General features: G+C 36.6%; 6 protein-coding genes across 21 annotated transcripts; 3 read left to right on the top strand and 3 right to left on the bottom strand.

Moving 5' to 3' along the window:
- Positions 1 to 7,283: 7,283 nt before the first annotated feature.
- Positions 7,284 to 11,286, top strand: LOC141668978 (DNA (cytosine-5)-methyltransferase DRM2-like). The gene is made up of 9 exons (XM_074476043.1): positions 7,284 to 7,330; positions 7,651 to 7,764; positions 8,136 to 8,223; positions 8,331 to 8,377; positions 8,907 to 9,023; positions 9,367 to 9,454; positions 9,541 to 9,615; positions 9,712 to 10,415; positions 10,500 to 11,286. The coding sequence occupies exons 1-9, from the start codon at positions 7,328 to 7,330 to the stop codon at positions 10,938 to 10,940; spliced, it is 1,677 nt and encodes a 558-aa protein (XP_074332144.1). The 5' UTR covers positions 7,284 to 7,327; the 3' UTR covers positions 10,941 to 11,286.
- Positions 11,287 to 38,682: 27,396 nt separating this feature from the next.
- Positions 38,683 to 42,773, top strand: LOC141667547 (DNA (cytosine-5)-methyltransferase DRM2-like). 4 transcript variants are annotated; one of them, XM_074474089.1, is made up of 9 exons: positions 38,683 to 38,945; positions 39,266 to 39,310; positions 39,751 to 39,838; positions 39,946 to 39,992; positions 40,522 to 40,638; positions 40,982 to 41,069; positions 41,156 to 41,230; positions 41,327 to 42,030; positions 42,115 to 42,773. In XM_074474089.1, the coding sequence occupies exons 1-9, from the start codon at positions 38,943 to 38,945 to the stop codon at positions 42,553 to 42,555; spliced, it is 1,608 nt and encodes a 535-aa protein (XP_074330190.1). In that variant the 5' UTR covers positions 38,683 to 38,942; the 3' UTR covers positions 42,556 to 42,773. The 4 variants fall into 4 exon arrangements, with proteins under 4 accessions (XP_074330190.1, XP_074330189.1, XP_074330187.1 ...); XM_074474088.1 differs by having other exon boundaries at positions 38,685 to 38,945; positions 39,266 to 39,379; positions 41,156 to 41,209; XM_074474086.1 differs by having other exon boundaries at positions 38,687 to 38,945; positions 39,266 to 39,379.
- Positions 42,774 to 42,902: 129 nt separating this feature from the next.
- On the top strand, positions 42,903 to 46,963 carry LOC141667546 (DNA (cytosine-5)-methyltransferase DRM2-like). Of its 10 annotated transcripts, none has more exons than XM_074474080.1 (9): positions 42,903 to 43,373; positions 43,596 to 43,619; positions 43,950 to 44,037; positions 44,129 to 44,175; positions 44,767 to 44,883; positions 45,234 to 45,321; positions 45,405 to 45,479; positions 45,576 to 46,279; positions 46,363 to 46,963. In XM_074474080.1, exons 1-9 carry the CDS (start codon positions 43,371 to 43,373, stop codon positions 46,789 to 46,791), a joined length of 1,575 nt encoding a protein of 524 aa, XP_074330181.1. In that variant the 5' UTR covers positions 42,903 to 43,370; the 3' UTR covers positions 46,792 to 46,963. The 10 variants fall into 10 exon arrangements, with proteins under 10 accessions (XP_074330181.1, XP_074330180.1, XP_074330185.1 ...); XM_074474079.1 differs by having other exon boundaries at positions 42,903 to 43,411; XM_074474084.1 differs by adding an exon at positions 43,757 to 43,819 and having other exon boundaries at positions 42,903 to 43,649.
- Positions 46,964 to 49,111: 2,148 nt separating this feature from the next.
- Positions 49,112 to 52,639, bottom strand: LOC141667548 (E3 ubiquitin-protein ligase BOI). 3 transcript variants are annotated; one of them, XM_074474091.1, is made up of 4 exons: positions 52,404 to 52,639; positions 51,048 to 51,229; positions 50,084 to 50,439; positions 49,112 to 49,779 (listed from the first exon to the last, which is right to left on the bottom strand). In XM_074474091.1, exons 2-4 carry the CDS (start codon positions 51,151 to 51,153, stop codon positions 49,240 to 49,242), a joined length of 1,002 nt encoding a protein of 333 aa, XP_074330192.1. In that variant the 5' UTR covers positions 51,154 to 51,229; positions 52,404 to 52,639; the 3' UTR covers positions 49,112 to 49,239. The 3 variants fall into 3 exon arrangements, with proteins under 3 accessions (XP_074330192.1, XP_074330193.1, XP_074330194.1); XM_074474092.1 differs by lacking the exon at positions 52,404 to 52,639 and adding an exon at positions 51,547 to 52,305; XM_074474093.1 differs by lacking the exon at positions 52,404 to 52,639 and adding an exon at positions 51,636 to 52,305.
- A 3,578-nt stretch (positions 52,640 to 56,217) lies between these two features.
- Positions 56,218 to 58,871, bottom strand: LOC141667765 (axial regulator YABBY 4). Of its 2 annotated transcripts, none has more exons than XM_074474378.1 (7): positions 58,308 to 58,871; positions 58,065 to 58,217; positions 57,835 to 57,967; positions 57,670 to 57,718; positions 57,436 to 57,511; positions 57,230 to 57,309; positions 56,218 to 56,827 (listed from the first exon to the last, which is right to left on the bottom strand). In XM_074474378.1, exons 1-7 carry the CDS (start codon positions 58,386 to 58,388, stop codon positions 56,818 to 56,820), a joined length of 582 nt encoding a protein of 193 aa, XP_074330479.1. In that variant the 5' UTR covers positions 58,389 to 58,871; the 3' UTR covers positions 56,218 to 56,817. The 2 variants fall into 2 exon arrangements, with proteins under 2 accessions (XP_074330479.1, XP_074330480.1); XM_074474379.1 differs by having other exon boundaries at positions 57,183 to 57,309; positions 58,308 to 58,870.
- Positions 58,872 to 62,467: 3,596 nt separating this feature from the next.
- On the bottom strand, positions 62,468 to 63,154 carry LOC141667550 (ubiquitin-ribosomal protein eS31 fusion protein-like). The gene has a single exon (XM_074474095.1). The coding sequence runs from the start codon at positions 63,084 to 63,086 to the stop codon at positions 62,616 to 62,618; it is 471 nt and encodes a 156-aa protein (XP_074330196.1). The 5' UTR covers positions 63,087 to 63,154; the 3' UTR covers positions 62,468 to 62,615.
- Positions 63,155 to 71,149: the final 7,995 nt, after the last annotated feature.

Genomic DNA, 71,149 nt, shown 5'->3' with positions numbered 1-71,149 from the left:
AACCTTAATCTGTAATTCATACTTGTAACACTTAATGTCTGTAAAATGTAAATGGAGCAGACTGGAGCATTTTTCTCTAAACAGTGTCAAGCCTAAGAATTCTATCTGGAAGAAGATCAAGAAGATCATGTCTCAGAAGAATTATGAAGAAGCTTGGAGTTGAATAAATCCGTTTGGTGTAAAACATTCTAAGTCAACATCTCTACAAGTCACTGAATTAGTGTTATAGAGAAATCATTCGAGAACTCCAGAATGACTTATCGAGAAGTCATTTAAACTCCATAGAGTACCGACGGATGAGTAACATCTACCCGACGGATGAGCAATATCTACTCGACGGATGAGGAATGTCTACTCGACGGATAAACCATCACTACTCGATGGATAAGCAACATCCACCGGGTGTAGAGAACTCAGGAATTGTCTGTCGAGAACTCAGAGATATCAACAAGTATACATTCATTAGAGAATTTTGAGTTATCGATAAGCCAAAGTCCATTAGAGAACACTGGTTTATCGATAAACCAAAATTCACTAGAGAACTCAGAGTTGTCGATAAGTCTAGGCAACAATGAAGTTTCAGAGATATCGACAAGCCTACATGCCTATTGAGATGTCGAGTTCTCTACAGCTTAACTGAAGATCTCGAAGTGAAGAAATTTCTCTAAGTACAGAATTGCAGAACAGTTCAATATCCAAGGTTGCAAATCAACAAACAATTCACACAGCTGGATTGACAAGTCCACAAAAAGCAGCTTGAGAGATGTGCAAGATCAACGACAAAGATTAACTGACAGAGGAGATTAAAGTTAACACGGGATGCTAAAGATATGTTAAGCCAGAAATGGAAGATTTGCTTTTCTATAAATAGAAATGACAAGTGACAGTTTAGAAAAGCTAATAGCATGTTTATTATCCACTGTGTAAACCAGCAGTTAACTAAGTTATAAAGTTAACACTGGTCCTCTAGTTAAAAAGAGAAGAACAATCAGAAGAAAAGTGTGTGTGTTCTCTCTCAAGATAGAAGCTAAGTTCTAAAACAAGAACTTAGAGATTTTGTAGCAAAACACTGCTTGATTTTTAATATAAAATTAAGTGAGTTTTGAAGATCTTTGTTTTACATATTTGCACAGCTATTTATGTTTAACATCCATTCTACTAAATCATAAACAACAACCAACTGCTAAAGCCTAAGTCGATCGAAAATCAAACATTTAAGCCAAAACACATTCACCCCCCCTGTGTTGTATTCATATCTAACAGTAACTTCAGGTCCGGCCCAGTACAAATTAGAATGCTTGTGTCTGCTACTCAGCTATCGTCACATCAGTTATCTGTCAGGAGCCACGTGGCGCTCAATCATCATTCCACATCATCGCATCGTCAGTACCTATCAGTATCTTCAGGTCCGGCCCAGTACAAATTAGAATGCATGTGTCTGCTACTCAGCTGTCGTCACATCAGTTATCTGTTAGGAGCCACGTGGCGCTCAGCCATCATTCCACGTCATCCACGTCATCGCATCGTCAGTAACTATCAGTATTTTAGCGGCCAGTTGTGTCTTTAGAAAAAAATAAATGGAAATGTTGCTGCTCAGGTGAATCAAACCTTGACCTTGGCCTTTCAGAGTTCCTACTTGCCCTTGCCAACCACTTCTGTTGTACCACTTTTGGTGTAATTAGAACACAAATTTCCTTATTACATGAAGCTAGTCCATGAAATCTTATTTAGAGGCTACTTTTGTAATTCTTTTTGCGCGGGACTTCGTGCGCAAGCACTAGGGGAGTATTTCTTAGTTTCTTTGTATAATATTTTTTTTAATATTTTCTTTCTGTATTTTTTTTGAATTGTATTAGTTATTATTATTATATTATTATATTATAGTTTTTTTAGTAGTTTTTTTCATTTTTTTTTCATATTTGTTTATTGAGTACAATGAATCACTTAAGTGTGGGGATGCGTTCTCAATATTATTTTTTTTAAATCCAAAAAAAATCATATGTTATAAAATCCAATAAAAAACATTTTGTATATAATTGTCTTGTCTCAAGAGCATGTTAGCATGGATAGGCACTCATTGTGTAGATTAATTTCGCATGATTAATTCTGCCCGATTAATTATGAGTGTCATAAAATCATTTGATACTTGATAATTCCTTGTGTGTGCTTGTGAAAATTTAAAAACTTGAGATGCTTCTTCGTTAGTTTCAGTGAGTCAAGCATGTTTTTGTCTTGTGATGATTTGAGCCTAATTTATGATTGATGGATTGTTTATCAATCGATTTCATTTGTTGTGTGATGTTCATCATTTGCATGTTGCTCTAGAACTTATTTTAAACCGTTTTGAGACTACATGATATTTGTGTGCATGAATATGATCAAGGCACTAGGGTTAACTTTATTTACCTACACAGTAACCATGAGAAATATATCCTTGGTGAATTATCCTGGAAAGGCTGGGGTTTTACCCCTACCTATATATATACATATATATATATACACACACACACTCAAATAAGAACCCCTCCTAATGTGAGAATTGAGATCTAATCTCAGTCATACCTTTTTATAAATTAGTTTTAATCTGAACCACATACTTTAATTTAGTAATTTTGTTGTACTTCATCTCTCTCGTTACCCACCCCACCCCGCCAGCCAGCCTGCCCAGCCGCTGCTCCACCCCACCCCACTTTAATGTGTGGTGTGTGTGGTTTTGGAAAAATAGAAAAGAGTGGGAAGGAAAAAATGTCTCTCCAACAACTGCTATGGATTGGAGTACCAAGGTGTTAGCAGATTGGAAAACGGCAAAGAGCACTTTAAGAGTGTCAAGTAATTCTACTAGCAAAAGTATAGTAAAACAGGACATGAAATGGAAACCTCGTGAGGAAGGTTACATGAAACTAAATGTGGACGCATCTTTTTCCCTTGGAGCGGAATTTTTTTTTGTATAGATGGTCATCAGAGACCATCTGGGAAATTTTGTTGCAAAGAATATTGTGAGTTTGGCAGGTCCAGTATCAGTTTTTGAGGCCGATGCTTTGGAGGTAGCTGAAACTTTATCGTGGCTCCGTTTGAGACTTGTTCAACATGCTATAAACGAAACTGATACATTACTCACAGCACGAGCAATTAACAGCTGGGTGCAGAATTGGAAGTGGGGATGTAATCGATAGGTGTCGAGCTCTCTTACACGATAACCCGAATTTCTCTGTTAATTTTTTTTGAAAGCATTTGAACAAGGTGGCTCATAAAATGGCCTTATTACCTTGTCTTCTAAATTGATGTATTTTTTTTGTCTCCTCTATTCTCATTGTTGGAGATTTTTTGCATGACATTTCTATCTAATAAAAGTTGCTTTGATTAAAAAAAGCTCAAAATTAATTAAAATGGGACTTGTATTATACTAATCTATTGGGCATTACTGTACATGTGATTTTTATTAGATGATTATTAAATTTAACAATCTTAATTCATTGTTTTTATTTTATTGTTTCAGTGTTTTGAGATTAAAAAATATTAAGTAGTTAATAATTTAAAATACGATATATGTACAATTTTTATATTTAAATCAGCAACTAACAAATTTATCTTCGCAATAATTAATTTTCTATTTTTGCACTAGAATAATGAACTTTAAACTTTAGTTATTGCATTTGAAGAAACTTCAGTTACTTAACTTAAATATCATATGAATATTGGTTTTTAGTTACTTAATTTTTAATTTTTTCATGATATTTTTTATATTTATTTATTATCAAAAATATTATATATACATTCGAATTGAATGAAAATGGAAAAAAATAATAAAGAAAAGAAAAACAAATGTCTTGAAAGATATACAACATAATATTAAATTAGGAGTATGCTTGATAATTTAACCTTATCGTATACTTTTTAATTAGTGTACTTAAATGACAAATTAATATTTACTCCAATAAAAATTTGTATAGTTTATTTAATATTCATATCTTATGTTAAATATATTGTGTACTTTTTGTTCATGTTCGTATTTATAAAATAAAATTATCAAAATAAGTTGATTAAAATATAAACTTATATTTACAAAATATAATTATAAAGAAAAGTTGTCAATGAAGTTATCAATTCCCGTATCATCCTCAAAGACAAAAATACAAGTAGTTTACTGAAAATAATGTTGAACAGTGTTGTTGGCACATTGTAATTTGGTATGGTTGATAAGAGCCTTTTTAATTAAAACATGTGAGCTTTAGTTTGTAGTATCGTCGAGAATTTTATTTTTGTGCAGCTGATGAGCGCGTTGATTCTTTAATGAAAACATTCAAGTTTAAATTTGTAGAATTTTGGAGAATTATCCGAGCATTCATGTTTGAAGGGCCATGATGTATTACTATCGCTTAATAAATTTGATTTACATACAGTGACAGTATCAAACAATGATTGGGTATCATAAACTACATGATTTGTGAGAAAAATATATTTACTTCAAAAAATAAATTTGTGTTTAAAGTTTATCAAGTAAACCATCGCAGACCATCACTACAAGAAAGAGAGAGTTTTCCAACCGTGCAATACCGATCGAACGAATATAAGGGAAAAAATGATAGACAGTTAAAATTGGTCAAAATTATAAAGTAAATACCAACCAATGTATGAAATTGGTTGTTACTGTAACTTTATCGTTCGATCACTAGGCTAAAGCCTAATTTGGTTGATTAATTGTTGATATGTCATCCGGTCAGCTTATTACAACCATGTGTACCGACTGTTTAACGGTCGGTAAAAGGTTTTAAAACAACGACCGATTTTTACAACTTAAAAATCAAATTACAATTGTCTTGTTGCCATGTCATCAAGACCGACAAATACATTGACTAACATTCGACTGGCATTATCCTGCGGTTTAAAATTTTGTTGTTTAATTATATATATATATATATATATATATTCAATGGAGTCCTTTTTGTGGAGTCCTGGAGTCCTGGAGTCCACACACGTTCTGCAATTAAAATATTAAGTAAAATATTGCTTAACATATTATTTTGTGAATTATCTTGCATAAACAACATAATTTAAATGAAAATTTTGCAAATACATACAGTTTATGAAGAAAATTGCAAAACGTATATCTCTACAAAACATGATTAGTTTGTTTACATTGCAGAACATACATGTTTTACTCGTAAAATATATGAAATTTGTAAGATTTTATTTGAAAAGTGATGTTTATATAAAATGATTCACAAAATAATATAATCTGTATATTTTACGTACTATTTTTAATGTCGAACATAAGTGGACTCCACAAAATAAGGACTCCATAGAACTTTCTTCTATATATATATATATGTATGTATATATATATATAAGTTATTTTTGTTGTTATTGGTGTTTATTTTAGTTGGTTATGATTGTAATGCGTTTGGAGTTGGAATCGTACATATTTGTGTACTGCCAATTACAGCACCCAAAAAAAAATATGAAGCCATTAATGACCGATCCGCAAAAAATAACGAACAAAATTAATCATTTATGGGCATCAAATACCAACCGAATTCATAAAATAATGATCGCATTCATACGAAGAACGACTGTCTCCTTACAAACGGTCGATATAAGTTGGTCGTTATTGAGTTTAAACCAAAAAAAACTACCACCTCGATAACCACCAATTCGATCGCTTTTCGTTATCGACCGAATTTTGGTCATTATTGTCCTAAAATGATCGAACTATGTGTCATTAAGTTGGTCGAAATTCACCTTTTTAATTGACGTACAGGGACACCTGTCACTGGACCCACTGTTATATAGCACTGACATGTCAGGATGTGGTCCACGATACATCAAATGTATCTCACACATGTCATATTGACTTGACAGTAATTATAGTGCGTCAACGTAAAATTCGACTAAAAATATAAATAACGGTCAGGAATAATTCAACATATTCGTGTGCGGTCATTATTTTCTAATATCGACCAGTTTTGTAAGTAAAATGTACAAAAATGAGTAATTTGACGGTAGGGTAAATAGCACGTTAACTACAATGTATGACTGTATGTGATGTTAAATATTGTTTTTTTGACCAAATTTAAAGCAGATTTCATTAGTAACTCGAAAAAACTCAATCGGGACAAAGCTCCAACTGATCATGCAACCAGGTTAAAAATAAATAGAGCTAAATAATTAGCCGTTTTGTTTCCGGATTGCTTAACAAACTGAATACAAATATTCTGAAAATTAAAAATGAAGGTAATGGTTTCCCGGCCAATCCAGCATTCATCTCCCCCGAAAACAGTAGCTTCACAATTAACTCTCACATTAGTTCCATTGATAGTGCAATGTTCAGAGGACTCAGTTGCAACAACTGAGGTTAGAGGCCTCATGTTATGAACAAATATTTTTTTGTGAGAGGTGAGCGCATGTGATTTTCACCACCGTTCCAAGCGAATCTCAACTATCTACCTGTCGAATACCAGCTATAGACCTACCGAAAGTGTTATTGATGCGAAATATCCATATCTCCCAATACACCGTCAAATTCATTTTCAATACAACCACCACATCGCACAAAGCGAGACACATCGTATAAAGCGAGACAATCAAACACACAAATAATAACTTAAATAGAACATTACAAAAAAACCCAAAATTCAAAAATCTCGGAATAACACCAAATTGTAATATGTTGTTAGACCAGATATTTTGAATCCAAAAACTGAATTTTATTATAAAATCCAAACTCTTACCTTAGTAGATCTGAAAACTAAAATGAAGCTTCGAGTTTTGTGGAACAAATCTCGATTTTTTTGAAGAAAAAATAAATAAAAAGAGGAGATGGAGATGAATATGGAGATAAAATGGGTAAAAAGGGTGAAAAAGAAGATAGATACTCTCCAAATATGGAGCAATTGTTAAAATAGAGCAGTTGTTTGAATGTTACTACTAGTGCAATTATATTTTGGAATTTTTCATTAATAAAAACAACCCTTTTAAATTTGTTCAACCCAAAAAATATATTTCTACTATATTCCTTTGACGCAGTGTCCAATTTCAAGAGCAAAATAGAAAAAGAAACAAATGTAATACTAGCATAATGCCAGGCAAGTGGTATGGAGGCGTGAAGAGTGCGTGTAGATCAACTTAATGATCACGCGTGTCAGATTATTACAAATAGAAACATCACGGCGCCTTGATGTTCATTTATTACATAACATTCGGATGTGTGTACATGTGTACCTACAACAAAAACACTTTCACAGTTTCACTTGAAAGAAGGCGTGTTTGCTAAGCTGAACCAGAGGAGGCGATTAATCAGAACCTCGGACAACTAATCCCTACCTTCGAAATGGTACATTTCAATTTTCATAGGTTACTAATTTATATATACACATACATATGTACATGCATGTCTGTATTTGTTGTAGAATTTATTAAATTGTATTGATTTCACCCTCTCTCTGCTTTAATCTCTCACTCTCTCTGACTCTCTCTCTCTCTCTGCTTTAATCTCTCTCTCTCTGACTCTCTCTCTCTCTCTGCTTTAATCTCTCTCTCTGTGCGTTAATCTCTCTCTCTCTGCTTTAATCTCTCTCTCTCTCTGACTCTCTCTCTCTCGCGCGCCACAAATATGTGATGTATTTGTTTTTAATTTTGAATTTGTGGAAGCAGGGATCAAATGGAGATAGTGACGATATTGATTGGAGCGATGATGAGGTTAGGACATGTAGTTCAGTTTCCTCAGTTTCAGTTCATATTCCAGTTTTTACTCCACCGACTTGCGAGGTCAATTTTTGCTCTGTTTTCCTTTTAATTTTGATGATGAATCTCTGAATTCACTTGAGTTTTATTATGTTTGTTGTACAACTTTGTTTATTTGTGTGTGTGCGTGTGTGGCCTGCATATGTTAACTGTACTTAGTTACTGAATTGAGATGATTTAACTGATACTGTTACATTGTTAATGTTATTGGCGTGTTTTATTTAAGTTGAAATGAAGGAATATTTGGGGAAATGATTTTAATAATGTATATTTTCATTTTCCCTGTTGGTTATGTTGTTATTGTCTTCTATACTGATATTATGTGTTGTATTGCCTAGATTCTTACTTGTTTTTTTCTTCTTGTGGTCCATATGTATTTTGTTTTCCTCGTTCAGTCGAGTACTTCAGGCAGCAAGATAAACAACCGCTTTTTGGAAATGGGGTACCCATCGAGAGTTGTGTTGAAGGCAATGGAGGAACATGGTAAAGTTATTTCTAATATATTGAATCGATCGTTTTTGAGAAATTGGTACTCAGCTCAGTTTCTTTTAAAATGGAACTCAGCTCAGTTTCTTCTAAAATGCATGTAGGTGAAGATGATGAAGAAGCCATATTGAATGCTATTCTCACGTACTTGGTGAGCTTTTTTTGTATATCTTAATCATTCATGTTTTATACATTATAAAAGTTTTCTCTGCTCTGTTTTTGTCACATGTGTGATTTTAACTTCTAGCGTTAGGTGGGATTGTATCCCAAATAATTAGTAGCTGTATTAGAAGACATGCAATGTTTACAAGTTTCCTATAATCAGTGGAGTGATTTCGATGTCGAGCACGCACATAGATAGGTCAACTGCCATCTGCATTTAGCTTGTAGGCTGTAGCGATTGTCTGTTTAGCACATCTCTCAAATCAGATACTTGACAAAAATGCCAGAAGTTAGGAGCCACATTAATAGTTTGTGAAGGCTCAATAGTGTTTTGAGAAAATAAATGCCGATGTAAATGCATAAAATTTCATGCATTATACGTTCATCTTTAGAGAGAATGTCAGCACAATATATTATCTAGTTTGGACTTAATCAGCATGTATATAAATCAGGATTTGATTTGTATTACCTTTTTTTACTAATTTTATGCTTGAATTGTATGCATTAATTGTTCTCAGACCCTTGAGAATCTTCCTAAAGAGGAAAATCATGTATCTAATGATCCGCATATCTCTGACTCTGCAAGCACTTACAAGGAAGACCTCTCGGATGTGGGCAATGCCCTGGAATCTCAGGTTTTCTTAACTCTTGTTTCCAGTTTATAATAACTGGTAAATTTTATTGCCAGTAAGTTTCACTGAAGGTAATTCTAGGAGCATGCAGGAAGATAATGTGTAGTCAATTAGTCATATAGATTTATGTTTTTCTAAAGTTCTAGGAAACCAGTACATCCGAACCATGATGAAGTCTTTAGTGTAGTCTGCAGGTCAGTCATCAATCAATTCAATTTGTCATACAAATTATATATTATGTCAGAAAACTGGATTGCAGCAAGATATACAGTTGTAGTTCATATAAAAGAATTTCTAAGCCGCGTTTCATAGTTGATGAACTTTATATGTGTCCACATTCTTGCAGGGACAAAATAAATATTTTGAAACTATGAACCTTTTGGAGGATATGGGCTTTCAATATGACGAAGCTTTCACAGCTATTAATAGATGTGGTTAGTTTCTTGTGCTAGATATTATTCACTTGCTTGATAGCTCTGTTTACTTTCAGATTCATACTTCATCTCTTGAACCTTTTAAGGTTTGGAAACCCCAATTGAAGAATTGGTGGAGTTTATTGATGCTGCTAAGATGGGTAAGGAAGATGATCTTCAAGGTGAATTTTTGTCAAGTGGAACAGTATAATGCAATTTACAGGTATAGTGCTTCTATGAACTATATGAGCTTTCTGATGTGGTGTTGTTCTACACAGACTTGCAAGTAGGGTTAAATGATGCTGGTCAGTCAAGAAATGGAAAGAAACAAAAACTTTCCAGAGAAGAAAGGTGGACAGATACTGGAAAACGCATGCCGCTAATGATAGGATTTGGAGTTCCGAATGTTGGGATCAAAACGATTCATAGAGAAATCCCAGACGCAGGGAAGGGGCCTCCATATTTCTATTATGAGAATGTGGCATATACACCGAAAGGTGTGTGGGAGAACATGAGCAGATTCCTCTATGAGATTGAGCCAGAATTCGTGGACTCAATGCATTTTTCGGCAGCTGCAAGAAAAAGAGGTTACATTCATAACCTTCCAATTGACGAAAGGTTCCCAATTCTTCCCATCCCGCCATCCACCATACAAGAGGCCCTTCCAATAACAAATAAATGGTGGCCGAAATGGGATCTAAGAACCAAATTAAATTGCATTCTTATTCGTCATGGGAGTGCAGAAGATACCAAAAAGATAAAGGAAGAACTTGATAAATCGGGACCTGATCCTCCTGAACATGTCAGGAAAAATGTGCTTGAACAATGCAGAAAGTATAACTTTGTGTGGGTCGGAAAGAATAAGGTTGCTCCACTTGACCCTGACGAGATAGAGGTAATAATGGGATTTTCAAAGTGTCACACAAGAGGTGGCGGAATCAGCACTACTGCTCGGTACCAATGCCTTGGCAATTCATTTCAGGTATGCACTGTGAAATTAGAAATCATTATTTCATGTTTTCCTGTCAAGAATTTGTGCTGAATCCCAGGTGAATGAATTAAATAGGTCGACACTGTTGCCTACCATCTATCTGTCTTGAAGAAATTGTTCCCCAGTGGCATCAATGTACTTTCCTTGTTCTCTGGCATTGGTGGAGCTGAAGTTGCTCTACATAGGCTCGGTATCCCATTGAAGTTTATTGTCTCTGTTGAAAGCTCAGAGACTTGTCGAAACATTTTGCAGAGCTGGTGGGAACAAAGTAACCAGCAGGGCACGCTTATTCACATTTTTGATGTAAGAGATGTGACACTTGGTAAGTTGAAGGAGTTAATGGACATGTCTCATGGCTTTGATCTTGTCATTGGTGGAAGCCCATGCAACAATCTTGCTGGAAGAAATCGTTATACCAGAGATGGGCTATATGGTGATCAATCTTCACTGTTTTTTGATTATTTTCGAATTCTTGATCTTGTGAAGAAAATAACTGTGTATAGAGGTTATGGTTGAATTAGCATGGGACTAAGGTAATATATGCTGCAATTTAGTTAACTAATACAGGAGATCAACAGATTTTTTGGTTGAGTTTTTCTTTTTGCCAAGTAAAACTGATGGATGATCTTGTCTTTTTTGCGGAGTAATCCTCACTGTTGAGCTTTTAGCTAGCTCTTCGAGATCACTCTGTTAAATTTCCTTATCCTGATTAAATTTCATACAAAGTTGACTGCTGGCTGTAATATGTTTTGGTGCTTTTTATATGCTGCAGACTGCAGTACAATATATATTATTGCAGTATGGGATTGTTTTCAATCTGACTATCCATGGTTAATTTTGATGAGGCCATAATTGGGATGTAAATAACTTTATATCAACATGATATGTATTAGCCTTAATTGTGATGTAAATAACTTTATATCAAAATAGTTTCCCTCCATCCTTTTCATTTCTTTACGGTTTCTTTTTTGGATATCTTATTCATTTCTTTACATTTCAAAATTTACCATCAATGGGTCCCACTATTTTCTCACTTTTCCTTGTTTTTCACACTTTTTTTATCTCCACTATCTCTCTTTTATACATTAAAAGTTAATGGGTCTCACCACTTCACCCACTTTTCTTTCTCTTTTTCATTACTTTATACATATTTCCTAATCTCCGTGTCCAATCCTTTTGATAACAAATCAAAAGACGGAGTGAGTATGTATTAGTGATGATAGTACATACAGCTCCTAGGAGAACTACTCCTAGGCCTTGAACTCTATACAGCTCCTGGGAGGTCTACTCCTAGACCTTCAACTCTATACAGCTCCTGGGAGGACCACTCCTAGGCCTTCAACTCTACGCAGCTCCTAAGAGAACTACTCGCCTTCAACTCTATACAACTCCTGGGAGGATTACTCCTAAACCTTCAACTCTATACACCTCCTAGAAGGGCTACTCCTAAGCCCTTAACTCCACGCGGCTCCTAGAAGGAATAGTCCCGCACATTGCCGCTCCTAACCAGCTCAGTCCCGCAAGCCTAACCTTGGTAAATCCCAGCACGTGAGACGTTGGCCCAGGCACATAATGGGGACAACTATCACACATCAATCATGGGAATAATCAGGGCACGTGTCAGAGGATCCCCAGAACATTCCTCGGCCAGTCCCGCACTGACACGTATAAAGCATCCACTCCAGCCAGGTGTCCTCCGCTCCCATAACCGACGGCCATGATCTAAAGGTACCAACCCCAAAACCCTACCCGTGGGCTATAAATAACCCAAGAAGGTGAGGTTTTGGGGTTAATCACTCTCTTACACTCATATACACACACAGCCACCTCTCATTTATATTCATCTTTCCAAAAAGCTAGTTCTTACTCTCACGCCGGAGGCGCCGCGGGACTCCAACCCCCCTTCCGGTGTTGTTTTGTAGGAGCCCAACCACAGCTACACCTCTACAGCGACGAAGGATCCAGGACGTCGTCGAAGGAGCAGCCCCGCCACCAGGAGTTATCATTTGGCGCTAGAAGGAGGGGTCGCTCCATCCTTGGGTCTCGGTGCCCCTGGATTCACCTTCATCAACAAACTCTTCAAAGAGTCCATTTATTCAAACTTGTAAGAACCCCAAGCAACCAACCTTTTCCATAAGCATGAATATTATTTATTTCAGCCACGTTTGTGTGTGCTTGTTATCTTAGGCCACGTTTGTGTGAGCCCGTTTTGTTTAGTTAAGTCACGTTTGTGTGAGCTATCGTTAGTTTTAATCGTTATTGCTCTAGTTTGAGTATGGCATTTGCGTTATACTTCATCGTTGAGTAGACCTATAAAATTGTTTGAACTGCTCTCAGGAAGCTATTTGTTCGTTTTTGTTGTTATTCTGGGTAGTTTTTGCAAATTTCATAAAGCAACCATAGACCGATATTCCCGTTGGCATATTGTTGTTATTTGTTGTTGGTATTGTTGAGAAATGGCAAGACCGGGAAAGAATACCTCTGGAAGACCATCTGCTAGTGCTCAGGTCCAGGAGTTGGACCACATCCAGGCCCTTGACCCAGGAGCCGAGAGAGAAACGTTCCAGGAGCAACCACTACACACTCCCATAGTGGAGAGAATTGTAAACACCAGGGATGCCAGGACCCTCATAGAGCTCAATCAGTACATATACACCAATGTCCCGGTAGCCGAAGAGCACATGGCCAACCTTACAAGCGATGAACTAGCAGAAGCAATCAGACTATACAGACAGGAGCAGACCCGGCTCCAAGAAGAGGCAGAACTAGAGGAGGAGCCGGAGGAGTCCCGAGACTCCCAGCAATCAAAGAGGTTTGTGTTCGACCGCATTGGAGCCAAAGGAAAGAAAAGCAAAAAAGATCAAGGCAAGAAAGAAGCGGAAGCTGCTAAACAGAGAAAGTTGGAAGAAGTCCGGGAGCAAATCAGGAAAGAAGAAGAAGCAAAGCTCGAGCTAAAGATCCAAAAGAGAATGCAATTAGAAGAAGAGAAGCTGTTGGCTAAGTCCAGGAGCAAAAGAACCCGGAGAGACCCTACTCCGGAGCTGATTTCTGATGATGAAGAAGAAGAGAAGCAGAAGGACCTCAAAGACATGATCTATGAATTGCAGAGGAAGATGGATAGAGACTCAGGAGTGGAGATTGGAGAAACACTCACTCCTTTCAGCCACTCCTTGGAAGCTATCCCCCGACAGCGGGACTTGAAACATTACAACTTTGACTCCTTTGATGGTCTGGGAGACCGGAGGAGCACCTGAACTACTTTGAGCAGATAGCACAGATATACTACTACAACGACTTGACGAAATCAAGGTTCTTCGCTTCAACTCTTAAGGGAGGGGCCCAGAGATGGTTCAGCAGAATCCTCTCCCGTAACATCCACTCTTGGAAGGAATTTCGAGCCTCCTTCCTTCGGAGATTTCGGGCAAACAAAATACACGAAATGCACATGTGTCACCTGGAGACGATCCGGCAGCATGACAATGAGTCCCTCTCTGCATATATGCGCCGGTTCCAGGAAGCAATCAATAAAGTTTCAAGTCTGGATGAGAGGAAAGCTTTAAGCATTTTCAGAAGAAACCTGGACCCAGAGCACAACGAGAGGTATATTGTGGAGCTAATCAATAAGGAGCCGCAAAGTCTGGCAGCAGCTTATTCCATGGCTGCCAGATTCATTAAGGAAACAGATGTGCTCCAGGCAATGAGGATGACCCGAAATGGGGGGTCCAGGAGTAAAAACACTGATGACCGACCAAAAGGGGGTTACCATCAGGACAAGAAATTCAAGCAAAGCAACCAAAGCCAAGAGAGACAAGCCAACCCGGTTTTCCAAAGACTTGGTCCTAAGCAGGAGCCGAACAGCGACCCAGGACCCGTGAAGCAAGCTCGGGAGCCGAAGCAGGAGCCGGACTGGACTCCTCTCAACATGACCCGGGAGGAAATCTTGAAAGAGGTCAAAGACAAGCCTTTCTATTATCCTCCGAAGCCAATGTAAACTCCTCCGGAGAGCAGGCCCTACAATAGGCAGTGTGATTATCACGAGACCCATGGCCACAAGACCGAGAATTGCTTATCACTTAAGTACTTCATTGAGGACCAAGTGAAGAAGGGAAATATGAACAAGTACTTGGTTCGGGACACCAGCAGAGGGGAAGCGCAGAAGAAAGGAAAGAACGTAGTCAATGTGGTCCTAGGCGGATCCTACTCCCCACCCCGGAGCCCGAACTTCGGCGAAGAAGTGCTCTCAATCCAATCACTCCCAGACCTGGTGATATCCTTCAGCATCAAAGACTACGAAGGAGTCAACCCTCATCACAATGCAGCTTTGGTTGTCACTCTAGACATCTTTGATAACGAAGTAAGAAGAATGCTCATAGACAATGGCTCCTCAGTAAATATTCTCTTCAAGCACACAGTGGATAGAATGCAGTTAGGGAGCGTCCGCTCAAATGAATGTCGAAAAGACCCACTTTATGGCTTCGGCCACAACTTAGTCCCGATCCAAGGAACTTTGTATCTGCCAGTCATTTTTGGATCTGCTCCTAACCAAGTGACTCATGTCATCAAATTTTATGTGATCAATGCTCCTTCTTCATACAACATAATCATTGGCAGATCAGCTCTAACCATGATGCAAGCAATAACTTCAATCTCCCATCTCAAGATCAAATTCCCAACCCCGACAGGAGTCGGAGAGATAAAAGGAGACTATGGAGTCGCTGAAACATGCTACAACCAGGGATTAGCTATGGCAGAGACACATCAAGATAACAAAAGGAAGGCTACAGTCCTTCGCAAGCAACAAAGCATGAAGAAGCACAGACCCCGGACACGGGAAGAAGCAAATAAAACAAGTCCAGAAGAACTGGCAAGCAACCAAGTCATGGTACTGGACAAGACAACCCAAGTCCTAGACCAACCTTATCCTACAATGAAAGCAACCAAAGAACCTGAAGAAGCAAACATCTATCTGAAGAAGAACTCTGAAGCCCGAATTCATCAAATGATTTCAAACAAAGAGCAAGCAAAAATCGAGGCCGCAATCAAAATAGAAGAAGTCGAAGTAGATGAAAGCAATTATGGCAAAAAAGTAAAAGTCAGGTCAGGACTCGAGGAGTCCTTCAAGGAGAGATTAGTATCCCTGCTCCGGGAGTACAGAGATGTTTTTTCCTGGAGTCCAAGGGACATGCCAGGACAACATGAGTCCATAGCAATGCACAGCTTAGATGTCAACCCCAACAGAAAACCAGTAAAATAGAAGAGAAGAAACTTTGCTCCGAAGAGGCAAAGAGCCATTGACGAAGAAGTAGAAAAGCTACTCAAAGCAGGAATCATCAAAGAAATCAAATATCTGGAGTGGCTAGCTAATGTGGTCGTGGTTAAGAAGTCCAACGGCAAATGGAGAATGTGTGTGGACTACACTGACCTAAATGACGCATGTCCGAAGGACCCGTATCCTCTTCCAAATATTGATCAACTGATAGATGCCACCTCAGGACATGTCATTTTAAGTTTCATGGATGCCTTCTCCGGATACAACCAGATAAAGATGAACCCGAAGGACATTCCTAAGATAGCATTCATAACTCACAGAGCAGTCTACGCTTATGTGATGCTACCTTTCGGGCTTACCAGCGCAGGATCCACTTACCAAAGAGCAATGAACAAGATATTCAAGTCCCAGATTGGGAGGAATTTGGAGTGCTATGTCGATGACATGATTTCCAAATCAACAACTATACAAGGGCATGTGGAAGATCTGAAGGAATGCTTTGAAAACCTAAGGAAGAACCAGCTCAAGCTAAATCCGGAGAAATGCACCTTCGGAGTAGAAGCAGGCAAGTTCCTAGGATTCATGATCAGCAATAGAGGCATAGAAGCCAATCCGGAGAAAATAAAAGCAATCCAGGAGATGAAAGCTCCCAGGACCCAAAAAGATGTACAGAAGCTAGCAGGATCACTAGCAGCACTCGGGAGATTTATCTCAAAACTAGCAGAGAGGTGCCTACCTTTCTTTGATTTACTCAAAGGAGTAACCAACAAGAAAGAGGTAAACTGGAACCCGGAGTGCCAAAAAGCATTCGAGGAAATCAAGTCCTACCTCTCTCAGCCACCAGTCCTAACTAAAGTTAAGCCGGGAAAGCCTCTCTACTTATACTTATCAGCAGGAGCACAAGCCGTAGGAGCTGCCCTAATCAGGGAGGAGAATGGAACACAGCAACCAGTCTACTATGTAAGCCAAGTCTTAAAAGATGCAGAAACAAGATACCCAAGATTGGAGAAGTTTGTCTTTGCTTTGGTTACAACCTCAAGGAAACTCAGGCACTACTTCCAAGGGAGGGAAATCAGAGTAGTAACAAATCAACCACTAAGGAAAATAATCCACAAGCCAGATATCTCGGGAAGACTTGTCAATTGGGCTGTGGAATTGAGCCAGTTCAACTTAAGCTTCATTCCCAGGACTGCAATCAAAGCTCAAGCTCTTGCAAATTTCATAATCGAATGCAACTTCCCAGAAGAAGACCCAGAACCAAGGGACATGGATCAGGAGCCAAAAAAGGAAATGAGTCCGGGAGCCTGGACCTTAAAGTTAGATGGTTCTTCAACAAGCGAGAGGTCAGGAGCCGGACTCATACTCAAGAGTCCAGAAGGATTCAAGATTCAGACAGCTATATCTTTCAGCTTCCCGGCAACAAACAATCAAGCAGAATATGAGGCGTTGATCGCAGGACTAAAGCTCTCCCGGACTCTAAGGGTCCAGGACTTAAAAATTTACAGCGACTCCCAGATAGTGGTCAAGCAAATAAATGGAGAATACATAGCAAAGGACCCTACTCTGGCGAAGTACCAAGCACTGGTTCAGAGCTACTTAGCTTCAATTCCAAGCCACCAATTCCTACAGATATGCCGAGAAGAAAATGAAGAAGCGGACATCCTATCCAAATTAGTCCGGAATTCATCAGATCTGGACTGCTCAGTCTACTTCGAAGAACTCCATAAACCATCCATTGAATCCGGAGAGGTCTTGGAAAGAGAAAGCACTCAAAATTGGATGACTCCCTTCATAAACTACTTGGACAAAGGGGAGCTCCCAGAAGACAAAGGAAAAGCTCAAAGATTGAAAGCAAAAGCAGCCAAGTTCTCCCTCGAAGAAGGAGTACTCTACCGCAGGACCTTTTCATCTCCTATCCTAAAATGCATTGGCCCAGAAGAAGCAAAGTACTGTTTGACAAAAGTGCATGAAGGGATATGCGGAGACCACATATCTGTGAAGTCCCTAGCTCATAAGATTATAAGACAAGGCTACTACTGGCCAACCATTCATCAGGATGCAATAGAATTCGTCAAGAAGTGCAAGGAATTCCAGTTCTTTAGCAATGTGTCGAGGATAAGCCCAGTTCTACCATCCTCAGTCCTGTCACCTATACCCTTCGCTGTTTGGGGTATCGATATTATGGGACCCTTCCCTCGAGCAAAAGGAGACCTCAGGTACCTACTAGTCTCTACTGACTATATGACAAAATGGGTTGAAGCAAAAGCAATAAGGACAATAAATCAGCAAGACTGCATAAAATTTATGGACAACATTTTGATGTGGTTCGGAATACCGCGAGTCCTAGTATCAGACAATGGGCCCCAATTCATTGGATCAGAGTTCGAGTCCTACCTCCAAGAGCACGGGATCAAGCACAAAAAATCATCAGTGGCATATCCCCAAGGAAATGGCCAAGTAGAAGTAACCAACAGAATCCTACTCCGAGGTATCGAGAAAAGACTCAAAAAAAGCAAAAGCAAGTGGCCAGAAGAACTACCAAGTGTACTTTGGTCCTACAGGACAAGCCCAAGGACAAGCACCGGAGAAACTGTATTCAAACTAGCTTATGGAATAGAAGCAATGCTTCCTGTTGAAGTGGGTTCTCCTTCTCACAGAGCAATAAACTTTGAAGAAGAAGCAAATGAAGAAGGACTCAGAACAAACATGGAGCTAATTGATGAAGTCCGGGACCAAGCTGTAGAAAGGATGGAAAAATACAAGGAAAAAACAAGAGAGCACTTGAGCAAGAAGTCAAGAGTCAAAAACTTCCAAGTTGGAGACTTAGTTCTTCGAGACACGGAAGCATCAGATCCCACAAACACCGGAAAGCTAATGCCCAAATGGGAAGGACCATACAAGATCAAAGAAGTCCTCAGGCCAGGAACCTACAAGCTCTTGAACATGAACGGCTCAGAAGTCCCAAACACTTGGCATGGAATAAGGCTAAGGAAATTCTACCAGTAGTAAAACAAACAATGCAACCAAAAAACTTGTAGCCAATATGGCAAGCAACCAATCTGTTTCTCCTTCTATCTTGTATGAATGATCAATGAAAAGCTTTTTCTTTACTCTGCATATTTTTCGAAAAGTAACCACTAGTCCGGACAAACTATTAGTCAGGACTAGAGCAACCAATCTTTAGAATTAATTTTTTAACTAAAAGCAACCACTAGTCCGGACAAGCTATTAGTCAGGACTAGAGCAACCAATCTTTACTTAGAATTAATTTTCTAACTAAAAGCAACCACTAGTCCGGACAAGCTATTAGTCAGGACTAGAGCAACCAATCTTTAGAATTAATTTTCTAACTAAAAGCAACCACTAGTCCGGACAAGCTATTAGTCAGGACTAGAGCAACCAATCTTTACTTAGAATTAATTTTCTAAAAGCAACCACTAGTCCGGACAAGCTATTAGTCAGGACTAGAGCAACCAATTTTCACTTAGAATTAATTTTCTAACTAAAAGCAACCACTAGTCCGGACATTCCACAAGTCTGGACTAATAAAGCCATTTTTATTTGAAAAAAAATTTTAAGTAACAAAGCTAACTACTAGTCCGGACAAGAAGTTAGTCAGGACTAGTCCAATAAATTTTACTTGGAAAAATATTCTAAGGCAAAAAACAAACTACAAAAATAAAGCAAATTAATAGCAAATGTTAAAAGTTACCGAACTCAAACGAGTCCGGAGCAAAGTACATATTACAAACACCAAATTTATCAAGTTTCAAATCAGTAGCAAAGTTACAAATCAAAGAATTCAAGAATCCGGAGCACTGGAAGGAAGGAAACTGGGGCAGGGACCGTCGAATGGCTCCGGTTCCCCCAATCCAAGCTCAATATCTTCCTTGGCCTTGATAAACTCAGAGACGAAGCTATCCCAGTCGGCCTCCGGATTAGTCTTGATATGTCGTTCAGCAACCAGCCAGCAGCGAGCTATCTCCGGAGCACCAGCATTGGCAAGGGCCCTATCGTACTCCGCAGATCTTTTGAATTCATCTATAACTTCAGCCTCCGGACGAACAGCAGACATTTGCCTCCGGAGCTCAGCCAATTCAGATTTTAAGTCAGAAACCTCCTTCTCAGCATTATCAGCCCGGATAGTCACTTCATTTAGATGCTTATTCAACCCGGACAAAGAATTATCCTTCACGATGATTTGGTCCCGGAGCCGGCTAATCTCAGCATCCTTATCAGCAACAGCAGTCCGGAGACCTTTGAGCTCATTGTACGCAAGAGAGGCGGATCCGGCCATATACCCACCAAGCTGCAAAAAACTAAAAAACTTAGAAAAAAAATCCTAAGGAAAAACAGCACAAGAAACAAGAACAGAAAGAAGAAATACCTGACCCCAGATCCGGGAACACTCTTTCATAGTCGCATCGAATCCGGACTCATTCATCCTCCTCCACTCAGTCTGAGTAGGAATTCCGGCCATGAAGCGAGCGACTTTTTCCTCCAGCCCCGGACCACTTTCATCCGGACTTTCTCCTCCAACATTCTTCCCCTTGCCAGCCCCGGACCCGGAACCAGCTTCAAAGTTTTCGGCCCGGGGAGGCTTACTCCCAAGGGTACGGAGCCTCTTCCTCTTCTTCACAGATTCCCCACCCGGAGCCTTGCCTATAGGACCAAGGTCCTCAAGGTTAGCAAAATCATCCCCAAACTCAACTTCAGCATCCAGCTCCGGACCAGCAGGATCCACTGCAACTTCAGGTTCCGGATTTGGAACAGCATTGCTCTGGGATCCCTCCTCCGCCGAGGCGTTTGATCCGGACCCAGCGGCAGCATTCTTCTTGGGCAACTTGAAAGTCTTGCCCAGACCCTTCAACGCATCGCTATATGCGGAAGACGACATGTCCTGATTATAATGTGGCAAACCTGAAAGAAACAAAGAAAAAACACAAGTCAAAAACAACAAACAAAAACAAAGGGAAGCAGACAAGAAACATATGAAAGGTCCGGACAAGAAAGAAAACTACTTACAGTCTAGCCTATGCAAAGTTCTATGATTCATAAAAGTATCTCGGGTCATTTGGAAACCCAGACATTCACAAAATGCAAAAATTAACCGGAGAGCATCACCCCGGAGCACATCCCTACGGAAGCGAGTCCGGACTCCTTCTGAAGCCATATGGGGGAGATAGTATAAGTCCAAACCCCGGAGCATGATCAACTCCCCATTCCAATACTTCAGCGAAGATTGCTGAATAACGGGCCTGTAAGAACCACCGTAGCCGCACTCCGGAGCCCGAAACCGAAGCTCGTACAAAGGGAACTGGCTGGACCGGACCAAGTGAAAGATGTGATGCCATAGCTTGAACGTGGGATGAACTTTAAATTGATTGCAAGTAGCAATGAACCAAGTCATCCACTTTATCCCATTAGGTGTTATCTGCATTGGAGAAATCTTGTATACGTACTTGCACAAATGTTTTAGAAACAGATGTCAGTGGGGATTCCATCCAGACCGGAGATGCTCCAGCCACACTGGAACGAAGCCATCATTCGGCCTGTGATGAGCCCTCTCATCCGGAGTCGGCCACCTCCACTCAATCCGGCGATCCAACTGAAAAGCAGCCCGGACCGCGGAATCCTGAGCTTCATAATCTAACACAGCATACTCATCATTTAGCTCATAGTGCTCCTTAGTAACTATGTTATTCGCAAACTTCCTATCAAACGCTTCCCTATCGTAGGGCCCCGGACCAGCGTTCTGCTGCCTAGCATATCCGGACCTAATGCTCCTATAATAAAAATTATCCTCAATCTCCTCACTCTTCGTAACGAAATATCCGAGATTCTCCACCCACAGCCCCTCCGGACTACAGGGTACCTTCCTGGAAGAGATCTTAGCAACCGAAAGCTTCGTTATGGCCTCAGAGTCCGAAGTAGAAGCTTTCTTCCCCATCTCAACTCGTTCAGAATCGCGAGAGGACTCAGAATCTGAACTACACGGCCCCGGATAGCAAGTTATGTAGGCCTTGGCAAGAGCTTTAGTCCGGACCATAAACCTAAAATAAGTGACAAAGGTTAGTCTAAAAATCCTACAGTTTATTTATCTTGAAAGCTACATGGTCCGGACTACCCTATGATTAATTTTTATTACAAGTTAAAAGCAACAGTTCGGAGACCCAATAAAAAATACACCACTAAACAGGAGCTCCGGACTGCAAAAACCCCGAAGTTAAACAACCAAACCTAGCCTACTACTCCGAACTCAAATGACACAGAAACACAAAAACACAAATCCTAACCTATGTGTCCGGACCATGTATCCAAGTCCGGACCCTAACATAAAACACTAATTCCAGAAACACAATTAACACAGATCAAAAACCAAAACATGCCCACAAACACATATATACACACATACATACAGCAAAACAACCACAACAAAATACAAGAACACAGAAACACTACAACCAAAAAATGAAGATCAAAAAAGAATCAAAGTAAAGACAAAAATAGTAAAAAAGAGCAACACTTACAAGATTGATATAACGGAGCGGCTGGGGACGACCAAGAAGCAACCACAGCAAAGCTACAGCGACAGGAAGTGACGGCAAAAATAGCAAAGAAAAACCTCAGAGAAAAAAGAGAAAACTGAGAAGAAAACCAAAGGTAAAAAAGAAAAGTAAGAAATCTGGGGCGCCTTTTATAGGCGTGGTGAATATAAATGGGTCGCGCCACGTGGCAACATCCTGACCACCCATCACACACGGTTATTAATGAGTAGTCATTATTACAGCACGTCTTTTGAAAAAAGACAATTGTAACAATTCAAATCATTGGGGGGAAAATACCAAAAATGTTTCAACTTCCAAGTCCGGACTACACAACTCAATTTAATCCGGACTGGGGGTAAGAAAAGCTCAACTCCTGACAAGGACAAGCACCTTAGTCCTGATTCGCCGAACTCAGCACAATCCGGACTTGGGGGCAAGAAAAGCTCAACTCCTGACAAGGACAACCACATTAGTCCTGATTCGCCGAACTCAGAGCAATCCGGACTGGGGGCAAGAAAAGCTCAACTCCTGCTAAGGACAACCACCTTAGTCCTGATTCCCCGAACTCAGCGCAATCCGGACTAGGGGAAAGAAAAGCTCAACTCCTGACAAGGACAACCACCTTAGTCCTGATTCGCCGAACTCAGCACAATCCGGACTTGAGGGCAAGAAAAGCTCAACTCCTGACAAGGACAACCACCTTAGTCCTGATTCGCCGAACTCAGCGCAATCCGGACTGGGGGAAAGAAAAGTTCAACTCCTGACAAGGACAACCACCTTAGTCCTGATTCACCGAACTCAGCGCAATCCGGAATTGGGGCAAGAAAACCTCAACTCCTGCTAAAGATAACCACCTTAGTCCTGATTCTCTGAACTCAACGCAATCCGGATTGGGGGCAAGAAAACCTCAACTCCTGCTAAAGACAACCACTTTAGTCCTGATTTGCCAAACTCAGCGCAATCCGGACTGGGGGCAAGAAAAGCTCAACTCCTGATAAGGATAACCACCTTAGTCCTGATTCACCGAACTCAACGCAATCCGGACTGGGGGGCAAGAAAAGCTCAACTTCTGACAAGGACAACAACCTTAGTCCTGATCCTCCGAACTCAGGACAATCCGGACTGGGGGCAAGAAAAGCTCAACTCCCGCTACAGACAACCACCTTAAACCTGATTCTCCGAACTCAGCGCAATCCGGACTGGGGGGCAAGAAAAACTCAAATTCTACTAACAAGATAATCAAAAGCTCATGTTCTACAAACAAACCCAAATTCACTCCCCCATCCAGAAAATCTGCATAAGGGAGTGGGGGGCACATGATACTACATACAGCTCCTAGGACAACTACTCCTAGGCCTTCAACTCTATACAGCTCCTGGGAGGACTACTCCTAGGCCTTCAACTCTATACAGCTCCTGGGAGGACCACTCCTAGGCCTTTAACTTTACGCAGCTCCTAAGAGAACTACTCATAGGCCTTCAACTCTATACAGCTCCTGGGAGGAATACTCCTAGGCCTTCAACTCTATACACCTCCTGGAAGGGCTACTCCTAAGCCCTTAACTCCACGCGGCTCCTAGAAGGAATAGTCCCGCACATTGCCGCTCCTAACCAGCTCAGTCCCGCAAGCCTAACCTTGGTAAATCCCGGCACGTGAGACGTTGGCCCAGGCACATAATGGGGACAACTGTCACACATCAATCATGGGAATAATTAGGGCACGTGTCAGAGGATCCCCAGAACATTCCTCGGCCAGTCCTGCACTGACACGTGTAAAGCATCCACTCCAGCCAGGTGTCCTCCGCTCCCAGAACCGACGGCCATGATCTAAAGGTACCAACCCCAAAACCCTACCCTTGGGATATAAATAACCCAAGAAGGTGAGGTTTTGGGGTTAATCACTCTCTTACACTCATATACACACACAGCCACCTCTCATTTATATTCATCTTCATCTTCTCAAAAAGCTAGTTCTTACTCTCACGCCGGAGGCGCCGCGGGAATCCAACCCCCCTTCCGGTGTTGTTTTGTAGGAGCCCAACCACAGCTACACCTCTACAACGACGAAGGATTCAGGACGCCGTCGAAGGAGCAGCCCCGCCACCAGAAGTTATCAAGTGATATTTTTGTTTTCATGTTATTGAAGCACCAAACTGCATATAGTAGATAAAAAATATTACATATGTAAATAGGTAAACTCTAAGTATCGTATCAGATTATTTTTCAAGTAACACTTCAAAACCAGTTAAAAAAAACATGTCACTTGGAGAAAAAAATATTTTAACCTTAGTGTCAGTAGTATAATTTAGTTATAATGAGTGTATCGTATTCGGGACCAAAAACATAAATTAAAATATAAAACCAAAAACATAAATTAAAATATATATGATACTATTTGGGCCTTACTTTGTCCCGGCCCATGTGATTGTGAAGCCCTAACCCTGTCAGATTATTATAAACAATCCCTGCACCCTTGTTACATTTTATACAGACAACAACAACAAGCCGTGTTTGCTAAGTTGAACCAGTGGAGGTGATTAATCCGAACCTATAACAACAATTCTCAAGCTGGGAAATGGTACATTTTAAATTTCATACATACATATCTGCATGCATGTATGTGTTTGTTGTTGACTTGTTGTACACTTGTACTCCTTTCTCTCTCTCTATCCCCCTCTCTCTCCCTCCCTCTCTCTATCTCTCTCTCTCTATCTCTATCTCTCTCCCTCTCTCTATCTCTCCCCCCTCCCTCTCCACAAATATGTTATTTTTCTGTTATTAATTTTGAATTTGTGAAGCAGGCATCAAATGGAGATAGTGAGGAGGTTCATATTCTTTTGAATTTCGATGACGAAGTACTGAATTCACTGATATTTATTAGGTGTTTTGACTACATATGTAAATGTTACGTATTTACTGAATTGAGATGATTTAACTGACACTATAATATTGACATTGTTAGTGTTGCTGACTTGTTTTATATGAGTTTAAATGAAGGAACATTTGGGGAAATGATTTTAATAATGTATATTTTCCTTTTCCCTGTTGGTTATATTGTTATTTTCTTCTATTCTGCCATTATATGTTTTTTTGGCTAGATTCTTACTTGTTTTTTTTCTTCTTGTGGTCTATTTATACTTTGATTTCCTCGTTCAGTCGAGGATTTCCGGTAGCAAGATAAGTGACCGCTTTTTGGAAATGGGATACCCATCTAGAGTTGTGTTTCAGGCAATAGAGGAATATGGTAAAGTAATTCTTATATTTTTTGATTTTATTTAAGTGGTCGTTCTTTGTGAAATCGGTACTGAGTTCAGTTTCTTCTAAAACACATGTAGGTAAAGATGATGAAGAAGCTATATTGAATGATATTCTCACGTACTTGGTGAGTTTATTTCGTGCTCAATTACTCATTTTTTAACATCATATTATGATACGTTATAAAAGTTTTATGTGCTCTATTTTTGTCACATGTAGATTCTGCTCCTTCAACTTGCCTTTTGTGTGATCTTTACTTCTAGCATTATGTGGAAATGCATCCCAAATATCAGTAACTGCATTAAAAGATATGCAATGTTGACAACTTTTATATCATCAGTTGAGTGAGTTTCATGCTGAGCATGCTATAGATAGATCAACTGCCATCTGCATTCAGCTTTGTCGGCTGTACTAGTAGTCTGTTTAGCACATCTCTCTAATCAGATACTTGACAGAAAATGCTATAAGTTAGGAGCCACCTTAATAGTTTTTGAAAGCTCGATTGTGTTTTTAGAATGTAAATAATGATGTGCACGGTATAAGATATGCATTAGAATTAAAACATTTGTCAGTCATCTTTAGATAGCATAATTCAGCATAATATGTTATCGAGTTTGGACTAAATCAGTATATTACCATATATATAATGAAGATTGAAAATCCTTCTTATTACAATCCTGATGTTGAGTATTTCAGACAGACCAAATGGAATTACAAATGGAGACTTGCAAATTCTTCTATCTCATCTGTTGTTAGCCTGCAACATATTCATCGTGCTTATGATGAAATTCAAACTCCTGATCTGAAGTTGCATCTTAAGGCCACAACTACTTCTGTTAAAGGAATTCACTCTGAACTTGATGAAATGAAGAAGTCTCATGCTGGTGTCAAAGAGCAAAATTGATGGATTTTTGCTTCACACACCTAACTCAGCTGAAATCAAAAGTGTGAAAAATACCATCAAAGATGTTAAATCTCAAGACAGCATGGCATCTAGATTTTCCTCCTTGGAAGACAAGGTTTCTTCTATCAGTGACAAACTGGATGCTCTGTTTTCTCTTCTTTCAAATACTGATGCCAAAAAGGGGGAGAAGATAGTTGCTACAAAATGTACACCAGATTCTATTCAGATAAAGGATAAAGATATTGATGGTGATGGTGCTAAGAATAATCCAGTTACAGATGTTCAAATTGCTTCTACTGCTCAACAAGTTCAACATTCCAAGAAGAATGATTCTTCAGGACAAAGGAAGTCTACTTGAAGACGGGACAGTTTAACGGTTAAAGCGTTCTACAGAAACTAAGTCAAAGTGATCACTACCTTGTAGTATGAGTCACTGAGATCATTTTACTGCTTAGCAGGAGCAAGAACATTGAAGTACAGCTCATAACCTAAGTACAGGAATTAGTTTTGACCTAGTAGGAGCAACAGGGAAGAAATGAGAAAAGAAACTAATTAAGAAATGTTTATTCTACACTCTAGTCGCAAGTCAGAGATTTTTCTAAGGCAAAATACCTTACTAGGATGAAGGGGTCGCAAGTAAAGGTCCTTAGGCTTCCTTGGTCACAACTTGGTATTTAAACTAAGTCAAAAGTGCATACTAGTGAACCTTGGTCGCAAGTAAAATCTATACTAGAGAGATTGATCGCAACATAGGATTTTTTCTAAGGCAACTACTTCCCCTAGGTAGTGTGGTCACCATTTAGGTTTTTCGGGAATGCAACTAAGGCAAATTCACTCCCTAGAGCATGAAGAGGTCGCAAGTAAGCCCTACAAGGGACTAGAGATCGCAACTCATGAATTTAGCTAAGGCAAAGTTCACTCCAAGGCTCCCTGGTCGCAAGTTAGAATGCTTGAAAATAATTCTAAGTGCTAAACCTCCTTGTAGTCGTCAGTAAGGAGTTGTGTTGTTAATTCAAATGCTAGACTTTCTCCTTGTATGCGCAAGTAAGGAAATGTGGTCCCAGGAACAAGTTTTCTCAGCCACACTTTATTGATTTATTCACTTGATTTATGTGGTAAAAAAATAACCACGTATTTTTATTAAATATAAATCCTATACTACAGCAGCAGATCGAAACAACAATCAAGTTTTGTAATTTTTCTTTTCATCTTCTCTCTCACGAGAGGTGATGAAAACAAGAAATAAAGAGATTTACAGAGAAGCTCAGAACATTGATTATCCGTTCAACTTCTCACCAGAGAAACGTTATAATACCCGTTTTAACTCTTGTATATTCATAGGGGCATTATAATCGTTATCCGGTAATTAGATCCTTAGACAAACAAAAGCTAGATCATTGTATAGGATTTAATTTTTAATATCTTTGTAGTAGCTAGGAACTTTGTTGTTCTTAGATTGTAGCCGGTTAATTTATTTATCGGAGTGTAGCAACACCCCCGAGGATTTATATATGAATATATACTTCCCGAATATCTTGTATTCCTCGTTTTATTTTCCCAAACACTATTCACCTCAAGAACACGGAACCACTAACCGAACACTAAATTATATATCTATAAAAGATTCGAAATAATTTTTAATTTAGTGAGTATCGTATTCAACCCCCCCCCCTTCTACAATACTTCGAGACCTAATAGGAGTAATTGGAACCATGTCATCAACATTCTCCGAACTCTCACTATTTCCTGCAAGCTATATTTTTATAATGTCTTCAAGCACTGCCTTCACTTTCTCAAGTTGTTTCTTTGTATACTCAGAATCGACTACAAGCTTATCCTTATACAATGTATTCTCATTAAAAGTAACATCTCTACTTCTAATGACCTTCTTTGTCAAATTATACCAGAAACGGTGACCCATATCATCTGAGCCATAACCAATGAAGATACACTTTTTTAATTTCGGATCAAGCTTGTCCCTGTCAGAATCTTTAACATGCACATAAGAAATACAACCAAAAACTCGCAAGTGTGAAAGATTTACTTTCTTTTCCTGCCACTGTTCTTCAAAAATGTTGAAACCCAAAGGACTTGAAGGTTTTCTATTTATGAGACACACTGTTGTGCTAATAGCATCTGCCCAAAACATCTGGACGATTTCAGTGTTTATGGTTCTGATTTTGATGTATGTCTGCATAATCTCTCTAAAGTGCTTAAACGTTGTGAAGAGGTTAATTTGGTTTTGAATTGGAAATAGTGCCACTTCATGGTCAATGAAGGAGTGGTACTTGGTCATCTTATTTCTGAACCTGGCATCCAAGTTGATAAAGCAAAATTTGAGGTGATTGAGAAACTCCCTCCTCATGTTAATGTCAAGGGAGTTAGGAGTTTTTTAGGTCATGCGGGGTTTTATCATCATTTTATCAAAGATTTTTCAAAAATTACAAAACCCCTCACTCAATTGTTGTTTAAGGATGCCACTTTTGTCTTTATTGATGCTTTTTTGGAGTCCTTTTACAGGATTAAGGAAGCTTTGATAACTGCAACTATCATACAACACCCAGAATGAAGAAACCAATAACAACAACAACAATAACAACCAAGATGATACAAACCAGAATGCAACCCAGGACCCATAGACCCAGCAATAGCCCAGATTCTCCAAATCTTGGCCCAACAAATAGTTCATCTGGCACAACAACAACAAAGACAGACCAGTCCCCAGGTAACTTTCAAAACTTTTCAGGCAATAAACCCACCAGAATTCAAGGGTTCCTTAGAGCCGATTGAAGCAAATGTTTGGTTAAAGGAGATAGAGAAGGCATTTGCCTTAGTGAAAGTAAAGGAAGAACAGAAGGTTGAGTTTGCAAGTTACTATTTGAAGAATGAGGCCACCTATTGGTGGGAGATGGTGAAGACGTTGGAAGGAACAGATGTTATTACTTGGGAGAGGTTTAAGGGGTTGTTTTTAGAAAGTATTTTCCTCAGTTTGTCCAAGACCAGATGGAGCTGAAGTTTTTAGAATTAAAGCAAGGGAATATATCGGTGGCGAATTATGAGAGTAAGTTTGAGGAATTGTCAAGGTATGTGCCGTCATATGTGGATACTGACAGGAAGAAAGCTAAGAGATTCCAGCAAGGTTTAAAGCCATGGATCAGAGGGAAGGTAACCATTTTTGAATTGGATACATATGCAGGAGTTGTACAGAAGGCTATGATCGCAGAGACAGAGAGTGAGATGTCACAGAAGGAGAAAGAAAGCAAGAAAAGGAAATTTGAAGGGAATGAAGGTCAGTCACAACCAGGGAAGTTTCCAAATTTTAAGAAGGGCAAGTTTCAGCCAGGGAGGAATTTTAATTTCAGGAGACAAAATGCAAGCGACGGAGGCCAGGGCAACCGTCCAGTTTGGCCTAGCCTATCATCCTCAGACAAGTGGCCAAGTTGAGGTTTCAAATCGTCAAATTGAAAGCATCCTAGAGAAGGTCGTTGCCAAGTCTCGAAAAGATTAGTATTTGAAGTTAGATGATGCTTTGTGGGCTTACCGGATAGCTTATAAGACCCTTGTTGTTACTACTCTATATCGACTTGTTTATGGCAAGGCTTGTCACTTGCCAGTTGAGCTTGAACATCGTGCTTTTTGGGCTATCAAAGAGCTCAATATGGATCCGAAGGCTGCAGGTGAAGCAAGAATTCTTCAGTTTAATGAGTTAGATGAGCTTTGTTTTGATGCTTATGATAATTTTCGGTTGTACAAGGAAAGAACGAAAAGAATGCATGACAAGATGATCCAACGATGTGATTTTCAAGTTGGTGACAAAGTTCTGTTATTTAACTCGAGGCTTCGACTATTTCCTGGAAAACTCAAATTTAGATGGTCCTGGCCATTCACTGTTACCGAAGTAAAGTTCACGGCGCTGTTGAAATAATGAGGCTCGATGGGGGGAAATTTAAAGTAAACAGCCAACGCCTAAAATTTTATGTAAATGGTTCATTTATCAGAAAACTGGATACGGTTCATCTCAACAACCTCGCTACTGAGGTTTAAATCGAGGTTAGAAGTCAAGCTTATGACTCTAAAGGAGCGCTTTTTGGGAGGCAACCCAACGTGTTGGTAATATAAAATTTTTGTATTATAGCTATTACTATTATTATTTGTAATATATTATTATATTGTTATTGTAAATATTTTTATAGATTTTTTTAGGTATCCATTTTTTGTATTATTTTTACTCTCGCAGGGTGCCTTGATTATTTTGGTGTGAAGTATTTCAGGGATAAGAAGAATTTTTGTGAGGTAGTAAAGCAATTTTGTGAAATACCGGAAATAATGTTTACAATTATTGAAGTTGTTAAAAAAATGGTGTGAATTTTTGGCTCAGCAAGCTAATTCTGGGGTGCTCTTCAATTCTAGTTATTTGTGAATTTTGCACGCCGTGGAGAGCTGATTTATTTCCAAAATGCGCAAGACTTCTGGAAACACATATATTTTTAACCCTCAGTACGCATATTTCAGCCTGCGGTGCGCTTTTCGTCTGTTTCTGTTTATTATTTCACGCGCCTCGGTGCACCAATTCTTCCTGTGGTGCGTTAATCTTCTGTTAATTCACCCTCATTGCTTCATAAATGCACATGGAATGCATATGTCTGCTACTCAGTTGTCATCACATCAGTACCCTGTCAGAAGCCATATGGCGCTCAGTCATCATTCCACGTCATCGCATCGTCAGTACCTATCAGTAATTGTTGTGCAAGACATGCCTGTATCATAATAAGACTAAGTCATATTGACAATCCTAAGATTAGTTGTATTGTAACCTTAATCTGTAATTCATACTTGTAACACTTAATGTCTGTAAAATGTAAATGGAGCAGACTGGAGCATTTTTCTCTAAACAGTGTCAAGCCTAAGAATTCTATCTGGAAGAAGATCAAGAAGATCATGTCTCAGAAGAATTATGAAGAAGCTTGGAGTTGAATAAATCCGTTTGGTGTAAAACATTCTAAGTCAACATCTCTACAAGTCACTGAATTAGTGTTATAGAGAAATCATTCGAGAACTCCAGAATGACTTATTGAGAAGTCATTTAAACTCCATAGAGTACCGACGGATGAGTAACATCTACCCGACGGATGAGCAATATCTACTCGACGGATGAGGAATGTCTACTCGACGGATAAGCCATCACTACTCGACGGATAAGCAACATCCACCGGGTGTAGAGAACTCAGGATTTGTCTGTCGAGAACTCAGAGATATCAACAAGTATACATTCATTAAAGAATTTTGAGTTATCGATAAGCCAAAGTCCATTAGAGAACTCTGAGTTATCGATAAACCAAAATTCACTAGAGAACTCATAGTTTTCGATAAGTCTAGGCAACAATGAAGTTTCAGAGATATCGACAAGCCTACATGCCTATTGAGATGTCGAGTTCTCTACAGCTTAACTGAAGATCTCGAAGTGAAGAAATTTCTCTAAGTACAGAATTGCAGAACAGTTCAATATCCAAGGTTGCAAATCAATAAGCAATTCACACAGCTGGATTGACAAGTCTACAAAAAGCAGCTTGAGAGATGTGCAAGATCAATGACAAAGATTAACTGACAGAGGAGATTAAAGTTAACACGGGATGCTAAAGATATGCTAAGCCAGAAATGGAAGATTTGCTTTTCTATAAATAGAAATGACAAGTGACAGTTTAGAAAAGCTAATAGCATATTTATTATCCACTGTGTAAACCAGCAGTTAACTGAGTTATAAAGTTAACACTGGTCCTCTAGTTAAAAAGAGAAGAACAATCAGAAGAGAAGTGTGTGTATTCTCTCTCAAGATAGAAGCTAAGTTCTAAAACAAGAACTTAGAGATTTTGTAGCAAAACACTGCTTGATTTTTAATATAAAATTAAGTGAGTTTTGAAGATCTTTGTTTTACATATTTGCACAGCTATTTATGTTTAACATCCATTCTACTAAATCATAAACAACAACCAACTGCTAAAGCCTAAGTCGATCAAAAATCAAACATTTAAGCCAAAACACATTCACCCCCCCTCTGTGTTGTATTCATATCTAACAGTAACTTCAGGTCCGGCCCAGTACAAATTAGAATGCTTGTGTCTGCTACTCAGCTATCATCACATCAGTTATCTGTCAAGAGCCACGTGGCGCTCAATCATCATTCCACGTCATCGCATCGTCAGTACCTATCAGTATCTTCAGGTCCGGCCCAGTACAAATTAGAATGCATGTGTCTGCTACTCAGATGTCGTCACATCAGTTATCTGTTAGGAGCCACGTGGCGCTCAGTCATCATTCCACGTCATCCACGTCATCGCATCGTCAGTACCTATCAGTATTTTAGCGGCCAGCTGTGTCTTTAGAAAAAAATAAATGGAAATGTTGCTGCTGAGGTGAATCAAACCCTAATTTGGCCTTTCAGAGTTCCTACTTGCCCTTGCCAACCACTTCTGTTGTACCACTTTTGGTGTAATTAGAACACAAATTTCCTTATTACATGAAGCTAGTCCATGAAATCTTATTTGGAGGCTACTTTCTTAATTCTTTTTGCGCGGGACTTCGTGCGCAAGCACTAGGGGAGTATTTCTTAGTATCTTTGTATAATATTTTTTTTATTATTTTCTTTCTGTATTTTTTTTAGAATTGTATTTGTTATTATTATTATATTATTATATTATAGTTTTTTTAGTAGTTTTTTTCATTTTTTTCATATTTTTTTATTGAGTACAATGAATCACTTAAGTGTGGGGATGCGTTCTCAATATTATTTTTTTTTAAATCCAAAAAAAATCATATGTTATAAAATCCAAAAAAAAAACATTTTGTACATAATTGTCTTGTCTCAAGAGCATGTTAGCATGGATAGGTACTCATTGTGTAGATTAATTTCGCATGATTAATTCTGCACGATTAATTCTGAGTGTCATAAAATCATTTGATACTTGATAATTCCTTGTGTGTGCTTGCGAAAATTTAAAAACTTGAGATGCTTCTTCGTTAGTTTCAGTGAGTCAATCATGTTTTTGCCTTGTGATGATTTGAGCCTAATTTATGATTGATGGATTGTTTATCAATCGATTTCATTTGTTGTGTGATGTTCATCATTTGCATGTTGCTCTAGAACTTGTTTTAAACTGTTTTGAGACTACATGATATTTGTGTGCATGAATATGATCAAGGCACTAGGGTTAACTTTATTTACCTACACAGTAACCATGAGAAATATATCCTTAGTGAATTATCCTGGAAAGGCTGGGGTTTTGCCCCTACCTATATATATATATATATATATAGGGCTGAGTTCTATGGAGTCCACCTTTTTATCGGAGTCCTCGGAGTCCATCTACATTCTGCAAATAAAATATATTGTAAAACGTGTTATTTTGCAAAACATGTTACACAAATAGCATAACTTCAACAAAATCATGCAAATCTCATATATTTACGGTACAATATGTATGTTCTGCAATATGTTCTGCAACATGAACATTTATGTTCTGCAAACTAAACATGTTTTGTAGAATATATATTTTTGCAATGTTCTGCTTGTAAAATGTATGCAATCTACAAGATTTTTGATAGAATAGTGATGTTTGTCGAAAAATAATATGTTTTGCAATATTTTAAGCTATATTTTACTTGCAGAACATATATGGACTCCGAGGACTCCAATTAAAGGTGGACTCCATAGAACTTTACTCTATATATATATACATATATATATATATACACACACACACTCAAATAAGAACCCCTCCTAATGTGAGAATTGAGATCTAATCTCAGTCATACCTTTTTATAAATTAGTTTTAATCTGAACCACATACTTTAATTTAGTAATTTTGTTGTACTTCATCTCTCTCGTTACCCACCCCACCCCGCCAGCCAACCTGCCCAGCCGCCGCTCCACCTCACCCCACTTTAATGTGTGATGTGTGTGGTTTTGGAAAAATAGAAAAGAGTGGGAAGGAAAAAATGTCTCTCCAACAACTGCTATGGATTGGAGTACCAAGGTGTTAGCAGATTGGAAAACGGCAAAGAGCACTTTAAGAGTGTCAAGTAATTCTACTAGCAAAAGTATAGTAAAACAGGACATGAAATGGAAACCTCGTGAGGAAGGTTACGTGAAACTAAATGTGGACGCATCTTTTTCCCTTGGAGCGGAATTTTTTTTTTGTATAGATGGTCATCAGAGACCATCTGGGAAATTTTGTTGTAAAGAATATTGTGAGTTTGGCAGGTCCAGTATCAGTTTTTGAGGCCGATGCTTTGGAGGTAGCTGAAACTTTATCGTGGATCCGTTCGAGACTTGTTCAACATGCTATAAATGAAACTGATACATTACTCACAGCACGAGCAATTAACAGCGGGGTGCAGAATTGGAAGTGGGGATGTAATCGATAGGTGTCGAGCTCTCTTACACGATAACCCGAATTTCTCTGTTAATTTTGTTTGAAAGCATTTGAACAAGGTGGCTCATGAAATGGCCTTATTACCTTGTCTTCTAAATTGATGTAATTTTTTTTGTCTCCCCTATTCTCATTGTTGGACATTTTTTGCATGACATTTCTATCTAATAAAAGTTGCTTTGATTAAAAAAAGCTCAAAATTAATTAAAATGGGACTTGTATTATACTAAGCTATTGGGCATTACTGTACATGTGATTTTTATTAGATGATTATTAAATTTAACAATCTTAATTCATTGTTTTTATTTTATTGTTTCAGTGTTTTGAGATTAAAAAATATTAAGTAGTTAATAATTTAAAATACGATATATGTACAATTTTAATATTTAAATCAGCAACTAACAAATTTATCTTCGCAATAATTAATTTTCTATTTTTGCACTAGAATAATGAAATTTAAACTTTAGTTATTGTATTTGAAGAAACTTCAGTTACTTAACTTAAATATCATATGAATATTGGTTTTTAGTTACTTAATTTTTAATTTTTTCATGATATTTTTTATGTTTATTTATTATCAAAAATATTATATATACATTCGAATTGAATGAAAATGGAAAAAAATAATAAAGAAAAGAAAAATAAATGTCTTGAAAGATATACAACATAATATTAAATTAGGAGTATGCTTGATAATTTAACCTTATCGTATACTTTTTAATTAGTGTACTTAAATGACAAATTAATATTTACTCCAATAAAAATTTGTATAGTTTATTTAAAATTCATATCTTATGTTAAATATATTGTGTACTTTTTGTTCATGTTCGTATTTATAAAATAAAATTATCAATATAAGTTGATTAAAATATAAACTTATATTTATAAAATATAATTATAAAGAAAAGTTGTCAATGAAGTTATCAATTCCCGTATCATCCTCAAAGACAAAAATACAAGTAGTTTACTGAAAATAATGTTGAACAGTGTTGTTGGCACATTGTAATTTGGTATGGTTGATAAGAGCCTTTTTAATTAAAACATGTGAGCTTTAGTTGAGAATTTTATTTTTGTGCAGCTGATGAGCGCGTTGATTCTTTAATCAAAATATTCAAGTTTAAATTTATAGAATTTTGGAGAATTATCCGAGCATTCATGTTTGAAGGGCCATGATGTATTACTATCGCTTAATAAATTTGATTTACATACAGTGACAGTATCAAACAATGATTGGGTATCATAAACTACATGATTTGTGAGAAAAATATATTTACTTCAAAAAATAAATTTGTGTTTAAAGTTTATCAAGTAAACCATCGCAGACCATCACTACAAGAAAGAGAGAGTTTTCCAACCGTGCAATACCGATCGAATGAATATAAGGGAAAAAATGACAGATAGTTAAAATTGGTCAAAATTATAAAGTAAATACCAACCAATGTATGAAATTGGTTGGTACCGTAACTTTATCGTTCGATCACTAGACTAAAGCCTAATTTGGTTGATTAATTGTTGATATGTCATCCGGGTCAGCTTATTACAACCATGTGTACCGACTGTTTAACGGTCGGTAAAAGGTTTTAAAACAATGGCCGATTTTTATAACTTAAAAATCAAATTACAATTGTCTTGTTGCCATGTCATCAAGACCGACAAATACATTAACTAACATTTGACCGGCATTATCATGCGGTTTAAAATTTTGTTGTTTAATTATATATATATATATATATATATATATATATATTCAATGAAGTCCTTTTTGTGGAGTCCTGGAGTCCACACACGTTCTGCAATTAAAATATTAAGTAAAATATTGCTTAACATATTATTTTGTGAATCATCTTGCATAAACAACATAATTTAAATGAAAATTTTGCAAATACATACAGTTTATGAAGAAAATTGTAAAACGTATATTTCTACAAAACATGATTAGTTTGTTTACATTGCAGAACATACATGTTTTACTCGTAAAATATATGAAATTTGTAAGATTTTATTTGAAAAGTGATGTTTATATAAAATGATTCACAAAATAATATATTCTGTATATTTTACGTACTATTTTTAATGTCGAACATAAGTGGACTCCACAAAATAAGGACTCCATAGAACTTTCTTATATATATATATAAGTTATTTTTGTTGTTATTGGTGTTTATTTTAGTTGGTTATGATTGTAATGCGTTTGGAGTTGGAATCGTACATGTTTGTGTACTGCCAATTACAGCACCCAAAAAAAATATGGAGCCATTAATGACCGATCCGCAAAAAATAACGAACAAAATTAATCATTTATGGGCATCAAATACCAACCGAATTCATAAAATAATGATCGCATTCATACGAAGAACGACTGTCTCCTTACAAACGGTCGATATAAGTTGGTCGTTATTTAGTTTAAAGCAAAAAAAACTACCACCTCGATAACCACCAATTCGATCGCTTTTCGTTATCGACCGAATTTTGGTCATTATTATCCTAAAATGATCGAACTATGTGTCATTAAGTTGGTCGAAATTCACCTTTTTAATTGACGTACAGGGACACCTGTCACTGGACCCACTGTTATATAGCACTGACATGTCAGGATGTGGTCCACGATACATCAAATGTATCTCACACATGTCATATTGACTTGACAGTAATTATAGTGCGTCAACGTAAAATTCGACTAAAAATATAAATAACGGTCAGGAATAATTCAACATATTCGTGTGCGGTCATTATTTTCTAATATCGACCAGTTTTGTAAGTAAAATGTACAAAAATGAGTAATTTGACGGTAGGGTAAATAGCACGTTAACTACAATGTATGACTGTATGTGATGTTAAATATTGTTTTTTTGACCAAATTTAAAGCAGATTTCATTAGTAACTCGAAAAAACTCCAATCGAGACAAAGCTCCAACTGATCATGCAACCAGGTTAAAAATAAATAGAGCTAAATAATTAGCCGTTTTGTTTCCGGATTGCTTAACAAACTGAATACAAATATTCTGAAAATTAAAAATGAAGGTAATGGTTTCCCGGCCAATCCAGCATTCATCTCCCCCGAAAACAGTAGCTTCACAATTAACTCTCACATTAGTTCCATTGATAGTGCAATGTTCAGAGGACTCAGTTGCAACAACTGAGGTTAGAGGCCTCATGTTATGAACAAATATTTTTTTGTGAGAGGTGAGCGCATGTGATTGTCACCACCGTTCCAAGCGAATCTCAACTATCTACCTGTCGAATACCAGCTATAGACCTACCGAAAGTGTTATTGATGCGAAATATCCATATCTCCCAATACACCGTCAAATTCATTTTCAATACAACCACCACATCGCACAAAGCGAGACACATCGTATAAAGCGAGACAATCAAACACACAAATAATAACTTAAATAGAACATTACAAAAAAACCCAAAATTCAAAAATCTCGGAATAACACCAAATTGTAATATGTTGTTAGACCAGATATTTTGAATCCAAAAACTGAATTTTATTATAAAATCCAAACTCTTACCTTAGTAGATCTGAAAACTAAAATGAAGCTTCGAGTTTTGTGGAACAAATCTCGATTTTTTTGAAGAAAAAATAAATAAAAAGAGGAGATGGAGATGAATATGGAGATAAAATGGGTAAAAAGGGTGAAAAAGAAGATAGATACTCTCCAAATATGGAGCAATTGTTAAAATAGAGCAGTTGTTTGAATGTTACTACTAGTGCAATTATATTTTGGAATTTTTCATTAATAAAAACAACCCTTTTAAATTTGTTCAACCCAAAAAATATATTTCTACTATATTCCTTTGACGCAGTGTCCAATTTCAAGAGCAAAATAGAAAAAGAAACAAATGTAATACTAGCATAATGCCAGGCAAGTGGTATGGAGGCGTGAAGAGTGCGTGTAGATCAACTTAATGATCACGCGTGTCAGATTATTACAAATAGAAACATCACGGCGCCTTGATGTTCATTTATTACATAACATTCGGATGTGTGTACATGTGTACCTACAACAAAAACACTTTCACAGTTTCACTTGAAAGAAGGCGTGTTTGCTAAGCTGAACCAGAGGAGGCGATTAATCAGAACCTCGGACAACTAATCCCTACCTTCGAAATGGTACATTTCAATTTTCATAGGTTACTAATTTATATATACACATACATATGTACATGCATGTCTGTATTTGTTGTAGAATTTATTAAATTGTATTGATTTCACCCTCTCTCTGCTTTAATCTCTCACTCTCTCTGACTCTCTCTCTCTCTCTGCTTTAATCTCTCTCTCTCTGACTCTCTCTCTCTCTCTGCTTTAATCTCTCTCTCTGTGCGTTAATCTCTCTCTCTCTGCTTTAATCTCTCTCTCTCTCTGACTCTCTCTCTCTCGCGCGCCACAAATATGTGATGTATTTGTTTTTAATTTTGAATTTGTGGAAGCAGGGATCAAATGGAGATAGTGACGATATTGATTGGAGCGATGATGAGGTTAGGACATGTAGTTCAGTTTCCTCAGTTTCAGTTCATATTCCAGTTTTTACTCCACCGACTTGCGAGGTCAATTTTTGCTCTGTTTTCCTTTTAATTTTGATGATGAATCTCTGAATTCACTTGAGTTTTATTATGTTTGTTGTACAACTTTGTTTATTTGTGTGTGTGCGTGTGTGGCCTGCATATGTTAACTGTACTTAGTTACTGAATTGAGATGATTTAACTGATACTGTTACATTGTTAATGTTATTGGCGTGTTTTATTTAAGTTGAAATGAAGGAATATTTGGGGAAATGATTTTAATAATGTATATTTTCATTTTCCCTGTTGGTTATGTTGTTATTGTCTTCTATACTGATATTATGTGTTGTATTGCCTAGATTCTTACTTGTTTTTTTCTTCTTGTGGTCCATATGTATTTTGTTTTCCTCGTTCAGTCGAGTACTTCAGGCAGCAAGATAAACAACCGCTTTTTGGAAATGGGGTACCCATCGAGAGTTGTGTTGAAGGCAATGGAGGAACATGGTAAAGTTATTTCTAATATATTGAATCGATCGTTTTTGAGAAATTGGTACTCAGCTCAGTTTCTTTTAAAATGGAACTCAGCTCAGTTTCTTCTAAAATGCATGTAGGTGAAGATGATGAAGAAGCCATATTGAATGCTATTCTCACGTACTTGGTGAGCTTTTTTTGTATATCTTAATCATTCATGTTTTATACATTATAAAAGTTTTCTCTGCTCTGTTTTTGTCACATGTGTGATTTTAACTTCTAGCGTTAGGTGGGATTGTATCCCAAATAATTAGTAGCTGTATTAGAAGACATGCAATGTTTACAAGTTTCCTATAATCAGTGGAGTGATTTCGATGTCGAGCACGCACATAGATAGGTCAACTGCCATCTGCATTTAGCTTGTAGGCTGTAGCGATTGTCTGTTTAGCACATCTCTCAAATCAGATACTTGACAAAAATGCCAGAAGTTAGGAGCCACATTAATAGTTTGTGAAGGCTCAATAGTGTTTTGAGAAAATAAATGCCGATGTAAATGCATAAAATTTCATGCATTATACGTTCATCTTTAGAGAGAATGTCAGCACAATATATTATCTAGTTTGGACTTAATCAGCATGTATATAAATCAGGATTTGATTTGTATTACCTTTTTTTACTAATTTTATGCTTGAATTGTATGCATTAATTGTTCTCAGACCCTTGAGAATCTTCCTAAAGAGGAAAATCATGTATCTAATGATCCGCATATCTCTGACTCTGCAAGCACTTACAAGGAAGACCTCTCGGATGTGGGCAATGCCCTGGAATCTCAGGTTTTCTTAACTCTTGTTTCCAGTTTATAATAACTGGTAAATTTTATTGCCAGTAAGTTTCACTGAAGGTAATTCTAGGAGCATGCAGGAAGATAATGTGTAGTCAATTAGTCATATAGATTTATGTTTTTCTAAAGTTCTAGGAAACCAGTACATCCGAACCATGATGAAGTCTTTAGTGTAGTCTGCAGGTCAGTCATCAATCAATTCAATTTGTCATACAAATTATATATTATGTCAGAAAACTGGATTGCAGCAAGATATACAGTTGTAGTTCATATAAAAGAATTTCTAAGCCGCGTTTCATAGTTGATGAACTTTATATGTGTCCACATTCTTGCAGGGACAAAATAAATATTTTGAAACTATGAACCTTTTGGAGGATATGGGCTTTCAATATGACGAAGCTTTCACAGCTATTAATAGATGTGGTTAGTTTCTTGTGCTAGATATTATTCACTTGCTTGATAGCTCTGTTTACTTTCAGATTCATACTTCATCTCTTGAACCTTTTAAGGTTTGGAAACCCCAATTGAAGAATTGGTGGAGTTTATTGATGCTGCTAAGATGGGTAAGGAAGATGATCTTCAAGGTGAATTTTTGTCAAGTGGAACAGTATAATGCAATTTACAGGTATAGTGCTTCTATGAACTATATGAGCTTTCTGATGTGGTGTTGTTCTACACAGACTTGCAAGTAGGGTTAAATGATGCTGGTCAGTCAAGAAATGGAAAGAAACAAAAACTTTCCAGAGAAGAAAGGTGGACAGATACTGGAAAACGCATGCCGCTAATGATAGGATTTGGAGTTCCGAATGTTGGGATCAAAACGATTCATAGAGAAATCCCAGACGCAGGGAAGGGGCCTCCATATTTCTATTATGAGAATGTGGCATATACACCGAAAGGTGTGTGGGAGAACATGAGCAGATTCCTCTATGAGATTGAGCCAGAATTCGTGGACTCAATGCATTTTTCGGCAGCTGCAAGAAAAAGAGGTTACATTCATAACCTTCCAATTGACGAAAGGTTCCCAATTCTTCCCATCCCGCCATCCACCATACAAGAGGCCCTTCCAATAACAAATAAATGGTGGCCGAAATGGGATCTAAGAACCAAGTTAAATTGCATTCTTATTCGTCATGGGAGTGCAGAAGATACCAAAAAGATAAAGGAAGAACTTGATAAATCGGGACCTGATCCTCCTGAACATGTCAGGAAAAATGTGCTTGAACAATGCAGAAAGTATAACTTTGTGTGGGTCGGAAAGAATAAGGTTGCTCCACTTGACCCTGACGAGATAGAGGTAATAATGGGATTTTCAAAGTGTCACACAAGAGGTGGCGGAATCAGCACTACTGCTCGGTACCAATGCCTTGGCAATTCATTTCAGGTATGCACTGTGAAATTAGAAATCATTATTTCATGTTTTCCTGTCAAGAATTTGTGCTGAATCCCAGGTGAATGAATTAAATAGGTCGACACTGTTGCCTACCATCTTTCTGTCTTGAAGAAATTGTTCCCCAGTGGCATCAATGTACTTTCCTTGTTCTCTGGCATTGGTGGAGCTGAAGTTGCTCTACATAGGCTCGGTATCCCATTGAAGTTTATTGTCTCTGTTGAAAGCTCAGAGACTTGTCGAAACATTTTGCAGAGCTGGTGGGAACAAAGTAACCAGCAGGGCACGCTTATTCACATTTTTGATGTAAGAGATGTGACACTTGGTAAGTTGAAGGAGTTAATGGACATGTCTCATGGCTTTGATCTTGTCATTGGTGGAAGCCCATGCAACAATCTTGCTGGAAGAAATCGTTATACCAGAGATGGGCTATATGGTGATCAATCTTCACTGTTTTTTGATTATTTTCGAATTCTTGATCTTGTGAAGAAAATAACTGTGTATAGAGGTTATGGTTGAATTAGCATGGGACTAAGGTAATATATGCTGCAATTTAGTTAACTAATACAGGAGATCAACAGATTTTTTGGTTGAGTTTTTCTTTTTGCCAAGTAAAACTGATGGATGATCTTGTCTTTTTTGCGGAGTAATCCTCACTGTTGAGCTTTTAGCTAGCTCTTCGAGATCACTCTGTTAAATTTCCTTATCCTGATTAAATTTCATACAAAGTTGACTGCTGGCTGTAATATGTTTTGGTGCTTTTTATATGCTGCAGACTGCAGTACAATATATATTATTGCAGTATGGGATTGTTTTCAATCTGACTATCCATGGTTAATTTTGATGAGGCCATAATTGGGATGTAAATAACTTTATATCAACATGATATGTATTAGCGTTAATTGTGATGTGAATAACTCTATATCAAAATAGTATGTATTAGTGATATTTGTGTTTTCATGTTATGTTGAAGCACCAAACTGCATATAGTAAATAAAAAATATTACATATGTAAATAGGTAAACTCTAAGTATAGTATCAGATTATTTTTCAAGTAACACTTCAAAACCAATTTTAAAAACATGTCACTTGGAGAAAACATATTTTAACCTTAGTGGGGACCAAAAACATAAATTAGAATATACTGTAAAATATGATCTTATTCGGGTCTTTTTTGACCCGGCCCATGTGACCCTGTCAGATTATTACAAACAATCCCTGCACCCTTGTTACATTTTATACAGACGACAACAACAACAAGAAGCCGTGTTTGGTAAGTTGAACCAGTGGAGGTGATTAATCCGAACCTACAACAACAATTCTCAAGCTTGGAAATGGTACATTTCAAATTTCATACATACATATCTACATGCATGTATGTGTTTGTTGTTGGACTCCTCTCTCTCCCTCCCTCTCTCTATCTCTCTATCTATCTCTCTCTCCCTCTCTCTCTCTATCTCTCTCTCTATCTCTCTCTCTCCCTCTCTCCTATCTCTCTCCCCCCTCTCTCTCCACAAATATGTTATTTATCTGTTATTAATTTTGAATTTGTGAAGCAGGCATCAAATGGAGATAGTGAGGAGGTTCATATTCTTTTGAATTTCGATGATGAAGTACTGAATTCACTGATATTTATTAGGTGTTTTGACTACATATGTAAATATTACGTATTTACTGAATTGAGATGATTTAACTGACACTATAATATTGACATTGTTAGTGTTGCTGACTTGTTTTATATGAGTTTAAATGAAGGAACATTTGGGGAAATGATTTTAATAATGTATATTTTCCTTTTCCCTGTTGGTTATATTGTTATTGTCTTCTACACTGCCATTATATGTTTTTTTGGCTAGATTCTTACTTGTTTTTTTCTTCTTGTGGTCTATTTCTACTTTGATTTCCTCGTTCAGTCGAGGATTTCCGGCAGCAAGATAAGTGACCGCTTTTTGGAAATGGGATACCCATCTAGAGTTGTGTTTCAGGCAATAGAGGAATATGGTAAAGTAATTCTTATATTTTTTTATTTTATTTAAGTGGTCGTTCTTTGTGAAATCGGTACTGAGTTCAGTTTCTTCTAAAACACATGTAGGTAAAGATGATGAAGAAGCTATATTGAATGCTATTCTCACGTACTTGGTGAGTTTATTTCGTGCTCAATTACTCATTTTTTAACATCATATTATGATACGTTATAAAAGTTTTATGTGCTCTATTTTTGTCACGTAGATTCTGCTCCTTCAACTTGCCTTTTGTGTGATCTTTACTTCTAGCATTATGTGGAAATGCATCCCAAATATCAGTAACTGCATTAAAAGATATGCAATGTTGACAATTTTTATATCATCAATTGAGTGAGTTTCATGTTGAGCACTCCATAGATTTAGATCAACTGCCATCTGCATTCAGCTTTGTCGGCTGTACTGGTAGTCTGTTTAGCACATCTCTCTAATCAGATACTTGATAGAAAATGCCATAAGTTAGGAGCCACCTTAATAGTTTTTGAAAGCTCGATTGTGTTCTTAGAATGTAAATAATGATGTGCACGGTATAAGATATGCATTAGAATTAAAACATTTGCCAGTCATCTTTAGAGAGCATAATTCAGCATAATATGTTATCGAGTTTGGACTAAATCAGTATATTACCATATATATAATGAAGATTGGACTCCTTACACCTTTTTGAACTCATTTTATGCTTGAATTTGTATACATTAATTGTTCTCAGGCCCTTGAGAATCTTCCTGATGAGGAAAATCACATATCTAATGATCCACATGTCTCTGACTCTGCAATCATTGATACTGAGGACCTCTCGGATGTGAACAGTGTCCTGGAATCTCAGGTAGTCTTTACTCTTGTTTCCAGTTTATAATAACAGGTAAGTATTATCGCAACTAAGATTCACTAAAGGTAATTCAAGGAGTGTGCAGGAAGATAATGTGTAGTCAATTAGTCACATGCATGTATGTCTGCAGTTTTGCAGGCCCCTTATCAATGAATTCACTTCTTCGTATAAATTATGTATGATGTCAGGAAACTGGATTAGAGCATGATATTTAGTTGTAGTATATCTACGACAACTTTATTTTTGAAAACTTGGACGAGTAGACTGCATCATAACTTGTTAAAAAGGAATTTCTAAGCCGTGAATCATAGTTCATGCAACTTTTACGTGACCACATTTTTTTGCAGGGACAAAATAAATATATTGAAACTATGAACCTTTTGGAGGATATGGGCTTTCAATATGACGAAGCTTTCACAGCTATTAATAAATGTGGTGAGTATCTTGTGTTAGATACTATTCACTTGCTTGATAGCTCTTTTTACTTTCAAATTCATACTTCATCTCTTCAATCTAAGGTTTAGAAACCCCAATAGAAGAATTGGTGGAGTTTATTGATGCTGCTAAAATGGCCAAGGAAGATGATGTTCAAGGTGAATATATGTCAAGTGGAACAGTAGAATGCAAGTTACAGGTATAGTGCTTCTTTGAACTATATGAGCTTTCTGATGTGTATTTTTTCTACGCAGACTTTCAAGTAAGGTTAAATGATGTTGGACAGCCAAGAAATGGAAAGAAGCAAAAACTAGCCATAGAAGAATGGTGGACAAATAGTGGAAAACACATGCAACTAATGACAGGATTTGGAGTTCCTAATGATGGGATCAAAACGGCTCATAGAGAAATCCCAGCCGCAGGGAAGGGGCCTCCATATTTCTATTATGAGAACATGGCTTGTACACCGAAAGGTGTGTGGGAGAAGATGAGCAGATTTCTCTACAAGATTGAGCCAGAATTCGTGGACTCAATGCATTTTTCTGCAGCTGCAAGAAAAAGAGGTTACATTCATAACCTTCCAATTGACGGAAGGTTCGCAATTCTTCCCATCCCGCCATCCACCATACAAGAAGTCCTTCCATTAACAAATAAATGGTGGCCGAAATGGGATCGAAGAACTAAGTTAAATTGCATTCTTACTCGTCATGGGACTGCAGAAACTACCAAGAAGATAAAGGAAGAACTGGATAAATCGGGACCTGATCCTCCTGAACATGTCAGGAAAAATGTGCTTGAACTATGCAGAAGGTTTAACTTTGTTTGGGTCGGAAAGAATAAGGTTGCTCCTCTTGACCCTGATGAGATAGAGGTAATAATGGGATATTCAATGAACCACACAAGAGGTGGTGGGATCAGAACTACTGCTCGATACCAATGCCTTGGCAATTCATTTCAGGTAGGCACCGTGAACAAATTTAGAAGTCGGTAATTTCATTTATTCCTGTCAAGACTGTGCTGAATCCAAATGAATTGATATAGGTCGACACTGTTGCCTACCATCTTTCTGTCTTGACGAAATTGTTCCCCGGTGGCATCAAGGTACTTTCCTTATTCTCTGGCATTGGTGGAGCTGAAGTTGCTCTACATAGACTTGGTATCCCATTGAAGTTTGTTGTCTCTGTTGAAAGCTCGGAGACCTGTCGAAACATTCTGCAGAGCTGGTGGAAACAAAGTAACCAGCAGGGCAAGCTTATTCACATCTCTGATGTAAGAGATGTAACACATGGTAAGCTGAAGGAGTTACTGGACATGTCTCACGGCTTTGATCTTGTGATTGGCGGAAGCCCATGCAACAACCTTGCTGGAAGAAACTGTTGTACCAGAGATGGGCTATATGGTGATCAATCTTCACTATTTTTCGATTATTTTCGGATTCTTGATCTTGTGAAGAAAATAACTGTGTATTAGAGCTCATGGTTGAATTAGCACAGGGCTAAGATTATATATATAGGAGATAAAAAGATTCTATGGTTGAGTTTCTCTTTTTTGCCGAGTAAGAGCAACTCCAAGAGTTACCTTGATTTTTCTCTAAAAATAATATAAAAAATCAACTCTTAACTATTTAGGAGTTAAAATTTCATTTATCTTCCAACAATCTTCCTCAACTTCACTCTCTACTCATTCTTTATTACTTAGTTATGTACACATGAAGAATATAATGCTTGTTTAATACCTTGAAAGTAGAAAAATTAGTATAAAAATGAGTTAGGAGGGTGAATATCCTCCTCACTATTGAGGAAGCAAATGAGGATCCTAAGTATTTGAAGAGGGACTAGGAGTTTGTTGGAGGGCAATTAAGTTATAATTTCTTCAAAAATTGACTAAGGAGTCTATTTGAAGATGTTGTTAGAGTTGCTCTCATACAGATGGTTTAGCTTTTAGCTAGCTCTTTGAGATCATTGTTAAATTTCATACAAAGTTGACAGATGGCTGCAATCAGAGCCGGCCACTTGTGCGGGTTTGAACAGCCCATTCGGGATCGGCTCGTACAAAATCCGATTTTATTTGGCTCGAACCGGGCCGGTTCAAAACCGCACAAGTCGTTAACCATTGACGAACCGGTTACGAATATAAAGTTGAAAATTCGGGACCGAACCCGGCCCGCACGAACCCGCACAAGCCACAATCCATACGAGTTGTGCTGCACGAACCCGCACAGCCCGCACTAAGTTGCTATTGTTGAGTTGCTAGGTGCTTATCTAATTAATTATTAAATTCACATGGATTCAGGTTTGGTGCTTATTCACACATACACCTATTTATTTATTATTTGTAACCTCTAAATATTGGTATCTTGTTTCTCAAGATTCAATCCCTACTACAATTGTAAGTTTTTTTTAAATTATTAAAATTTATAAGAGGTGTTATCCTCTTGTAATAAAAAATCAAAATAATAGAATTTATCAATTAAAATAAATTCATTTAATATAATTACTGCTATTGATTTTTTAAATTAAAATCGAGACAAAAATCAAAAGAAAATTATTTCAAAACAATGCAAGTTTTAGTTGGACTAATTATAATGATTGAGGAACATAAATTATGCATGTCTGTGTGCTACTTTTGCATAGATAAAAATTAGGGACACCCGTCACTCTCCCACTTACTATCCCCTTAAAAAAATGGCAGCAGCCCGCGAAGCTTGTATGATTCGGCCCGCACGGCTCGCTAGTCATGTGCCGGTTACGAGTCTCTATTTTTCTGTTCGAACCCGGCCCGGCCCGGCTCGCTTATCCCGCCTACCGGTTCAGTGTTTATACATTTGCGTGCTCAACCCGTAATTAATCCGACCCGGCCCGTCCGGACCGCACAACTGGCCAGCCTAGCTGCAACTTGTGTTGGTGCTTTTTACATGCTGCACTACGATATAAGTGCAGTGTGGGATTGTATTCAACCATCCATGGTCACTTTCGATGAGGCGTTTATTGTAATATAAGTAACTTTATATCAACATGAATGTATGGATATGTTTTAGTGAACAAGTGTTGGTGGTGTAATCATGTTATAAAAAACATGCAACTTTTAGTATCATATCATACTATTTCTCAAGTCTTTCAAAACTATTTTTTTAAAAGAAAAAACTGGTCACTTTTAAAAAAACAATTTGATCTTGGTGTCAATAAATAGTCTCCAAATTCATTTCTTATCAAATAATATAACCCTAGCATTAAAATATAGTGATTTCCTTCTCTCTTTTTTTTTGAAATCAAGCACTAGCATAAATTAATAATGATCCAACTCAAGGTTACAAGTGAGGAAATTAGGAGCAGTATTATGCCACTCCTGAAGACCTGGCTTATGCCACTCCTGAAGACCCTGCATTGATTGGACACAATCCAATACTGTAGGTACGTTCCGATTTAGAATAATATTTCATAATTCGACTACAACAATAATCATAACATTTTTTCTTCATAATAATAATAATAATAATAGTACATGTATAAAAAGAGAAAAGAAGTGTAAAAAATAGTGAAACTGATTACTATACCGATAAATATACCAGACAATGACTCGGGGTTTCACAAAATAGGAAATAAGATGAATAGAGTAACCTACAGTTACACTACTTTATGCTAAATTCACTCAACTTAAACTTTGGAGGTCATACTAAGAAACTTTTAGAGTTGCTCTAAGAGATTAAAGATTCCTGGTGACAAAGTTCAAACCAGCCAGCACCAACAATATAATTATTATTTAAAAGCATTTAAAAAAGTACTAACAAATGTAATGGCAATCCATCTTGAAGAAAGAACATGTCAAGGACATGCATACATTTTTCAGAGTTACAGCCATAGACAATCACCTTTGATATATAACATTTCTTTCCAAGTTATATGATTTGATATCCTAGTCCTAAGATAAGTAAACCTGGACACCAGCGGTTTTTGCCGACTGGCATACAGGACAGGAGACAACTATTCCTTCACAATTATTACACAAACACAAGTGTCTACAAGGCATCAATAAGAAAGAAACTTCTTTGACGTTGCAAACTTTACAAAGCATATTACCGTTCTTCACAGAAGTCGTCCTTCCTGGAACAATGGGAACACCAAGAAAGTTAGCTGGGTTTATGTAGGAGGCAGTATCGTCAAGATCGCTGTCTCCGAATCCTTCCTTCATTTGTGCAGCACCTTGTGATAATGTTTGTTGGAGATTGGTTTTTAGTATATTAACGAGGGACTCGTTGTACTTGGCCCTGTAGTGCCAATTCTGGGCATCAGCTGCTACCTGTTTTATTTTCTCCATTAGTTCCCTGTTCTTGCTATTTATGTTTTCTATCTCCAAGTCTTTCTCATGCAACTTTTTACTAACACCTTTCTCAATAGCTTTCATAAAAGATACCATCTGCCTCTGCTTTATGCCCTTCACACCTTTTAAGAGGTTTTCCTCCTGTTTACAGAGAATTTAGATTAAATCGAAGTTATAAAGAATAACTAGTAGAAACTACAAGGAGAAGATAAAGGTAAAGAACTTGATGGAAACATTTATGCAGTAAAGCATGAATAACGAGCACAACCAAGCACAAAATAAGATCATCTCATTTGCAGGCTTAGGTCAATTATTTTTCAAACAATTAAAAGATATTAAAAAATATATATAGGTTAATATATTATAGACGATGATTATTTCTAAATCACAAGTATAACATACGACCTGCGGTTAAAATTCACCCATGTATAATGTGAAGTTGTACCTGAATTTTGATATAGTGATTAAATTCTTCTTCCTGTCGTTCAAGTTCATTCCTAAGGTTGTCACCAAGAGACAAGATAATAGGTGGTGAAGCTGCCATGCTTCCACTACCAGAGGTGAGTGAGGAGTTTCGTTCATCATCATCATAAGACAGTCTTAGACCAGTGGATACAGGGTTTTGAATTGGGATACTTGCAACTTGGTCAGCTTCGTCATTGCAGGTGTGCTGATTCAAGGAAAACTGAAGCCTCTGCTGCCTGGAAAGAGTTTCTGCTTCCCTCCCTCGTTTATTAGGTCGAAAGATAGCATTATTATGCTCCAACCCCAAAACATTTGATGGATTGGCGGGGCAACCAGCTGGCACCATAGCACAAATTGGAAAAATATCACATTAACGGTCAGTCTTATACTTAAAAAGGTAAGAATAAAAAAATATCTACATTTATGGTTTCACATTAAAAAATTACTAATATTATTAGGGAAAGAAAACATGTGTCTTTCGTGTAAAACAATCATTCATTTCCCCACTGTATCATGTTCGATGGCATACCGACAATCATAGCTGTCATCATGACGAGTAATAGGCTTACACCCCAAAGAACCGGCCTTACATCATCAGTCAGACACCTCCTCAACACTGAGGTACACCCTAACACTTATTACTCTCACAGTGCTGACTGTTGCATCTCAAAAGTTTGTCAGCTTTAGTAGCACTAAATAAGTCTATGAGGGAAGAAGTGAATGCTAAAAACTTTTAACTGATCTACTCAAGAATTATTCGTCTTGCTTAAAACAGAAGATTGAAGCGAAAAGCAGTCAAGTTCAAAGAGATGGAAGGTAAAAAAATTATTAAGAAAAAAAAAAGCTTCATGCCATACATCTATAACCAGCATCATACTAATGCAAGGTTCATTAAGTTTATAAATTAAGAAGCTAATACACTCCTCAAAGAAAAAGTTACTTACCATTTCCAAATAGCTGCAGCTGATTAGATGCATTACTATGATACTGCAAGCGATTTTCATCAAGAAATACGGGAACCGTTGTATTGCCATTTTTTCCTCCAAACATTTTTCACAGAAAATAGTATTTGTACTTGGCACGAGTACAGTTTCTTTCGCAGACTTGTACACTTAAAGGGTTTCACCTACAAAAAAGAAGAGTGAGTTAGACCAAATGCCTAATAATAAAAACACCATCACTAAGACCAGACGGGAATGAAACTTGGAAAACATTAAAGACGCTTCAGTTATTCATCAGACATTCAACTTGACTAGTTTCCATAAAAAATTCCTCTACAACATAAAAGCGAAAAAACAAATCATCTCCTTATAATTTCTAGTCTATGAATGTAGGAAAAGCACAGTCAGATTCTAATGCAGTTTTTAGCATGCATAGACTTAGCGCCAAGCAATTTTAGGGTTTAAGCAACTCATTTCTGCGAGCCCCCCTTCTTGAACTTACTTTATCTGGATGAACATTTTGTGGACATAACATTTAACCCTACCAGTGCCAAACTGCCAATATCCTTTCCAAAGAACAACTTATCGTACCAGGTCATTAATGAAGCTCAAAGATATTGATCAAACCACTATAAGGCCAGAGGACAACTGTGACGCAGATATATCTCATTCACAATAAAAACGAGGGGGATCATATTCACCATTTTCTTAAAAGACCACTCAAAGCCTACCTGTCCAAAAGTCCAACTAGATCCTTATATACTTAACCTTCGCCGAAAGTAATTGGATTATCAGCAGTTCCACTACTAACAAAATAAACATATTTCACCATACAAAGTGCAAGACTGCTTTAGTGTTAGGCAACTCAAGATTCCACCAATTTTAGATGCCTGTCTACTTCTAAGAAGATTAATAAAATCTTGTCAACTATTCAAGAACAAATGCCTTAGCCCAATTGCAAATTACTTAAATACATGAACAAGATTCTTCATCTAATGAGCAAATCAACGCATATGTTCTATCATATCAATCAGAATATATGTATATACTTCTTAAACACCAGCTATACATCAGTATATATAAAGAACCACTGCAAAATTTGCATCAAACATAGTATCATCACCAAAACATAGTATCATCACCAAACATAACATCTAAATCATCACCATCTAATCTACACAAACAAGATTTAAAAACCATAAAATAAAATCAAGTAATCTCAAGAACCCACAAACAAAAATCCAATATTTTCAACAAACAACAACTCATTGCCAAAACAAAGACTTGCCCAGATAAAAAGATCCAAAAGGGTCACCAAAACTGTAATCAAAATTCAAAACAAGAAGCAAATGAAAATACCTTGAAAAGAGGCGATCAAGAAAGAGGAGAGATTTGAGAGGAGAGAGATCTGAAAAAGAAATGTAGGGGGGAGAATAAATGATAAATGGTTATTATGGGGAATCGTAAAAGGAGAAAGAAGGGGCGTTGAAAGGTGCGAAATTATTGAATGAATGAATGAATAAATGGGTTTATCGTATCGGTGCGGTGGTAGTTACGCAAACCTTGAAGTGGAGACAGTGGACAACCAGAACGTATATAATATACTACTAGTCTATATCTACACATCTATAAAACATATTCAATTTAAAAAACAAAACAAATTATTTTTACAATGGTGCATTATAGATTTATATATCATGGTCACAATTTTGGGAAACCCGAAATAATCCGTTTAGATACCGATTTGTGCTTTGTCGATGATTTTGAAAAATCAAATAATTTATTACTAATTTATCGGAACTTTTAATTACTTTTTAACTAATTAATCAACGAATTTTTAGAAAAAAATAACATTGATTAAGAGATTAATTTTATGATGAAAAATGTCCTGATTATCTGGGTGGGGCCATATGGAGTATAACAAAATAATGCCAATTATGTTTTGTACAAGTGTATATCTAAAATGATGCATTGTCATCTCATCACACTATTCTTCCCACCCATTACTCAACTTCTTTCTCAGCTCTGCTTTATCTTTTTCCCTGTCAACAAACTTGCCCTCAATTACTTGCATACATTATTCAAGAAGCATCTCATTATTTCATTGTTGTTTTATTTATATAAAATTTAGTCAAAAAAGAAAACATCTAATAGCACAAAGCAGTAAAACATAAATTCATATCCATATCTTTTCCTTAGTAATTTTAATCCAACAAATAATATTTATTAAATTTACATGTTTCGTACGTGTTTCACAAAATTCTCGATATGCCGTAAAAACGGCAAGAAAAATATCAACAAATATAATATTCATAATTTTATATACAAATACTTAGCCGATGACATCATTAATTTGTGATAAAAATTTGATATCGTTCGTACGATTAATCACAGTTTTGATTTCCCTCCTTTATAATTTACGATGTTAATATCATCGAAAACTAAATAGATAGGTGGATAATAATTCGAAACCGAATTTTTTTTTTTTACTACTAAATCTTTGTGGCAACTTAAAGAACATTTTTTAGGTACATCAATATGGTAAGAAATAGAAATTTTTTTTGTGGTGCATGAAAAATGATACAAATGTGGGACCCAGAGAGAGAAGTTCATAGTAGTTGGCGGAAGGTAAATTTTGGCGGGTGAGCAAACGACGAGAAGGTCGACACCTCAAAGTTGGAAATCAAACGGACGACCGATCATGCGCGTTTTAATTATGCGTATACATCATACAAAAATACAAATATCTGAATATGCCGGAATACAAAATACAATGGGAACCCCAAGAAAATTAACCACTCCCCTTGTTTATCAATTTGTTTGGTAGCATGTACGTCCATTTCACATGACCTTACGGCTTTCCTCATATTTATATTTACGACTACCTCCGTCTCCGTCCCAGAATGCTAGTTTCTTTGATTTTTTACGTGTAATTTAAGATGTATAGAGGTCATAATTCCGTATATTTTTTTAATTTCTTTTCTTAAATTAAAATTTTATATGTATACTTTTATTCAGAAAAAAAATTTAAAAAAAATTATGAAACTATTTTTTTTATTCACATAAAAATACGCGTAAAAATTTAAAGGCACTTGTATTTTGGGACGGAATGAGTAATTTATTTATTTATTAAAAATTGTTGATTAAAATTAAGCATGACAAATGACAGAGAGCCTGCACATAATTGAATTGATACCACACCAGACTCTGCATGCATGGAATAATCCAGTTCATTGCACTTCGTTCTTATCACTGCCCCCCATCGTAGCAAATTACTAAATTATTGGTGAGGAAACCAACTCTAATCCGCTCAGCTAATACAGATGGATGCTAACATAATTTTAGTTTGCCGTTTTTAAGTTGATATATATGAATATGACCTACTTCATGTATGAATAAGGTTGGTTGTGATATAATCACCCCCACCGTCTGTCAATTATGTGCGTTGTTATAAAAGTTGATTGACTCGGACGAGTTCGGACGAGTATTCGGAAAAATTGAAGGTGATGAATTGATTTTGATTTAAGTGAGTATTTATTATTTGGATGTTAGAAACAAATACTCCGAAAATCGACCGACTACTCAGGATAGTATTTATGTATTTGGATATTAAAAATGAATAATCGTAAAATCGACCGATTACTCATGATAGGATTTGTGTATTTGGATGCTAAAAACGAATATTCATAAAATCGACCGACTATTCAGAATTTGAAGACGCGACCGAGTAGAATCTGTTTTCGAGTTTTAACCTTATTAAGTATGTGATTGATAGAATCAGGATTTGGGAAATAACTTTGAAGATGCGGGACGGATCTAGGATTTAATCTATGCCAGGGCTAAAATAATTTTTTTTAACGCAAACTCATCAATGCTTATTTGAGCAAAATAATTTAAAAATACAAAATCGAAAACATGAGCTGAATCATAATATTAACAACAGTAGTTTACAACAAAAAAACTAACTCTTCCAAGGCAAACTCAACCATTATTAAATTAAATTAACCTAATATCATCAAATAAGATTTAACTAAATGCCAGAATTAGAACCTCCAAATCGCAAATCATAACATGCCTCATAGATTTTTTTCAAATTATTTATTACATTATTTCAATAAAAATTCAAATTATAACCATCCCGCATATTAAAAATAAGAATTGGCATAAATAAGAAACAAAATTGCAATTTTTATTACTAAATCAATATTGAAACCCTGGATATAAAATTGGCAAATTAGAAATCCTAATTTAATTGCAAATATAATTTTGTTTAATTAGATTCTATCCGAAAGTACCAGTTTGATGATTTTGAACGGATTTAGATTGAGTTCATCGTCGAGCCCTAAACATTCATTTGAGTTTCATTTATAAAAATATATACGGACAACATAATTACAGGATTGACTATTTCTTTTTCCAATTTGGGCTGAATTTTATTGAGGGCTTATATATTTAAGGGTAGGCTGGATTTTGACCTGGGCTGGAGCCCACCCAGCCCCTTATACAGTCCGCCCCCGGACCCAAAAATAATTGTTGATAATTTTTAAGAATAAATCGAGATAATGATTTAAATTTTAATGCTAAATTCCTAACAGGTACACCGAAATTTAGTAGTATGTGTAACTCCTTCCTTTCTGATACTGATATGAAACAAGTTAAACACAAATTTAATCCAGTGGGTAAGCTAATCATTCATTTCAGTGTTAATCTAAACATGTTAACCTTGCTTATAACGTTTGGTATTTCGGTAATTATATTAATGAGAATTTTTAATCCACTAGTGGCGACACATTACAAAACTTTTGAGAAGATCACTGAATTTTTCATAAATAGAGAAACAAATATCTTACAATAAATCTCATTTTCTTCGTTTCTTGACCAAGTTTAAGCCGACGCACGTGAAAATTAAATCAATTATTTCACTAAATAAATCAGATTATATAGATTTTGACAGCCGAAAAATTGGCTTCAACTAGTTGTTGTATGTTGGAGGAGATTTACAGGTTAGCAGCCAAAGACATATGCAAATAATTAAATTATTGACAAATTTTCTTGTACGCATTTGTTGAAATCTTAGCATTACCAACTAAATATAATAAATCAAATTTGTTGTTTTGATATGCTTGATCCAGTCATATTTGTTCAATTCAAAGCAAATAATGGTTGATACTGCTAATGTGTTGGCCACAAACTTTAATTTACCAAAGTCATCATCCTCTCATCACCAACTCTTCTTATATAGACTAGTCTCAATTGTAGGCGTTTTTGTGAAAACCATTTAACAATTTGTACACACACAGATTTATACATCAAGAAATAACGAAAAAGATCCCTAATTATCAAATTCGCTACAAGGAAACGGGTCATAACTGACCACAGCGTCCATTCGGTTTTGAACCGGGCCGATGTTGGTCATAACGAATCCAAACACACAAACATATTTATACATCAAGAAATAACCAAAAAGTGGTCCCTAATAATCAAAATTCCCTACAAGGAAACGGTTCATAACCTACCGATGATGGTCATAACCGATCATTTTCGGTAGTCGGTTTCATCGTGTTTTTTCTTGTAGTGAAATGAAACTTCTGCAATCAAAGTGCAGTTAGAGCCTGAAATCATGTACCTTGAAAAAGCAAATGATTGCAACCACTAACTGTGCTTTTTAGAGGAATTAATTGTAGAGCTAGCTATCCTTTTTCTGGTACTGAATGATTAAAATGAACTATTTACTGGCCTTTCCTTCATGGTAAGTTGGTGATCCAATTGCCTTCTATGTAGTCCTGTTAAAAAGTTGAACCAGGCAGTCATGTGTACATTAGTATCAAGCATTTCTACAAACACACTAAAGTCAATATAATCACTCAGTGATGGCTAGCTAAGCAATTAATTTGAAAGTTGACATGTGAAAATGTGACAACTTAGCTGTGGATCTAATCGGATTTGCAAATTCATTGGTATCGCTAGTTTGCGGGAACCATATTACCACTATAGTAGTACCTCTCAAAATTCGGGTCAAGAACAAGTATTATCAAGTAAAACACTCTAGCGGACTTAAACTAAATCAAACATATCTGGCATAGCTCACTTACGAAGGGGCGTGAAAAATTCCAGGGTATTAAAGCAAGAAGTAGGAACCTGTGTCAATGTGAGTAGAAATTGTCTTTGATCATCCAGCCAGTTACCTGGATAGAAATCGCGTTCTCTTTGCAGCTGCAGCTTCCTCGTCTTCTATTTTACTCAGGCTTGGCGGAAATTGAGCCCACTAGAAATTAAACATTTATCAAATGTATCAGTAACTGGTATATGCTAAATACTGGAAGACATGGCATTTTAGACTTCTTAACTAACATTATGGCTTCAAGCAATTGCATAAACCGAAGAAACATACATTTTTGGCTGCTGTGCTGAACGCTTGCTTGTGAGCCATGTTGGGGTATTTGGCCTTTAGCCTTCTGATTTCTTCTCTGAGAATGATATACACATTATGTACGTTAAATCACATAAGCATGGATGCATGAGCCCTTTGTAAATGAATAAACCATGTATAGAAGGCCTTTTACAGGGTCAAAATATAGTTCACAGTCATCTAATAGCAAGCTATCTATCTATATATAGTTCTTACTTAATGAAGCAATTATAAGCAGATGGAGCTCGTTGTCTCTTCTCCGGAGCTGTGTAAAATAAAATAATAACTTATAATCTTTAAACAGGTTCAGAGGAGAAAGTGTTGAGAAAACTCTATTCATGGTATTTTACTAACTAAAACACATTGAGATAATAGTTTTACGTCTATTTATGATAAGATTGGAGGGAAAATCATAGTCTTCTTCTTCATCCGATGAGATGCCAGGAGATGGGCTATGCTTGTCCATTTCTTTCTGAGAATCCTTAGTCATTTCTGGCAAACTTTCGTTCTTCATCTGATAGACAGATCAGACACGTGAGAAATCAATACATAACACATAATGCACTAAACTCGTAACAAAGTTCTCTTTATTTTTAAGTATAGTAGATTACCTCATGCTCAGGATTTTGAACAGATTGGGTAAGAGAAGGGAAGAGATGAAGAGGCGCAAAGGAGGCTTTTACCATATTGACCGAAAAGAGGCTTGTGCAGTGACCACATTTGACTGTAACCACCATTGATAAGCTACTATGTGGAACACTTACCTGCAGAATCATATACAAACATTTACATGCATACATGAGACAGAGATTCTTTGATTTATCTTTAAAATTTGTGTGTGTGATGTCGCATACCAGTAAAATGGTGGCGCAATAACCACATTGTAAGTAACATATCTGGTCTTGAAGGTCAAAACCATGATTTACAGTTGACATGTTTTTGTGGACTGCAGAGAGTGGAAGTAACTGAAGGAAGGAGGCCTATGTTTCGAATTTTTGTTCTAAACTTTGAAGGACACCAATGATGAGTTATGTATCGATTCAATACCTAACAATGAGTACTGAATGAGTAGTACAGCATTTTGTTTGCTGTAAGTTCAGACTGACATGCTTTAGCAAGTCGAAACCAGTGTCAGGCAATGTCTGGTGAGAAAATGAGAGAGTAATTCATTGGCACATGAACACTGATTCTGCAACAAACATTTATCATCTCTTCATCAAGTTAAGGTTCCATATATGTAAATTGTACATGTTGTTTCATTAATTATTTCTTGTTTGCTTGTTGTGTTCTTTTCTGGATAAGGTTCTATGTATATCCTTCATTCACACACAGCTAGAGCTGACAGTGAAGGTGCAGTGCATTAGGTTCTCTACCACAATAAATTAGAGGAAGAGGAGTTAGTTCAATAGTGTACATACATGGTAAATAGGAATCTTAGGATTTGTCCTTCATCAGAAACAGAAAGAAAATGCAATTTGAAAAGATGTGCTGCTTTCTACTTAAGTCATGCTCATCCATCAGAATTTATGTACATGATGTTAATGTAAACAATTTGCCAGTGCTACTTTTTTTTTTTGGTTTTTTTTTTTCGGAGTGATAATCCAAACTCTTACCTTTATGTGCCTCCTAAGATTTTAAAAGGAGTATAAACAGAAGAATCTGAGTGTCAATCTTCACAGGGTACACCAATAAAACATTAGAGTTCTGCTTCCAGAAAACAACAGAGTTCTGCTTCAAGTACTAATAACTTCCCCCTTGCTCCCGAGTTTTAAAAAGGAAGTGAAGTGTAAGATAAGTAAAGTGATTTCACTTTCACTCCTAATTGTACTCCCGAGTTTTAAAAAGTAACGAAAGCAAGTGGCAATGAACGTAAATTTGGTCTACTTTCGTCCCATTTCTTTCATCCCAAAACCTACACTCCAAAAATGGGACGAAAGTACTTTGTCTCATAATCGCTTACTTCCTTCCATTTTAAAAACTCGAAAGCAGGGACTTAAAAATAATAACGGTGTATCGTATCGTGTATTCTTTCAGAGTTTGCACCATTCATAAACATTTTGTTAACGCTTGCAATTAATCAAATCGGACAAGCTTACAGCAGGTAGTAGTGCTTCTGTTAGAGAATGGAGTTCTTCAGATTTCGATTTTCACTGTCGTCCCCTGTTTATCGTCCAATATTATCTCAGCTCATGCACCAGGCTAAACTTCCAAAGTTCCAATATTATCACAGTTCATGTACCAGAAGGATGCAATTGCAGAAAACATACACCTAGGTTTTTACTAACCATGATTTTTTTTCTTTGGGTGAACTTTATATTCCTTGTGTTTCAAATATCCTAGTAAACTTAAAAAACAATTGGGCTTGCTAAAGATATTTATTATGGTAAAATTAAATCAATACTATCTTCATCCCGTGGAAAGTTTACGTACACTATTTACACGCATTTCGAGACTTCTATAAAGTATAGTTTCATAATGTTTTTTTTAAAAAAAATTGAATAAAAGTTTAAACATAAAACTTTTATTCAGAAAAAAAATTAAAAAAATATTATGAAATTATACTTTAAACGAGCATCGAAAAGCATATCGAAAAGTAACGTAAACAATCTGGTGAGACTGAGAACCGAGGGAGTCCTATTTAACATTGCATGTAGGATTGCATACAATCAGATCAGTTGTCAAAACCATTGCGAGCTATTTAACATAGCATGCAGGATTGCATACAATCAGATCAGTTGTCAAAACCATTGCGAGTGACATGACAGGAATGGAACACATAACAAAATGAACTGCAAAGTGGGGTTCATGACTATTCTCCATATGTATCAACCCAGGGAAAAAGTTTAACGCTCACAACGAACCTTGCTGAGGAACCCTTAGGTTTTCGGGGCATTGGATTCTCACCAATGTTCGCGTTACTCAAGCTGTAATTAAATCAATACGCTCTACTAGTAACGGAAAATTTATTTGTAACCAGTTATAATTAACCAGATTTATTCAAAAACAAGCCATATTGTTTTAACCGGTCTCACCGTCTCAATTAAAAGTGAGACTCTAGAGACCACCAATATGATAACACCAAACCAAATTTATTGTTTCCAGGGTCCAGACTCTAGAGACCCCCAATGTGATAACACCAAACCAAAGCACAAATTTAAAGACATCTCTATATTTTGCCATACTATGATAATTTTAGGTGAACACTTGATTTTATATATTTCAACAATTCTATTGAACATCACAAGACATTTGAGCTTGCAAATTTATTTAAAGAGCTCCATACTCTTGAAACATGGCTAAGAAAAACTTACATAAGACGGAAGAAACATACTCTGCTATCACAAAAGGAAAAGAGAAAGCATGAAATATTTGAAAGAGGTATAGAAAACTCAAACACATGATACAGATAACAGCAAAGATGCCAATCTCTCTATCATCATTGAGATGCTAAAATTCAAATTCCACAGGTCAAATTAGCTTCAAATGTGAAGCAACGTATTGCACACAAGCACAAATCTAAATCTGATGTTAACAGAGGTATCTTTCAGCCAAAGTCATAGTTTAAACATACTGACAGACTATGCTGCAGATTAAAATGTTCTACTCACTAAAGAAAATTTGTCTATAAACCACACATAACAAAACTTATTCGAGCACCAAACATGTTCTCAGGGGAAAACAAAATTTCATTCTTCCAAAAATATTATTGAACATTAGAAAGCCTTTGGACTTGCTAGGCATTTTTTATGTTAAAGGCACATATAAAATAAAGCTAAATCATACTCTTAGCTAAAACTTACTCTCAGATTGCACAAATGGTTAACCGAAGAAACATGACTGCTTAAAAGGGCATAGGATTAAAGAAAAATCAGAATCATTTGTTAGAAAAACAAAGGTGGTTAAAGTATTTACGAGAACAAGTAATCATATTCTGGCTTACTGATTGAACATAATTGTATCAAAAACAGTTTTGGCCAGTCTTGATTAAAATGTAACAACAGCAACGAGATTATATCAACTCAAAAGAAAGAGAAATGTTCAGAAACTGAGCCAAAAACAGGGGACTCCAGGAGTGGACACCCAATTGAATGACGCCTCGACACCTATACAACTTCTTCTAAAGCAACGCTTAAACTACATCATAACTACTATAATTGCCAGCACCCAAAAATGAAATTTAAGTAAAATTATACATAATCAGCATCTTTCAATTTATATTTTTTAAAAGCCACATTAATAACAAGACAAAGCAAATCAGACTCCACAACATTTCAACCATCTAAACACAAATATAATAGGGGTCCTCTACCAAAATTAACATAACACATGGACAAATAATCCGAATAAAATAAGTAAATAACGAAACCTCTCCTATAAATCTAACATTTCATTCAATCAGCTAAACACATAAATAATCCCTAGGCATGAAAAAAATTCAAACTCAACAATATGACTCAAAACTCAATCAATTCCCTAAACCTACACATAGCTCAGAATAAACAACCAATCACCTAAAGACAAAAATCATGAAGGTCATTTAACAAAATCAAGATTCTGCACAGATTACCAATCCTAACAAAATAATCAAACCCCTCGAATTCAATATTTCAATACAATCAGCTAAACACATACAAAATCAACATAAAGCAAAGAACACTAATACCAAAAAAATAACAAAAGCTATCCTACAAATCCCACATTTCAATTCAATCAGCTCAGTTGTGCCATAGCGCACGCCCAATTCAACATCACCTAGTTACCTATGCATAACCTCTTCAAAAAACAGCTCAACTATTAATACCACCGTACCTTATACTTTCCAACACAAAAGAAATTCCGAGTTAAACTACACATTTTTAACATATTATCTACATTTCCTATCTTCTAAAAGAGCCACATAGCATTAGAAACCCATTTCCCGATAATTTACCAAAATACGTCTCCACGAGCATTCAATCACCTCCGCATAATTATCATACAACCCTTAATTAACCATCCACACACATACCAAAACTAAATCTCAAAACATAATTAAACCACATAAACATGTCACAATTTCATAATCCAACATTACGCATAAACAACAATAATAATCCAAATTCAACAATCCACATCGAAGCTAAAACAAAACCTCGAAAACCCGACAAAATTACAAACACCTCCTACTCGGCTCCCGCCTTCTGATAAACATAAGTCAACCCACACTTGCCGCAATAATGGCGATCAAAATGATTGGCCATAAAAGTCCCGGCCCCACACTCGCCATTCGGACACTCTTTCCTCAGCTTCACAACTTTGCCACTCTCATCAACCTTATAAAACTGAAGCACACTAAGCTTGACTTTCTTATGCTTATGCTTGATCTTCTTGGGCTTTGTATAAGTCTTCTTCTTACGCTTCTTGCCGCCGCCGCGGAGACGGAGGACGAGGTGGAGAGTGGACTCTTTCTGGATATTGTAGTCGGCTAGGGTTCTGCCGTCTTCGAGCTGTTTTCCGGCGAAGATGAGGCGTTGTTGGTCCGGTGGGATGCCTTCTTTGTCTTGGATCTTGGCTTTGACATTGTCGATTGTGTCGGAGGATTCGACCTCGAGGGTGATGGTTTTGCCTGTTAGGGTTTTTACGAAGATCTGCATCTTTTAGAGCGGCTGTGAGAAATGAGAAAGGGGAATATAAGAGGGGTTTATTTTGTAAGAGGAAAGGTGAGAGTTAGGGTTGGGCTTTTTTGGCGGGCTTTGTGGGCACCGGGAAGGGGAGTGATTGTTTGGGCCCGCTTGTTCTTCCCTTGGGCAGCCCTCGGGAAGAATGGAACGATAATTTCCTAATTTTGATTATTACAAAAATAGATAAATAGTGTTATATATTTAATAAACTACTAAATTATTAAACTACTACTAAATATAGTATATTTATCCTACTAAACTACGAATACAACTTATCCTATTATTAAAAGATATAAATAATAGTGTTATATATCTGCTAAACTACTAAATTGTTAAATTATTAGAAATAGTCTATTTATTCTACTAAATTACGACGACATGTTATTCTATTATTTTTATTATAAATTTATAATCATTATATATTTATATAAATATTTTAAAAATATAATATAACTGGATAAATAAAAATTTAAAATATTAATGGGAACCCGTGCATTGCACGTGATTTATGCTAGTAAAAATTAAAAGTAAAATATTTGAAAAAGTTTGAAAAACCGAGTATATATGAGAGAATTAGTAATAAGGACTAAGTAAAAATTTTCTATGATGAATATTGTATAGAAAATGATGAAAATGGAGAATAGATCATTTTGTTTAAACACATAAATTTAAAGTTTACAATAAATTGTTTGAAGAGAAATGAGTGAAAAAATGTAAATTACAAATACTTCATCTAATTTTCCTAAAAACTAGTACAAATTTCATTCCATTATCTCTTCTTCTCATGATAACTTTTGTAAATTAAAAAACTCTTAAGCATTCAAGAACTAAGCAGCGGTGAAAAATGAAATAATTACATTGTGTTTGATCCTTATCTAAATCACTTTCTGCTTCTGATATATATATAGAAGGTTATTTAACAAGAAAGACCAATAGCTTTATAGAAGTCTATCCTACCCTTATTCGTTAATACTCCCCCTCAAGTTAAGGAGAGGGAACACAAAGCTCCTAGCTTCACAATAACAAACTAATGCAGCTACATGATACAAGAATCCTATTAGGTGACATATAAAAATAAAAATACAGAAAACCTGATCACAAATTTGATCACAAATTCTTTTCTGAATCTTCCATCAATTTTTTTCATTCATTCACCATTAAAATCTGCTTTCAAAGGTACTGCAAGGCTCATAGCCTACCTCAACAGAATTTGGCGGAATTTTAAACATCTTGACTTCGCTTTTCATTAAATGAGCCTGACTTTGCTAGCCATTAGAGGAATCCTGAATTTGCTTGTTTTAACAACCCAACTAATAAAATTTAAATAAATTTGAACTCTATTAATAGAACTCCATTAAAAAAAACTGATTAAACTTTACAACTTCTAAAAAATCCAATAAACTTACAATTCTTAAAATACAATACAACTAAATTACAACTACACCAACAAACTCTAAAGAAAATCTAAGAAAATACAAAACTCCTCAAAATCTTGGAACTCGCACTCTTCCCCTTAAACAACCCATCTAAAAGAGAAAATATCTGCCGGAGGAAAATAAAGAGAACAAAGGACCGGCAGTGAGCGAAAGGCTCATATACGGATATAAAACAAAGCATAACTGAACAAATATTAAAAGATAACGAGGCTAAAGTACAACCGAATTTCTGAATGAAGATCAATATAAATAATGAATGAGACAATCAGAAAATGGATACTCAACTCACATATCAAAGCAATTGTTTTTAAATAAATTAATCTTACCACTTACGCATAATATAATCACAATAATAATATAATCGAAAGAGTATTGATAAAATGAAATCATACCCTTACACATACTCTTACACATATTCTCACACTTACAAAATAATACACAAAATAGCTTACATACGAACATGGGATACAATCTTACACTTACAGGATGTCCTACATTTTCGGTAATCCAGAAATATGTAGACATCAAAACTTACAGGGGCTTCCACAGCACAAAGCAAATGCTACCCAATATCTTACAGGGGCTTGTACGGCAATAAGCATGTGCTACCCAAAAGACCAAATCATGCACATACTAGCCATGGCTATACGTGTCCCACAACTTCGGCGGCACGCCCATACAATTAAAGTATACCGCATAGGAGATGCCAAGCACGAGATTATCCACTCGCGACGGATGTCTTACAAACTCCCAAGTCATACAAATAACATAAATATCTCAAAATAAATACTGAAAGATCATACATTATATCTCCAAAATCACATATAATATATCACAATAACCTCAAAACACTATAGCACAATGCCACGAAACTAAATGATATAACAAACCCCAAGTAATCAATAAGCTCAAATCTGATCAGTTTCACAGAATGCCAAATTAATGAATAAAGATAAATTCATATGAAAAAGTACGAAACACGAAAGTCGTAGGAAATTTCGAGACCTTTCCAGAATGGTAAGGCTCGTCAAAAATGAACAAGTAACGAATTCAGAAAATAAATAAATGCAGACTGCAGAACAGAATCAGCCCCTAATTACAATAGTATTTTGATGTTTAAGACATCAAAATCACAGAATTTAGCAGCAGAATATAAACGAAAATTGCAGATATCGAGAAGAGCTTTTTAGAATTGTATTACTCGTGAAATTTGAACAAATAGACAATTTAATATGATTTTTCAAATGTGGGATATTCAAATCCCGAAGTCAAACAGGCAGGTCATACAAATTACAGAAAAACTCATATTTAGAGACCGAATTTCACAAACGGCAAAGAACGAAAGTTGTAGATAATTAAAAGACCTTTCCGAAATGACCGAAATCAACAAATTCTAATAGATAATGAATCCGATATGAATTTAACAAGAAATCAGATCGTATACAATGAATTAAGAATACGGAAACGATGAACAAGAGAACAAAGAAAATATACGTACACACGAATTCGAATACGAAAATAAAGAGTACAAGAAATATATCCGTACCTCGAGATCTTAGTGACCGAGAGTGACAATCAATGAATTTAGAACCCCAAATCATAAAACCCTAATTCCACAAACTCCAAATTCATAACCCTCCAAAAAGTTCTTGATGTTCATCTCTATCTCCATCTATTTTCTCTTTCTCTCTCTCTCTCTCCTCTCTTCTCTTATGAAAATAACGCAAACCCTAACTTTCATATTTTCTTTCTTCTTTCTTCCCTTTTTTTATTAAAACCCTCGCTTTTTTTTTATAATAGCCTTACTATTTTTTTTAAACCAATACCCTTAAAATAATATTCTGAAAATAAGAATAAAAATAAACTTATAAAATAAAAATAAATTAAAAAAACTATTTTAACTACAGCACACTGACATTAATAAATAATTAAATCAAATAATTCAACTAAAAATAATTATAAAAAATCGGGATGTTACACTTGTCATTAGAGGATTGTTTCAATTTGAATCCTGACTTTACTTGCCATTAGAGGAGACCTGGCTTTACTTAGAGGACTCATGGCTTTACTTGCCATTAGAGGAGTCCTGGGTTTGTTTGCCATTAGAGGAGTCAATATCAGTCAACTTGACGTTATGTAAACTCAACTGTAAATGCTCACAGAGCTCAAAATAAGCACGAGTACTCACACTTCAATGGAGTGACTCTCGGTTACAACAACCCATAAAAGAGCACAAACCAAGCCATCACACTTTGTTATCTCTGTCCAATCTTGGAAAGCAACAACTGCTGCAATCGAGGAGCTAGAATCTTCTCCAGGATGAGGATGGGTGACATCAGTACCAAAAAATTATTTTCGGGCGGTCACATACTAGTGGAATGCGCCTCGATAATGCATTAATAAAATAGTATTCCAAGGTCTGTCTCGTAAATTCTCTTCAAATCATTATATAGTGAGCCAATTATTTTTTGGCAGAATAACAAACAATAGGGTCCAGCTCTTAAGTTTTTGCACCTCCTGAAAACGTGTTTTTAACACTTTATCAACCTGATCATAACGTGCACAATAACTAAAAACACATGATTAGGATTAGACCGAATTCCCGATATTATGCACATCGGTGCGAGTTTTGAACAAAACCTGGTAGCCAAATTATCTTGAACATTACGTGCAACACCTGCAGTGCTTCTTGAGGTGCGTAAGCCTGACTTCCATTTAGAAATATTTATAGGTGGTGCAAGACAGATCGTGAAGCTAATTTGATTACAACTTGAAAATCCTGTTCCCTTCTTGCACTACCGGATCCATCATTTTCATTAGTCAGAACAATTTTGAACTCCTTATTGACAAACGAAAGAGGCCCTGCTGTATACAAACTCTTTCTACCATCATACGATGAAAGACGCTTTCCCATATGAGATTCTTTGTACAGTTTCACTAGTTGTTCTATCACGCGCAGTTGACACCATGAGTACTGACTTCGGGAGAGATTGTACATCATATTGATGCAAATCTTTATCAGGCAACTCTGCAAATGGCTGGCCTTAACAAGCATATGTGAACCGGAGTGGAAATCTAAGTGCCTTATTAGAGACTAAATTAGGCTGAGCAGTTGCATTCACTAAATTTGTAAGGTTTGCCCAAGTGAAACCAATTGTCATAGAAGCTATATCACCTAGATCGACATTCTCTCCTAGCGGAAGCTCCTTTTTGGAATCATGTACATTCAAAATAGATTCTCTTCCAGTTCTATCAAGTGTCTCAACCAGAATAACACGATAAAATCTTTCATGGCGGTGAAGTGTATGGTTCAAAATATCTTATCGATTGGTTGCTCGTAAAACAATCACTATCGAGTTACTGTTAAAGCCATCCATCTCAGTGAGTAACTAGTTCAGAGTTTGCTCTCTTTCATCGTCACTGACAATGTGAAACTTTCCATCACGTTTCTTTGCTATAACATCAATCTCAATTTTAAATATAATAGATGGAGCCGCTTTCTTTGCCCAGTCAAAATAATTTTGGACATGGGATGCTCCCATGCCAAAATACAATTCAACATATTCACTTGCAGAACAACTGAAATGGCACTTCTGCTTCATCAAGCTAGATATCCAAAAATGTGTTTCCAGGTGCTTGAGTAATACCTACATTGCTATATTCTGAACAACTTTCATTTTTGTTATTCCTAGTGGACTAACAATGAGATTTACAGAAGGGGGGTTGAATGTAAATCTCAAAACTTTTTCAAGTTTTGAGCAGTTTTAAAGGCTTTGTGTTCAAGATATACAAGTGTGTGAATTGCTTTAAGTTAATACAGACAGATATATATTCAAGCACTAATGTAAAGAACACAACAGACCTTAAAAACTTTTCTGGTGGATTATTGTTCCACCAGAGATGGTATTTCAGAAAATCTGTGATTCAAGATGTTGATCACAGCTGCATCCTAGTACAAACTAGATAATTTTTCTCTCAAGATTTTTCTAAACAGCACTGGAAAAATTCTCTTCTAATTACTAGCTGCTACTTGGTTTATATATCACCAAGTGTACAAGTGAAGACAAAGATAAAAATACAATAATAAAATAAGTTATCCACTTGTTTCTTCTCCATATCACTCAAGTACTTTGTTGACTATTGCCTCTTTGTACTAGAGTAGAACGACTGCTTTTTCTGATGTTCCTGAAATTAGGCTTCCACATTTCAGTTATCTCTGTCAACCCATGTGCCTCTGTCTGCTGTTACAACTACCACTTATCAACTGCTATTTAACAGAACATCCGTTGAAGCCTTCATCCGTTGATGGCTTTATCCGTTGATGTGTTAGCAGTTGAAGCTCTATCCGTTGAAGCTTTAGAGACATCCGTTGAAGCTTTGTTTCTCATCCGTTGAAGGTCTTTAAGATATTCGTTGATACCACTTCATTTATACAAAATTACAAGGCATGAAATATTTACAATTGGCCTTCCTATTTGCATATCTTCTAGTAGTCAACATGACTTATATTTTCTCTCAACTTCTAAGAATTATATCTTAAATACAGAGACTGAAATGTGCTACAACACTAGACTTATTTCTAAGTAAAGCTGCACCATCAACGGATAGCCAAAGTGGTCTTATCCGTTAAGGCTACAAACACTAAACTTCTACTTAAGTGTTTTGTTAAACATATCATCAAACTAATGCACATATATTCCTAACAATCTCCCCCTATTTATGTCTATAAGAATTGTAGACATAAATTCAGGGTTAACTTGATGATAACAAAACACTTAACAAATATATGAATTGAAACCAAGTAGAAATTTAAAAGTGCTGCAAAAGTGTATGTACTAGGAGGTAATTGAAGATTTACAGAATTTCCAAGGGTGCTCCTCTAGTCTGAGCAAATCATCTTTTTCTTCTTTGTTCCCTTGTTTTCATTCCTAGCCCTTTGTCATTTTCCTCAATTTGGAGTTGGAGTTGTCTGTAGAATTCAGCTTCATCTTCATCACTGATATCCAACTTAGATTGCATTTCCTTGAGAGTTTCATTGCTGGCAATCTTGAGTTGGTCTTCAAGTCTGAAAAATCTTCTGACTCCTTTATCATCTCTAAATTCCATCAACCAATGAGGTGATTTGTGGATTGTAATTCCCCTTTCTTGAATATTTATGTCACAGATGTGAACATAATCATCTTTAGAAATGGGTGGCATGGGCTTAGGTTTTTGTTTTTGAGTGAATTTCTTAGAGGTTAGGGGAGGTGTAGATTTGGATTTTTTTTTCTGTTTCTTTGGTAGTGGAAGAGTGGTTAAAAAGGTAGGCAATTTGATGGTGTCCCAATCAATAGGTTCCTCTTTTGGGATGATTAGTTCACCATGGATGTTTATAGTGGGATCAGCAACACAAGGTTCAGGTATGGAAGGTAGTGGTTTAGATATTGATTTAGTTTCTTCAGTGTTATCTTCACTCCTTCTATGTGCCTTGGCATTTCTTCTGTTTCCCTTCTGCCATTCCTCTCTTTCCTCCATACTCTCACCAAATATACTCTCAAAAACCTCATCTAGGTTTGCAATCTTGTCTTCACCCCTGACTTCAATTCCTTTCTCTCCTTCAACTTGACTTGACTTTAGCTGTTGTTCAAGCTTAGCTTGTGCTCTTTTGTCAGTCTTGAGTTTTTCAGCTTCTTTCTTCAACCTTTTGGTTTCTTCCCTCTTGGCCTTTGTAAATTTGGGATGTCCTTGCATCACACAGATACTCTTTCCCTCTCTAAAGATAATGGTCATTTTCATTCTTTCAACTATGTCCTTGGTCTCCTTGTACTTTATGATGTTAGCACCCAAAACTTTGTCTTCATCAGGCTTTGAAAGAGGAAAGTCCACTTCTTTCATCTGAGCAAAGTCTAGGGGGTTCTTTGTGGAGTCCTTGCTGGATCTAGTGTTGGGCTTGAGAACCATAGGTTTTAGATTCTTGAAAGAAGTCTCTCCAACCTTATTCCTCCTTTCTGGCTTGTGCTCCATAATGATTGGTTCAACCTTTGTGCTATATTTCACAGATATTGATTTATCTTGTGTTGAGCCAAACATTTGTTGCACCCTTTCATCAATTCTCCTCCTTTGCTCTTTCACTTGAATTTCAGCTGCTGCTAGCTGGATTAGGTCAATTCCATCAGGCTTTCCTTTGATTTGCATTATTGGAGAAGTAGTGATGGCAGGAACTAGCACTTTAGATATCTGGATTTTTGTAGATGGCTCTCCTTCCCCTTCCCTTTTTCTCTCCCCCTTTTTGTTATCATCAAGGAGAGGGGTCAAGCCTTGTGCCTTTGCCAGCTGCATAAGTAAACTTGTTTGAGATTGTTGGTTGTGAAGAATGCTGGCCACAAAATTTTCAATAACTAGGACTCTGTCTTCTAACTTAGCCAGCCTCTTTTCAGTATTTGAATCCTTTTTCAATCTCAACAATAAGTCCTTCGTTGTACCATAGGGCATGACTGAATCCAATTTTTCAGAATTGTAGGATTTCAAGTCAGCAATATCCTTCTTGAGTTCATCCACACTCTGATTCTGGCTTACTTGCTACAACTTCATGAAATACAGTGAGTCCAGGTGAGCTGTAAG

This window comes from Apium graveolens, chromosome 6 (assembly GCF_009905375.1).
Source record: "Apium graveolens cultivar Ventura chromosome 6, ASM990537v1, whole genome shotgun sequence".
NCBI lineage: Eukaryota > Viridiplantae > Streptophyta > Magnoliopsida > Apiales > Apiaceae > Apium > Apium graveolens.
Note: the sequence above shows the minus strand (reverse complement) of the source record. Positions and strands in the feature narration are given on the sequence as shown.

Excerpts from the sequence above, each read along its gene's own strand:
- LOC141668978 (XM_074476043.1), top strand. Across the intron at positions 8,224-8,330 it reads GAAGGCAATGGAGGAACATG|GTGAAGATGATGAAGAAGCC; the intron begins GTAAAGTTATTT and ends AAATGCATGTAG. Across the intron at positions 10,416-10,499 it reads GCCTTGGCAATTCATTTCAG|GTCGACACTGTTGCCTACCA; the intron begins GTATGCACTGTG and ends TGAATTAAATAG.
- LOC141667547 (XM_074474086.1), top strand. Across the intron at positions 39,839-39,945 it reads GAAGGCAATGGAGGAACATG|GTGAAGATGATGAAGAAGCC; the intron begins GTAAAGTTATTT and ends AAATGCATGTAG. Across the intron at positions 39,993-40,521 it reads ATGCTATTCTCACGTACTTG|ACCCTTGAGAATCTTCCTAA; the intron begins GTGAGCTTTTTT and ends AATTGTTCTCAG.
- LOC141667546 (XM_074474075.1), top strand. The coding sequence starts at position 43,371 with ATGGTACATTTCAAATTTCATACATACATATCTACATGCATGTATGTG. Across the intron at positions 45,322-45,404 it reads CACAGCTATTAATAAATGTG|GTTTAGAAACCCCAATAGAA; the intron begins GTGAGTATCTTG and ends CTTCAATCTAAG. Across the intron at positions 45,480-45,575 it reads CAAGGAAGATGATGTTCAAG|ACTTTCAAGTAAGGTTAAAT; the intron begins GTGAATATATGT and ends TTTTCTACGCAG.
- LOC141667548 (XM_074474091.1), bottom strand. The coding sequence starts at position 51,153 with ATGTTTGGAGGAAAAAATGGCAATACAACGGTTCCCGTATTTCTTGAT. Across the intron at positions 50,440-51,047 it reads GCTGCAGCTATTTGGAAATG|CTGGTTGCCCCGCCAATCCA; the intron begins GTAAGTAACTTT and ends CTATGGTGCCAG. Across the intron at positions 49,780-50,083 it reads ATCACTATATCAAAATTCAG|GAGGAAAACCTCTTAAAAGG; the intron begins GTACAACTTCAC and ends CTCTGTAAACAG.
- LOC141667765 (XM_074474378.1), bottom strand. The coding sequence starts at position 58,388 with ATGTCAACTGTAAATCATGGTTTTGACCTTCAAGACCAGATATGTTAC. Across the intron at positions 57,719-57,834 it reads CAATCTTATCATAAATAGAC|CTCCGGAGAAGAGACAACGA; the intron begins GTAAAACTATTA and ends TATTTTACACAG. Across the intron at positions 57,512-57,669 it reads GCTTATAATTGCTTCATTAA|AGAAGAAATCAGAAGGCTAA; the intron begins GTAAGAACTATA and ends TATCATTCTCAG.
- LOC141667550 (XM_074474095.1), bottom strand. The coding sequence starts at position 63,086 with ATGCAGATCTTCGTAAAAACCCTAACAGGCAAAACCATCACCCTCGAG.